Raw genomic sequence first — 65,154 nt, forward strand, 5'->3', positions numbered from 1 at the left:
TATTTATCTCCTCGTGCTCTTCTTCGTCTTGCTCGTTGCCAAGCTCATGAGCAACAAGGAGACTCGAGAGCTCGTCGCCATGAAGCTCTCTCTTCCCTCCCTTTCTTTTCTTTGTCTCCGGCGAGCAGCTACGTGGAGTTGCCACATACACGAGCTCCCTCCTCGACCTGAATTTGGGCCGGTGAGCGCCTCGCCACTGGCACAAGAGGCAGCCGCCTCGATTTGCTGCTGCCTGCCAGAATTGGCCATCACCCGCCTCGATTCGCTGACGCCCTGCAGTGAAGAAGGCCTTCCGTGACCTCCTGCACCTCCCGCGAGGTACCAGACGGTTCTCCCGCGGCCTGGACCACAACTCCGGGTGGAGCTCCGGCGGGACGTCCTCCGGTGTTGTGGGCGCCGCCGCCGCCAACTCGTCCATTCCTCAGCCCACTCGGCTCCCCAGTCTGCCACCTCGACCAGTATCCAGCCGGAATCAGGCGCAGGCGAGCAGCAGTTCATGGTGACGCACGGGCAGGCGCAGGGCAGTGTGCGGGCGCGCACGGCGGAGCTCAGCACGCTGGCACGTTGGATCGAGGGGAGGCGGGGGAGATGCGTGCGCTCAGCGAGTAGCAGGTGCCAAAGCAGCAACAGTGGTCAGCGGCCAGCAAGCAGCAGCACAACAAGCAAGCAGGCAAACAGCAGCACATGAAGCTGCAAGTAGTGGCCGGAAAGCAGCAGCACATGCACCGCCGCCGGTTGCTTCTTCTAAAGGTGTGGTGCGTGGTCACCTGTCCTGCCGGCTGGTGAAGCCGCTGGCCCTGTCAAGCATGCAAATGAAGCCCACGCTGCCGGAGATGCGCGAGAAGATGAGTCCGGCTCGGTCTAAACGACGCTAACGGATGGCGTCTACCCGGTCAACCTGACATGTGGGCCCGGTAAGTCAGAAATGCGTTTATATGGCCCAAACGACATCAGTGCTATGTGCAATAACTTCACTGAATTGCGGTGGTTCTGCGCGAAAATTAGCAAAACCGGTGGTTTTCGTAACAACTGTCTCAAATGTTGTGGTTCTGCGCAATTAACTCATTGTTAGAAGATAATCCGGCTGTTACCGTCAAATGAGTAAGGAAAAAACGAAGGGAGTTGAGTTGTTGGGCCGTCCGTTCCTTCCTGGGCCAGTGGGCTGCGAACTGTCGATGGGATTGGCCGATTGGGGATCGGGGAATCGTGGAAAATACCGATTCGTTCTCCCTGTGGCCTCGTACACCTCTTCTCTCCCTCTTTCTTTCTTCCCTCGACTCTGGCGGACGGCGGCGGCGTGGAATTAGGGTTTTGGTCCGGTCGGCCGGTCGGTTGCCGGGTGCCGGAGCAGGCGGAGCTGGGCTGGAGCCTGGAGGCAGCGCTGCTCGGCGGGATCTATTCCTGCTTGGCTGCTTCTCGGCGTCGGCGGGACAGCGGCAAGCCGGCAGCGACGCAGCGCCCAGGCCCAGCAGCAAGGAGCAGGCGAGCCGCGAGCTGCGAGCAGGCTGACTGGCTGAGGCGCTGAGCAGCAATGGACAAAGGGAAGGGGAAGGCAAAGGCAACGAAGAAGAATGGTATGCTATGCGCCTATCGGCCTATGCTTGCTGCCTGCCTGCCTTGCTACTGTTAGTCACTTAGTCTGTTAGTACTTATTGTGGACATTTCTGAATTGCAGACTTGACATGATATTTTGTGTCACGTGATAGTAGCTCTAATGATCCAAGCACACATCGAAGTACAAATGTCAGGGCTGAACAAGAGCAAGAGCAAAAAGTGGAAAAAGAGACGGAAAATATTGAAGATTCAGTAGAAGCCATTATGGAAGGGCATGCTGAGCATGATGTTGAGGTTTCAGAACATGAAGATGAAGGTACAAATGTTTGTGGTTTAGAATACATAAATTTTGATCCAGGACTTCGCGTTCCAATTGATCAATCTGCTCCCAATATTAGAGATGATGTTAGATTTGCTCACCTAGAGAAGGGTCCAACTCAACCGACTAAGCACAATTTCCTCCCAAATAGAGATAATAGATACTTTCGGCCACAATGGTATAAGGACTTTGATTGGTTGGAATTTAGTGTGGACAATGGTAGGGCTTATTGCTTCTATTGTTATCTTTTTAAACGTGACCGGATGGATGACAAATTTGGTTATGATGTCTTCACCAAAGTGGGGTATGACCATTGGAAAATGCGGTGGCAGCATTCCGTAAGCATGTTGGTGGGGCATGTAGCATCCATAATATTTCAAGGACATCATGTGAATATTTTAAGAATCAAAGGGCAAGTTTGAAAAGCAAAGTTATAACTTATACCAAAGATTCACTAGCAAGGTATGAAACTTGTGTAGATACATCTTTGGGCATTGTAAGTTATTTGTCATTGCAAAGCGAACCATTCGGTGGACACGATGAATCTTCTTCTTCTTTGAACAAGGGCAATTTTTTGGAGATGCTTGATTGGTATAAAGAAAGGAATAGGGATGTGAAGCTAGCATTTGATGAACTATGTCCTGGAAATGCCAAAATGACTTCCCCGGAGATTCAGAAAGAACTTGCCAAATTTTGTGCACTCGGGGTCACCAATTCAATCAAAGATGTATGGTTATCTTTTCTCTGTTCTTATTGATAAATCTCATGATGTGTCGATCAAAGAACAAATGGCCGTGGTTGTGAGGTATGTGTTGAAGTATGTTAAGTACTTTCTTGTTTTACTTTTGTTATGTGTAGTGTATTTCAACTAATTGTACCATTTCTTGTAGGTATGTAAACAAAAAGGGAGAGGTTGTGGAAAGATTTTTGGGTACTGAACATGTCCCAAACACAACATCACTAGCTTTAAGGCAAGCACTTTTGGAGGTTTTCAGTAAACACGATCCACTTATTGCAAGACTACGAGGGCAAGGGTATGATGGGGCATCTAATATGAGAGGAGAATTTAATGGCCTTCAGAAGTTAATCCGTGATGAGAACCCATATGCTTTCTACATTCATTGTTTTGCACACCAATTGCAGTTGATAGTTGTTGCTGTATCGAGATATTGTAAAGGTCTCGAGGATTTCTTTAGTGATGTGGCCATGATTGTCACTCTTAGCAGTTCATCTTGCAGGAGGAAAGATATATTGCTTGAGAAGCAAAGACAGGTACTTTTGGCTAAGATTGAGAAAGGTGAGATGCCCACGGGGAGAGGGAAAAATCAAGCAACATCATTGGTCTGACCTGGAGATACAAGATGGGGTTCTCATTGCAGAACCTTATCTCGCATTGAATCAATGTGGGATGCGGTGATACAAGTTTTGGGCATTGTTGAGGACGATGGCCGTGTTCCAAGTAGGGCAGGAGGTTTGGTTCATCAAATGGAGACTTTTAGCTTTGTGTTCCTCCTGAAGATGATGTTAAAACTATTTCGTATGACAAATGATGTATCTCTTCTATTACAAAGGAAGGATCAGAATATTGTTCAGGTATGTGATGAATATTTTTGTGGTTCTACTTTCTCTGTACATTTTGTGTACCTAAACTTCTGGTTGTATCATTTCAGGCCATGTCTTTGCTTAAGGATGTGAGAACACGTTTGGTCAATTGGAGAAATGATGGTTGGGAGCCACTGTTGGAAGATGTCAAATCATTTTGCACTGAAAATGACATCGAAATCCCAAGTATGGACCAAATGGTAACAAAATGGGGTAAATCAAGAAAAGGGGGAAGACATCAGGTCACTACTGATCATTTTTTTCGTGTGGACACCTTCTATGTTGCTATAGATTCCATTATCACTGAGTTTGATCATCGCTTTAATGAGGTATCTTCACAGTTGCTTCAGAGCTTCGCTTGTCTTGATCCAAGAGACTCATTTGCTAGGTTCAATGTGGATAGCCTTGCTTATGATGATGATTTCTCTAATTACGAGCGTGAGCATATAGTTGATAGCCTTGAGCTATATATTATTCATATGAGAGTTGAAGACTTCATAGATTGTTTTGATATTGCAAGCCTAGCTAAAAAGATGGTTGCACTTGAAAAGCACATCATGTTTCCTACAGTTTACCGCCTCATTGAATGGCATTGATTTTACCGGTGGCGACGGCAACAGTTGAAAGGGCCTTCTCAGCTATGAAGATCATCAAGACCGAGTTGCGCAATAAGATGTCTGATGGTTGGCTTAATGACTTGATGGTGTGCTACATTGAGCGGGGGATATTCAAAAATCTTGATCTTGATAAGATTAAAAGAGATTTTCAAAAGCAAGGTAGAGCTATGCCATTGCCTGGGCCTTCTATATGGCACTAAAGCTTCATTATCGGTATGTCTCAAAGTTCTACTTCTGTTTTATTATGTTTCTGTCTCGATTGTACTAAGTGATCATGTTTACAATCATAGAAAACATTAATGTGATGGAGTACTTCAAGGCCATCATTAATTTTTTTTTCTATGCTTTGAGAGTTCGCCCCACCTTGATTTTGTTTCGTCCTCCGCCCATGGTCGTGTCAATGCATGAGTGTGGCTAGCATGCACAGCACTTGGATTCATTTTGCTTTTCTTCACCTCTCGAGCCATGGGCAGAGGCATCCCCGGGAGACGGTGAAATCGCCCGTGTCATGTCTCCTCTTTGGCTACCGACGGTGAAATCATAATATATTTTTACTGTTAATAAATTCATTTGCATATAATTTAGATGTTTGGTATTTTTCTGGAATATTGGATTTGCTGTATTTTTTTTATCGACCCAGAATATTTACTTTTTTCTCTTATTTTTCTATGAATCTTTAGATTAGTTTAAATTCATAGCACATTATACGGTAGATTAGTTGATCATTACATGTTTTAGTAAGAGAGCTGCATTATGTGTGGCACACTTCAGTTTGTGTGACAATTTTCTTATCTTGAATTTCCTTTTTCTTTTACATATACTTTATCTTTTTTGTACGCACGATGCACTAAGCATTGATTTTCCATAATCCATTGGCTTGTATGCTGAGGATGTTTTCAGTAAATGTTCGACACGAAATTTCCCTGTGTGGTTTCTGGTGTTGCCAGCAGCGAGAGCTGTTTGACGTCAGGTTGCGGCTCTGGTAGTAGATTTGGGTGCGCTGCATCTTTGGGGTTATATTGAAACCGAATGTCCTTGCTAGCTATGTACTCCTACAAAAAAAAATGTATCCTACATAACATCTACGACAAGTTGTTTCCTTTTCTATTTATTTTTTAAATATCAGTCCAATTTTGGCTATCGATAGTCCCCACCGGAAATTGAACCTGCTTTCCTGCGCTGCCGTGTGTGTGTGTTTCTGACAGTGGTGTGTGCTGCCGTGTGTTTGCTACCGAATCTCGTTTGCTACGACTGTGCCCGTTCTCTGCCTGGCGCCCTGCCGGTGGCCCTCGCATGGGTGGTTAGAATCTAAATTTTATGTCATATAAATTATATTATAATGGAGTAATTTCTGGTCAAGGCTTAGTCAACAGAAAGCTAACCGGCCTACTATTACTGGAGTACTAGCGCACAATATCTTAGGTATTTCTTCAATTCAAACCTACATCCAAGATATAATTGTCGGGGGATGGTAGGTCCACGACTATGATTTGGTTCACCGTGGCCCATCCTAAGAGGCAGGGCCGTATAGTGGCAGGTGCAAGGTATGCATTTGTTCAGGACCACCAAAAATTAGGGGCCTCCATTTTAATTATAATACTAATTAGCTATGCTTATTAAAATTAAATTTTAAGGCTCATTAAATAGAAAAAGAAAAAGGTCCATGAAAAGAGGGGCAAAGGGCAAATGTCCTGCTTCTCATGTACGCATTCATCATATGAGACCACGTCATGTCGTGATTATTCAATTTCATTTAGGAAAATACTAAAATGATGGTGCTTTTCGGTAGAACATGAGCAACTTATTGCTTCGTCACAACCTTTATTATTTTAGCATGAAGATTGATATTGTTCTAAGGAGTATTGTAAAATATAATGTATCTAGTAATATAATGAACAGAAAGTATAGTTTGGTTATGTAACGTCTTTGAATCTTAAGGCCACATTTCATGTTTTGCACCAGGGCCTCAAAATCCTAGATACGGCCTTGCTAAGAGGCCCGACAGGCTGAGTCACTATCATGCCTATCATCCGACTAGGTTACTTCCATGTGTGCAGGGGAGAACTTAGGGTTTAAGGCAGAGCGCGGTCCTTGGCATCTACAAGTGTTTAGTAATTTGAGTCATGTGGTCATCATCGACAACGCTATGCAAAGTGTTAGGCCGCCGAGAATAAAGTTACTCTGCTGCGACGATGTTATGGGTAGTATATCGGGGGCAAAGAGTTTTTACTCGCTGCGGGTTTGATTTGTCTGATATTACAGATTTTTGGTTTTGTCCTCACTTCACACGAACTTGATGAATTTTTGTCTGGTGTCTTTGTTGGTATGGTCCTTTGCGCTTGTGAAGTCCTAGGACATTATCGTGAATATCTTGGTGTTAGATGACTTGTACCTTTGGGCGATCATCGATGGATCAAATACGTTTAACGCTCGTGACTTTACATCTTTTTGGATGGGCGACTAAAGTGGCTTTTTGAAACCTTTTAATGTAGCCAAGTTCTTGAAGGGTACCAGTGACGATGCTTCCACTCTGATATAATTGCAGTCTCTTTGCTCAAGTCGTGTCGCAAAGATTGATACTAAAGAAATTATGTGTTCGATAGATTTCATTGTAATTCGTAGTTATATGAGTTGTTACTTTGTCATTTCTTCGATCCATGATCCAAACAGCGTACATGTAATGGTTATTTAGTTCGAATAAAGTTACAAGTGATCTAAAAATTCCACGTCACCACTCGGAAATGGACTCTCTACAACCAACTTCCACTCAGTGGTCGCCTGCAGCGTGACTACTATAACCGTCAAGATAGGCCTTACTGCTACGTGGATCGAAGTACAAATGCAGTCTCAGAATGAAGTGCTTTGTACAACAATATATGGTTGGGTTTTGGAACTCTAAGGTCTTCATCGTGCATCTATAAATTATACTCATCCTGAAGGATATCCAAGAGCCCAGCAGAAGTTCCACTTCCCATGGCTTAATTTTTGCAAAACGTGAATGCAATCGTGCTAACGCATCTACAGTTCATTCGGCTTCCATTGTTTAGGCTGGAATCCTGTAATTTATTTTGGACTTCAGAGACCAATTTGTTTGGTTGACATAAAACTGTTTCAAGAATTTAATTTAAAATTATGTGGAATCATAGATACACATAACTCCACTTTATCACTAAAATGCATCATTTAATTGGATTTGTTTCTCATTCTACAATCCGTATGACAAACAAACATATTTTTTTGTTCAAATTTATCGAAATGAACCTTTACAGAATATTTGATTTCACGGGCTACCAAAGGATCTTTTAATGGCTAAGCATGCTGGTATTTGTATCCTAGGCTATACTCCCTCCGTCCCATTATAGTATACATATTTCATTTTTTTCTTTTGACCAACCCTTTGACAAAAAAACAATCAACTAATATGTGACTTATGTAATCGAAAACATAATCAATATAGTGATATCAGTTTAATTCACAAAATTATGTGCTAATAAATTAGTATTGGTTTTTTTTTTGAAAAAGAGGGCAACCCCCAGCCTCTATAATAAATATTGGTTAAAAAAGTTTGGTCAAAGCAGTGAAATACTCCTATAGTGGGAGTGGGACTGAGGGAGTACTTGGCTTAACAATAGCCCGCTAACGTTCTTACATTCAGTAAAGCACGTTCGCTTAGTTTCGGAAGAGGCAACACAGAGTACAAAATTAGGTGCGACCTATGCAGAATCAAATTTTTTTTTGAAGCAATGCAGAATCAATTGAATCAACGGTGATTAGGAAGGCTGACTTGATGTGTGCTGGAGCCTGGAGTAGTCGAGTAGAGCCTTGCGTGAAGCAGCGGTCGTGGTGGAAAGTGGTAACCACGATCAGGGCACGCTCGGCGCAAGAGGCGCGGGGTTGTAACCCGGTCAACCCACAAGGCCACGACCAGCATTACCACGCGTAGGAGCCATTTGCGGAGGCAGCAACCGGAGTCCGTGGCCGCCGCATGAACTGCCATGGTCAAAGCACTTCCCGTCCACCAAATCAGACCTGGTCAAAGCACTTTGCCATTCGGCTCCCTCGTTACTCGTTAGCTGCCAGTACAAGTTTAAATATTCCGTATTCTATTTACATTCAATATCGGCCCACTAGCCCACTGGGCCAGCCCATACGAAAAGAAATCCCATGTTGCCGAATCGGTCTGGCCATCCCTACATCCGGTGCCCGATCGATCGACCGATCCTGTTTTCGAAAAAAAAATTCCCGGCCATTCCGGCGCCGCCACGAGCTCACGCTGCCTCGACCAACAGCAAGCAGCCGCACGCCGGCCCACGGGCCCATCCGTCACCCCCTACGACCTGGACCTGCGCTTCTCTCTCTCGACGCAGCGTCAGCAACCTAATCCCAGCCCCCCTCTCCCAACGGCTAGTTCCAGATCCACCAGATAGGTGCCACGTACCCCGATCCGCCACGCGTAAGGCCGTGCCTCCGCCGTCCGATCCACGCGTTCCGTCCCCACACGCGGTCGGTCGCCAACCCACCTCGATTTCGAAAACAATATCCCACGTACGCCGACACCACCACCCCCTGCTCCGAACTTTGGATTCCGGTGGTTCCTGCAATTTTCTAGAAACACCCCTGCGGGAAGAGTATTCGAGGCAGGTTCCGTGGCGAGCGGAGCTGCTATAAATTCAGCCAAGGGGGAGGTCAAGCTGTTTCCATATTTACCTCGCCAGGTCCTCCGCCATTTCTTCGCAGATAGGTTTGCTTCGAGTTTAAGGAAGTTGTTCTAGTTCCGTGCCCAAGGGTTTCTCATCCGCCAATCCCTATTCAACTGATCGAGGGATACTTTGATTTTCCTGAGGCTGCGACTGAGAAGGAAAGGGAGAAAGGTAATCATCCATTCAATTGTTCTGTTTCGTTGTCCCCAGTTGGGGATTCTAGTTTCCGGTTCGATTTGGGCTCGATGTTCCGTTTTCCGAAGAGTTCTCTGGGTTTTCTGTTCCTATCTACGATTCTGTTCTGATTTTAGATCAGAAATTGGGATTTTTGTCTCGCCTGCTCCATTCATGATTCTGCTGGCCGCTGGTTTGTTGACAACTAGCTATTTTTGTGCGATGCTGTTTTCGAAAAATTGGGTATTGTTTTTCCCAGTGAAAATCCCGGTGATAGTTGAATTACTACTGCAAGACTAATCTAAACTTCGATTTCTTCGTTGCTGGATAATCATTCTTTCCTAACTCTATGCAGATTACCTTATTTTGGGAGATCCCGGATCAGATAGGTAACTTGTGCCATCAAGAGCAGTAGAGTTCAACAAACGAAAGAGGGGAAAATGGCAATTGGACAGGCTATGCCGAAGGGGTCTCTTGCCACAAGCTTGAGCTTTCCAAGCAGCGGCAGCACTAGGATCCTGGGGAGGAAGAGGGTTGCCGTTTCGCCGGCTCCAAGCCCCTCCGGCCCACACTCGCCGGTGCGGACTCTGCGCAAGCAGCGCAGCATCAGGTTCCACATGGACGACACCGTCTGCATTCTTGAATCACTGCCTCAGGATGTCTTGGTAATTACTACTATTGCGCATTAATGTTCCTTCTAATTCTGTTTTTGTTCCCTTCTAGTGGAAATCAGTTCTTTGTTCTTAGATATGTTGCTTACAGCATTTTGATCAAAACAATTCAGGTTAAAGTCTTGTGCAAGGTGAACCACAGTGACCTGAGGCAGCTCCTCCTAGTGTCGAAACTAGTCAGCGAAGCAGTAAGCACTTCTGAATCCTTTCCTCGTACCCCCATTTTGTGCAGTGGATTCGTTGCCCAGGTATACTAACATTGCCTTCCTTCAATTTGCTGTCTGCAGACAGTTGTTGCTAAAGAGCTGCATTTCGCTTTCGCAACGCCTTCCAAGGCCGCCGTTAGAGGCGAGGAGGAGGAGGAGGACGAAGGCCCCGGGGCGCCCAAGCAACACAGGGTTGCACGGTCACGCCACCGGGGCAAGAACCTGGCGAGCCTCGCCGTGAATCTGTCGGCGTCCTTCGACAGCTTGATGTCAGAGGTGTAGGTGTAAATACCACGGCCCATTTTTCGCATGTACTTTGCCCATCTTTAGTGTTTCTTCTTTGATAGCTCACGTCGGACAGAGGAACTTAGGTAGTGATATATATATAGTCATATCATATGTGTGTTAGTGGTAAGTTATATATGATCATTCTTCAATGCTGTGATTGAAGAGGACACGATGTTTTATTTCTGTGTATGTATTAGTTTTAGAGTAAGTTATAAGCGTCCTGAGTGTTGGAACTCAGAAGAGATGAGATATGTCTCTTCTCCTTTGTGCATGCTGTAGTGTACGATCTCTGTATACTGATGCTACAAACATGGGGATGTACTCTTGTCGTTACAGAATAAATCAGTTTGTTTGGTCATTTTTATTTCATTCCTGTGCAATCTTATTCATATTTCTGTAGTCAATCGCTACTTGTATGTGTGTGGTCTTTGAAGAACGATGAATGCTGTATCTGAAACATGAAATTTGTGGGGATACAGTACAGTCGCTACTCGCCCCCTCCCTCCACAGGCTTTTCCGCCATAATCTGTTCTCTGAACTCTCGGCCTCAGATTAGCATGCAAATTACTCTCAGATGGAGTAAATCTGAAGATATATCTGATTGATAAAATTAAGTCCTTGGTCAGACATGTTCATCCATTTCCACGGTCGTGAGTTGGGACAGTTAAGCCACTAGTGTCCCAGATTAGTCGACACTCGACACCTTGGATCGAAATTTTATCTCGAAAATATGATGAGAGGTGAACTGAACCTGTCCGAGCTGAGGCACCACGACGACATGTGGCAGATTCGCCTTGCGTCCGGCATGTCCAGTGAATTCACCTATCTCTCTCTGTTTTGGAGCCACTCACGGCCCACGTTTTTGCTAATCTGAGCCTCGTGTGGTTCCGTGGAAAACGCGTGATTTGCAGCTCTGGATCATTGGATCCGCACATCTCTGCAGTCTGCAGAAATCCACAGTCCACGGATCCACCGCATCCTCCTCTGTTTTGCTGAAGAAAACAGCAGGTGTTCCTGCCGGTTACCGCACATCTCGTGCACGTACAGCTAATGCGCGACGTGTACCGCAAGGAATTCTTCAGGCTTCACCACGCCGATGCTTCCTTGAACGCGTAGGAAAACAAAGAACAGCTATACCACCGGCGTTGCAACTTGCAACCACCTATCGACAGCTGCTCGTGCCGCCTCAAAGAAAAACACTTTGGCCTGCCCCTGCAATGCAACCCCGGATACCTCCAAAACTGCCCAGCACGGCGCACTCAGCACCACCAAGGCATCAAACTGAACAATACCATTGGCCGTCTACGCGGAGCGTCTAGTTAACAATGGACAGGGGACAGCACGGCCGTTCTACGCCGGCTCGGTATGTGTGGTGTGGCGTGGTGTCAGTGTCTGCCGCGTTTGTGCCGCGGCAGGCATTGCGGTTGCGGCACGTGGATTGGAGTCAGGGGCCGCCGGTCGGACGCGGACCACGCTGGGGCTGGCCGGCACGCATTCCTGGCTGGCTCGAAGGCGAAAAGTAGACGAACAGATTGGCGGGATAGCCTCCGGTGGCGGTCGATCAGAAGGGGCGCCGCGCCGGCCCGGGTCCATTCCATCCGCTGCCTATCCTGCAGGCAGAGTTCTTTTTTTTTCTGTTGGCTGTGGTTTTCTCCTGAAAAAAAACCTTCTTGTATACTGGCTGCAGGCTACTTGCCTACTTGTCTGGAAAACGTGAAGGGAATGCCACAACCAACTTGCCAACTAGTGGTGGCATACTTTGTCCGACCTACATTCCCTCCACATTTTCAATTTCTGTAGGTACCGGGTACCTGACGAAACATGCCGTCCTGTGGGCCGTGGCGTGAGACGTGAGGTGCAATGTCCTCGCAGTTTCGCCTCCGTTAACTTGGTTTGACTCCTGACGAGTCTTCGAGTTCCTTTCTCTTGCCGTCTCGCCTGTTAAACCGCCTGCAGGCTGCAGTACTGCGACCTCCCAGTCGCCATCAGTTCACGTGGGATAGGGACTCATCATCATCACGGATAAGAAAGAGAACAGTTGTTCCACAGCGGCACGTTCTACAGCATTTTCATATCTCGAGCTGCTGTTATCTCATTGCGGGTGGTGTCACGGCAGATGTCATAGAATGACTTGTGTTGGGGCCGACGAACGAAGGAGAAACGAAGGAGGGAGGACGTGATGAGAACCACGCACAACACAAGAACACGCACACGGTTTACCTAGGTTCGGAGCCTTTTTGTTGAGGTAAAACTCAAATTCCTGCCTTTTATTATTTGCCGAGATACCGAGATCTACGATGGTGATCCTTGAGCAGTTTTCTTGAGGAAGAAGAAGAAAAAGGAAAAAACCCTAAATGTCTAAGTGAAGGACCCCTCTCCTTGGAGGGGTAGTGTTTCTATTTATAGGCCGATAATGTCACACTGACATGTGGATCAAAAACTAACCCTATCTTCTATGCGCCCCGCCGGGCACGCGCCTCGGTTTCCTCCGGGTGAGACGGCAGCCTCCTATGATAAAGAGGGCGTTGTTTTACTTTGCGCCATGTGATAAGAATAAGACCGTTGACGCGTCTTGGTGGAAGCCAAGATTGGACTGCTCATGCTTTATCCTGCAGCCACATAAGACAAGATAGACATGCCGGCGTACCCTTGGTACGCTGGTCTGATATTAGTTCAGCTTAAGGATGCCGGCGTACATGCCTGTGCCGGCTTTGCACTCGTCATCTCGGCTAATGTGTGTCGTCATGACTCTACCCGGGGTCATCCCCTGACAATCATGTAAGAATAGATTTAAAATCAAGTGCATCAAAATTTCAATTTCCAAATCTACATAAGTGTCCACCTTTTGCTCGTATGTTTTGTCTTCGCAAGAAAATCACTTGTCCTTTAACAATCTGTCAACTGAAATAAGTTACTTCGTCCGACCCATATTATTTGTCTCAAATTTATCCAAATATGGATATATCTATGTTTAAAAAATGTCTAAATACATGTAATATTCCGACATGTAACTTGTTTAGATTGTGTCCTAAAAAAAATCTCTCAAAACTTGTTTAGATTTGGCTCTCTATGCATGTATGTGCTAGGGAGTCTGCTGCATGCCTTGTCCGCTTGTACTACTAAAGTCGTTGCCGGCCGTCCGATGAGAATAGACGGTAGATGGTGGGGCTCAGGGCACGCGGTGCCCGATCCCAGTCCAACAAAAAGGCTAGATCGATCCATACTGAACTAAATTGGACGTGAAAACTTTCAGGCAATTGCACTTCACTAATCATTAGGTTTTGACCATCGCATCATCGTCTCGAAAAGTTTCTCACGCTATATCTTATGAAGCGTAACAGAGCTTACTAACATACTCCCTCTGTCTTTTTTTTCCCGGGCGTGAAACTTGCTAGCTGTACCAAGGCATTTTGCTGCTCTTGTGTTGATTGTTGGGAGATGCATCCTAGCTGGGTGTTGATAGGCTCATCTGGGTGGCTGGGTCGGCACGACAAATACGTTCGGGCATTATCGGACTGCATGCAAAAATATATGTGCAATTTAGAATCAGATATCAACTGTACCATGAGATGTGTAAATATCACTAAAATATTTTTATTATTAGAGTAAATTTCAAAGAACCACAATTCTTGGGACAGTCTTTTCAACAGACCACACATTTTGCTAATTTGTCCGAAAAACCACACTTCTTCGTCGGACAGATTGTCTCACTTCACCCAAATCAGAGGGTTTAACCATTTTGACATTTTTTCTTACGTGCGGTCCCATATGTCAGGCCACCTCAGACTTAACCCGACCCGATCCGATAACCTTCACTCTCCTGCGGGTCCCACTCAAGCTCTGAGATTGCTTCTCTTCTCCACAGCAGCCCTGCAACCTCCACGGCCGGGCACCTCCTTCTCTCGTCCTTGGCGACGTGTTCGAGCGCCAATTTGGTCCTAAGCCGTGCCGTCGAGACCTCCTCATCGCCCATCACCTAGATCCGCAAGCCAATCCTCCACGCGTGGTCTCTGTTCACCAGAACGCGAGCGGCATCCTCTGTGTCCAGAGCGCGCCCGCGCGTGCGTCGCCTTGCGCCACCGCGGCCGTAGCCCTCCCCGTGCCGCGAGACGTTGCCTAGAAGCTCCGCCTTGTCGAGTTGATCTTCCCAACAGAAGGAATCGTCCTCGAGGGCCGAGAATCGTCGCCATCGACATCTTCTTCCCCGGCTCCGGCTGCTAGCCGCCACCGCGCGATCTCCTCGTCCGGTGGTCCTGTACCTCCACCGCAGGCTTGGCGAGATCCGGGAGGACAAGAAGAACCCTTTGGTGCTCTTCCCCAAGCCCCGCTCGCCCCGAGCCGTCCCCGCGCCGTCCGCCTACCTCGGCCGCCGCCCGTCGCCGACGAGCTCCCCTCTGCGGTTTCCGAGCGCGCGCTCGCGTTCGTTGTGAGCTTCTCGTCGTTTTGCCCCGCTTCCCGCGCCCACGCCGCCGCCTCCTCCACCGCGCACCTCCCTGCCGACTCCTCCACCGTCGCCCTCGCCGACGAGCTCGATGCAGTAGGGCTTGGTGGCACCGGCGACCGTGCCGTGCTGCTGCTCGGCCTCCTCCACCGGCTCCCAGTACTGTGCGGGCAGACAAGGGAAGGCGCGGAAGGGGGGGGGGGGGGGGGGGGCAGCGAGGGGAGGGCGGAGGACCCGTGGCCTGGCTGCCGGCGTCAAGGGAGACAAAAGCTTGAGTTTTTTTTCTGAGGGCAAGGAGAGAGCTTGAGTGGGACCCGCAGGTCAGAGAGAAAGAAGGAGAGGAACCGTTATCGGGTCGGGTCAGGTTAAGCCTGACATGGCACCTGACAGCGGGCCCCACATGGCAGGAAAACTGCCAAACATGCCTAATCATCAGATTTGGGTGAAGTGAGACAATCTGCCTGAAGAAGTGTGGTTTTTCGGGCAAATTAGCAAAATGTGTGGTCCGTTGAAAAGACTGCCCCAAGAATTGTGCTTCCTTGAACTGTGGTCCCGCAAGTAAAAAGATATCAAGAAACCTAAATCTTTGATACACCAGGCCATTCACAATTCTTTTTCACTATGTATTGGAGTTTTATGCGAGAAGGCGTGTCACAGGATCTGAATTTTATTTCTTATCCATCAGTTCGGAGAAACTAACCAAAGCAAATGCAGTGCTATATTGCGTGACGTCAGGTCACGGTATAGATGGCCAACGGGCTGGCCTTGACCGGCTCTGGTCCCTTACCTGCTAAACGGTCCTGGCCCGGGCGCGGCCCGGTGAAGCTCGTGAATATAGGGGCCGTGCCGGGCCGACCCCTTAACGCGTCCTCCCGGCCCAGGCGCGGCACGAAGCCCGGTCAGGCCGGCCCGGGCACGTTAAGGCCCGCGGGGCCTAGAGAAAACCCCCTGGGAAACTGATAGGGTAAAGGTGGCCCGATCTTTCGATGAGGAGATAGCTATCGATTTGGGTGGAGGTCGACGTTGGTGAACCGACTACAAACGTGCGAGACGTTGCGCCTTAGTGATCGCTACACCAACTTTCAAGATTATTGACCACGCCGGAGCTAGATCAATCTGATCCCGAAGGATCAATCCCTGCAAGCAACCGAAGAACCAGCAAGAACAATAGATGCAATCAAGAAATTGCGAATAAAGATGAAGCTTTATATGTGGGATTCTGCAAGTGCGTAGTACAGGAGGTCGATTTGACTCTCGTGCCTGTGGCGAAGATTAGCAAAGGGCTAAGTCTTAAACTAAACAAAATCCGAGTCTAAACGATGACCTAGAAGGGGTTTATATAGAGTGGTATACGGCCAGCCTTGGGAAGTGGGCCGAACCCTCTATAGGTCGGTTTACATGGGCCTGGCCCAACTTGAGGTGACGCAGCACCATATCTTCACGTGGACGTAAATAGGAACTGGAAACTCTATATGTCGCTAACGTCTTCATCTCTACTTATGAAATCTCCTGTTGCGGCATCATCTTCAAGCCTCTCACGCTTGCTACCATCTTCTCCATGCGTGATCATGCTCCAGTGCTTGTCCCTCTCATCCATGTTAGGTCCATCATTCCTAAGTGTAACAAACACATCTGATTTAGGCAGCATCATATGCTCATGTATGGAAGGAATCGTTCCAAGAAACGAAAGTTCCTGATAGTTAAGTTGGCGTGCACGAGCTCTTGTGAGGGATCCTTGTATTGTAGCTGTAGGTGCAGCGGTTGTATCAACATGGGGATGTCCTCATCAGAAACCATGGCCCAATGGGCTTTTCTGCTCCTAACAGCCACGTAAAAAGGTTAAAAAGGCCATGCGTGGCAAACTAATCAGAATTGTTGGCTTAGCCTAATGGTTAGCAGGTGGAGGAATTCAAGTGGAGGTCTTGGGTTGGAGTGGAGGCCGGGGCATTTTTATTCTCAAGTCTTGTGAACTGTTACTGTATTTGTCAGGCCTGAGGATGAGGCCCATGCTCGCCACACTTCGGGCCGGCCCGGCCCGATTAAACCTGTGCCGGGCGCAAACGGGTCTTTTGAAAAAAGCCCGGCCCGATAGCCACCTAAATAGGAGTGGGCATAAAAACCGAAAACAAAAACCGAATAGACCGAAACCGAAAATACCGATTAGATATTTGGGTAGAAAAATTTATAAACCAAATTTTATTCTATAATTCGGGTGTCAATTCACAAAAGACCGAAAGACCGGGAATATGACCGAACTTTGTAAAAACTAAAAACCAATCCATTCTCCTGACCCAATCTAGGCACCAAACTACTTCCGCATGCAAAAATTACGGCACCACAGAGGCAATCGACAGTTTCAGTTTCCTAATCCTCGGTGCCAACGATTATATGAAAATTATGTCAGAAATATAAGTGAAATTTTGCTAAAATTTGTACCGAATCACGTTTATTTTGGAGCTATCACCCATCTTTGTAAAGTTTGGTCATGACCGAACTAAAGCGAAACTTCGGGTTACCGAAATTTCGGGTAGCAAAGTTCCTCAGTAAAATTTGGGTATTATATTTTAAAGACCGAATCGAAAAAAGACCGAAATTAGAAGACCGAACTTCCGGTCATGACTGAATGCCCACCCCTACACCTAAGTTCGGATCAGACGTTTCAAGCGACGTTGCGCGCAAATACAAGCGGGCAAACGTCTGCTCATCAAAATTCTAGAAGCAAGATATGCGTTTGCGCCTATTGAAAAAAGCCCGGCCCGATAGGCACCTGCCAATACAAGCGGCAAACGTCTGCTCAGCAGAATTCTAAAAGCAAGATATACGAGAAAGTTCATGCCAGAAGGTACGTACTAATCAAACCAAATATTATACTCCTACCATCTCATATTAAGTGACCTAAATTTCCAAATATGGATATATCTATAACCAAAAAGCGTCTAGATACATGTAATATTTCGTCATTCAATATGTGACGAACAGGAGTAGCACAAATCACATATTCACATCCAAAATCTATTTTATCTTGTTACAAATTTCAACCATGTGAGACTTAACCCTAGTTATGTTGTTATTTTTACTCTTTTCGTCCCAGGCTTATTTCGATTGCTTTGACAAAAAAAATGTCACTAACATGTGAATTTATGTGATCTGCTTAATATCATAAGCGAGTGCTTTTGAATAGAAATACAATATAGCGTATATAATTCTTAATCACATAAATTAGATATTAATATTTGTTTGGTCAAAGATTGGTCAAATGAAGCGAAATATGTTTTACACATTGGGGAAGAGATAGTATCTCATTGTCAATTGCAAGCTGGCGCATGGGCCATGTGCGTCAGTTTTTATTATTTTGATAAGATAGATAATCTGGTATGTATGATACATCTTGCCTTAAAACTTCAATTGTGCGATAAATTTTTCAAAACTCAAGTTTCTGCGACTCTAGTGAACAGAGGAGTGTACATATATGCTTGTACTTGTCATTTTTAGAATCTTCCGTAGTCTCGTAAGGTGATCGTCACTAGCCAGGAATTACTTTTTTTTAGGCCGGAGAGAGTACCTTTTGAGGACCAAAATATGCTGTACTAACCTGCAGCTGTTCTCTTTGGATTGGCATTTCTTTAATGCACCATGTTTTCCTCGTGGGGGCATCATGTATGCTCGCTCAGTCGCTGCAACGTGTACTACCTACAATCTGTCGTACTTACAACTACGCAGCGGTAGCATAAACGTGCGAAGCACAGCACGTGTAACGCGCTCCTCAGTGTGGGATCGAAGGGGTTCAATAGGGAAGAGGGTCCAAATTGGAATCAAATCACTGCCAACGCGACCAGATGACGAGCATATTATTTTCTTACTTACTCGCAGAACAGTGTAACAGCATTTTTGTGGCTCTACGAAGCTATACAGGCCGGAACACACGTTGAGACAGTGGAGGAAACGTAGTAAAACGGTGCCCTTTGTGATCTTCGACGGTACCACCAGGTGTCATTTCGTAGTAGCATACCTGCATTGTACTCCTTCGTGCTTTTACCGTACGTGTACATTTTTCATGTTTGTTTACTGCATAGTACTCCAACAAAAACCTAGGACGTAGGCACAGACAGCCTAGGATAGCTCAAAGCTCTCATTCCGGTGCGAACTTCTAAACCTAAAACCCCTCAAGATACACCCCCAAGTGGCCAAGTTCCATAAACGAATCCGCTAGCAGTACCTAAGTTCAGTTCTTTAAACTAGTAGCGGTACACTACTCGCCGTGGCTTTTGGGACCAGGACAGTTCGACGCCAGTACGCACGACCGACCTAGTAGCAAATCCCCATCGCTTGTAGACGTACTACGCGTGTGCCCTGCCCTCCGTGATCTGGCCCGTCTGGACCTTCCCTGTCCCGGCCCCTGTGGGCAAAGACTTCAAGTGGAAGGCAACTTGCCGTGCGGCGCGAACAAAAAAAAGAGAGGCCGTTTGCTGTCCGGTGTCCACCGGCCCCGACACGTTAACATGCACGGAAGATGCGGCATGCCCAGCCCTGATGGATGCGGGGAGGAGGATCTGGCTCCGTCGAAAATGGGCACCACCCACCACTTTCGCTCGGGGCTTTGGGTTCTTCTTTTCCCCCGTCGGTCTCGGCATTGGCCAGTGGAGTTTTCGTGGGCGTCGCGCGTCCCCCGTTCCGATTCGGCCGGTTGCTTTTTGCGTGCGTGTGCAGTGTGCTGCAGCCTTTTTCGCCTGCCCGCGCGAGCGGCTGCCCGGTGCGGTGCTCCGTTTCGTGCGGCTCCGTGCTGCCGCCGGCCAATCATGTCGGTGCTGCCGCAGGCAGTCGCACGCCGTTTGACCGGTTTCACCTTTTTTTCCTTTGCTCGGGTTCCTAGCTTGGACATATCCACATTGTGGGTGCCGGTCATGGTCAATTTTATTTTCTTATCAGTACTGCAGCAAGTAAAAACAACTGGACAGTGGACACTGGCATGTGGCCATGGAGAGCCACCTCTCATCCCCACATTACAATCCTTTACGTGGTGCTTGCTTATCATTACACTCTAGTACATGTTAGAAAGGCGTTACTAGGATGGCCACAATGGTATCCGCAAAGTTTCCATGCTCCGGGTAGAAATGTACTGCTACTAGGATGCAAATCTTGTCCAAGTTTCCCTCGTGTGGGATGCGGAAACCAGTTCTACTGTTACAGAACAGAGGAAAATATGATTCCGACCGAAAATGTGTCTTCAGAATTTGCAATATCGCATCTCCCATCAATGAGTACTAATTGAGTCGACAGGACAAAGAACGAACCATTAGTGAGTTTTATCACAAGCTTCCACCGTCCTCGGGTTCCTGCCGTACGTACCTGCAAAAAAAGATCGAGTTGCTGGCTAGGTTTTACATTCATCAACAACATTGCTAGACAACTCGGAAGAAGGAGGAGGACAACGAGCAGCAGCCCCGATCTCGTTTGCTTGTCGCTTCTTCTTGTATAAAAAAGGAACCGACTTGGCGGTGTGCCGCTTTGGCTCTCTGCTAACCACTCCACCTCTCCCGCCTTAAATGGCCTCTTCCTCCACTCCGCCGCCGCCTCAAGGGCTCGCCGACGACGACAAGAGGCCCCACAACCCCCTCCTCGCCGCGGCCGCGGCCGCCGCCCTGCTCGCCGTGCTCTACCTCCCGCTGCCCGTCCTCCAGCTGCTCCTCTCCCCCGCCCCGCTCTCCTCCGTCCTCCTCCTCCTCTGCCTGCTCCGCCTCGGCTCCCCGCCGCCAACTCCATCCGCCACCGCTCCTCCCCCTCCCCCACCGGAGCGAGCCACAGAGGTCGCGCCGCCTCCACTTCCACCGCCGCCGCCCAAGCCCGCCCAGAACGCGGTGCTCCTGGAGGCCGAGTTCGCGTCGTGGGCTCCCAAAGGCCGGGCCCTGGAGGTGATCCACGAGGAGTTCGAGGCGGAGTGGGGGCCCGAGGAGATGGGCCTGCCGTGGACCTCGGATTCCGACTCCGACAGCGGCAGCGACGACTACTACGGCGGCGGCCGCGGCCGGGAGGAGTACGGGATGATCGAGATCGAGCTGGAGGAGGACAACCTCATCGAGATCGACATCTCCAGTTGCCGGTGACGGAAGACAGGTTGCCGGCCCCGACAATCTTGTCAGAGGGTTTTTTTTCCCCTTGGGGCGGGCTTCTTCTTGGTTCTTGCGGTTGGTTAATTTTCCTTGACGACAACTTTTTGGCTGATTCGGCGTGTGGATTCGGGTGCCGTGCTTGATGCCCCTCTGTTTAGAAAGATGGCTTGCATTGCTGCAATGTACATATAGGTTTGGCGAGATGAGATACGGAGTGAGGAAGGCTTGTTCATTTTGGCTAATCTGACATCTGAGATGATGGCAAGTTCAGTTAGATCCTACAGTAGTTTTGTGTGACACTTACTTTTAATCACTTGATTGAAGGAATCGAGTTGCGGTACTAGTTGCATTGGCCTCTATCTATACTAGCACTCCAGTTGTTAACCAAGCAACATGAGCTATATTGTCAATGGTGGAATCTGTTGTTCCAATGAACATTAGTAGTACGGAGTACAAGATGGGCATATTTTTCTTCTTTTTTCTAGCAGCATGAGCTATTGTCAGTCAATTGTTGAACCACATTGCTCCTGCACTGGTGTAGTGGTGTGTAATGTTTGTTGCTATTCGATTGTGAATTGTGCTCGAGTTTGACGTTCAAGTTGCAAGTGTTTGATGCCTTGGTGACAGCTGATTGGATCTGGAGAAAACCAGCTTCTTGGCGACATCCGTGTAAAGATTGTGCGTGCCGGTGGTTGGTCGTTGGAATGGGTTCGTTAAAGTTGCTCACGAAAGTAGGTCGACTTCAGAGCACATGAACAATACTGTGTACACCGTCATGCTGATTAGTCCTACCTGAACACGTTCGATTAATATGCTCATCAGGAAATCGAAGCTGTTTCCTTGTCGAAGTTAAGTCAGGAAGGATCGCTTATGGAAATCAATCCATAACGATTGATTAATCGAATATTATCAAGGATTTGTACTGTAATCAGTTGGATTGCGTGCATCTTAATAAGTTGCAAACTTGTTTAATTCGAAACTACTGTAGTAATCTGTGGTGTGTGGTGTCACCAAATCAGAGCTGGTCACCTTTGCTCATCTTGTATGTCTTGACGCGTAGGTTGTCGTATCGTATCATGGCCTCAGATGAACATATCCTGACAGGCGACAGCAAAAGATCAAGCGCCGTCCGTCCTTGTCACGCCGCACAAGAGCACACTGCTTCTATTCAATCCAGACTTCAGAGACGTCCTTGATTGCCATTCCGGCCAAATCAATCCAGATGTGCTTGCACAGCATGTTCCTCCAAAATGTTCGTAGCCTACAAGCCTACGCAACAACAGGTGCAATCTCATCTCGTGTCACACCAAAATGAAGCTACGGATCGAACGCTGCATACGAACGGAGGGAGTAACAATTAACGAATAATAGCCTCCTTTCGCCTGGTTCGAGCATGCAGCATGGATATGACAATGACCTGTGCGAAAGGGGAACGGAAAAAGGTGAGAATGGAACATGGCATTGAGGTAGCTTGGCCCCCGGGTGGCTAAGGCAGTTAGGTAGGCAGGTCCATGGACCAGCCGGCTTGACCTAGAAATGAAAGACGGGTGGTAAACGAAGGACGGAGAGCATGTGTCATGGGCCTGTGGTTTCCAGAAGGACTGATTCTGTAGGTATGTATAGGTTGCTGGTGAGATCTGAGTTCAGCAAGAAGGACGGGATGTTTCTTTTGCTAAAGGACGTGCGGAATATACTTACTCCGTTTCATATTAAGCGATTTTATATTACATGTATCTAGATGCTTTTCGGCATAGATACATTCATGTCTCGGCAAATTTGAATCACTTAATATGAGGCGGAAGGGGTATATTCCATCTGTGCAGCATATTTCTGTCCCTTGCCGATAATTCTGGGACATATTGGCGTATTCATCCACTAATGTAATTTTCACTTTGAGAACCCAATTCCCGCTTCGATACGGTGATACCGATGGGCTAAAGTATTTTGACAGCACATGAGGTTCCATCTTACCGATCGCCGCCACCTGTTGTCATCTTTCCACGAGTAAAGATTTCCATCATTATTTCTCCACGTATTTTTTACTTCCCAGATGTATCTGATAACCTTGTTTTTTTTTTCCTTTATGCCTGGCTGACATGAACAAACTAACAGGTTCAGGTTCCGGCACATAACTCTACGACGTGGCCACCTGTTCCTCCGGAGGCTCCCATGGATTTGGGCCTAGGCCCCGGGCTAAAGCCCTCTAGGCCTGTTAGCGCCCTATGGCCGTGAAGAACCAATTGCTGTGCTGAGAACCCGAGGTTCCACGACAGAATGTCATTTTTTTCAGAACCAAATTCTTGCAGAATCTGCAAAAAAAATAAAAAAAATGAGAAGAGTAAGTTCTTGGAATTTTCAAGACGTCCCCGTATCAGATGCAATAAGTATAACAGAAAACGATCTTTTGTAAGCCAGTTGCGCATGGAAGAAGACGACCCTTGTTTGCAAATGCTATTTTGTGTGATTTCTGTCACGGAGAAGCATTCTTCTGAAAGTTGCTGCTTTTACGTAGTACGTTCTTGTCGATGTGTTCCTTCTGCGATATGTATCTTTTAAACTACTGATTTTGTCCATTGTCAAACCTCAGTTATTTTTCAGTCGAAGGGTAATTCCACAAGACATTAGTTACGTTCTAAAAAAGGAACTTGCTGCAGTTTCAATATCGATTTTTAATGTTCTATAGAGATTGACGCTCTGTACTCTCAGCCGCTAACTATTCTTAGCTTCAACCATTTTCTAGTGCATATATTAAATCAGTCTTGTGTTGGGATTGAGGCAGCACATGTGAACGCGGCTTTGATACGACAAGCTCTGCATGTTGGCCAATTGTACACCCTTTTCTGTCGTACTTGATTACGAATCACATATGAAGTGGTGAAGGAATCAGCAAAATGACCAGTAACATGTGAGTTAAATCTTGTATGCCTGGTTATGATGCACTGTATTAACATAGCTAGGGTAAAAAGGAGAACACTGTTCAACTCTAGATCTTGCTCCATGATTTGGCATATTGTCGCAAAACATTATTGTTCTGTGGAAAACAATAGCAAACTAACAGTACCAACACATTACTGCAAGGAATGCTAAGAAAAAACACATTACTGCAAGGAGCTACTCACTTTGGTCTTAAATTCTTGACTCAAATTTGTCCAAATATGGATGTATCTATTCTTAAAAAGCGTCTAGATACATGTAATATTTTGACAATAATTTAGGATCGGAGGGAGTAACATTCTTTGTATAACTGAACTTTTGGCTTGAACTGGACCATGTATGCATGCATGAAGGAACGATGGTGGGTAACATTTTGCTTTCAGTTGGTTAAATGAAAATGCCAACAAACACTCCCCATGAGGCTGCTAATAATGTTTTCCACTAAACTTCAGCAGCAATGGCCCAACAGTTTTTTGTCTATCTGCTTTTGTCTTCAAAGCAAAAATGCAACTACCACCGGATCTTTCTATTTTGATTTATATGCCTTCCCTCTTTACTTACTCACCACTTAATCTATAGAAGCATTGCCATTCCAAAAAACTGAAGTCTGTCCCCTTCTAATCATGTTTGTTTCAGCATTGACTGCACTGCCTCCAGAAATATTTGTTGCAGTGACATGGCAAAAGCATTGAGCCACTCAAAGCATCTGTAGAAGCAGGCCCTAGGTTGACAATTAGAAGCCAAATATCCCGTGCTGATCTGGGTCAATGCATCACAGAAGGAGATGGTTGCTTTGTAAACTTTGTTCTTCTCAAGAAAGTGGAGCGCTTTTTGTCCATTGAGAAACTTTTTAAAACATGCTAACCTATGACTCGATAGCAGTTTGCTTCTTATTCTTCTTCTTCTTGTTCTTCCTCCAGGCCATTAATTTACTAGAAGCACTACTTTGTCAAAACTCAAACACAACCACTTTTTACGGGATGGGCCAAAAGCTTGGGTGCACTTTGTGAGCGACTACCAATGGTGACTCCTGGAAGAGCAAATTAATTCAGCAATCATGGATCAAGTAGATCACTCACTTCCTTTTCCTCTTTCCTACGCATCATACTCTGCATTACCATTCGCCAACTTTTTCAGAAAAATAACAATTGTATATCAGGAAATGTGAACCCAACTAAGATTCTGGATAACTGAGAATTATGGACTAGAATGTGATTGCCTTTCGTCTACCTTTTTATTTCCTTTTCTTCATTCTGGACTTCTGGTGGTCCTATACTAAACTGCATGCCTCTATTCCCTTCCTTTTCGATATTTTTTCTTTGGTGAAGGAGAAGGTCTGCTGAGGCTAAACACTAGCACTTGATCATGCATCAACAGTCACAGGTTGCAAAAGCATTAACTGATTTAATTTACATGTCAATCTAGTTTGTAGATTGCATGGGCTCCCAAAATCCAACAAGACGAATCGGTTGCAGCAGTGCAAAATCATGTTAAATTGGACCCATTACTGCTGTTTGATAGAGTGTTATTATATTATAGAGTTATTACATCCATCAGACAGCCGGCACGAGCACAAGCCACATGTTGCCATCATGTATCTCAAGTTCTTAAACCACATCTTCACATTTACCTGCGGTTTACAGAACCTGAACTGAAACGGTAGACAGTAGTCAGCAACTAAGTTAGTTACTACGTTAACTGTCTCACATGACCAAATATTCTGAAGATCTCTGGAAAGAGCTAAAGCAAGCCCCCTTTTCTTCACACCCGGGCAAGCCAAGCCTCCTGTGCGCTTTGACAATTGCCATGCGAGATCTTTATTCATCTCTTTCCTTCCTGTATGTGTGCTCGCTTTCCCTTTCTGCCTTCACATCCACCCAACCCATGAATGCTACCGAAAGCTAACCCTCTCCCGTGAGAGACAGCCAGCACAGCCGTCCACCCCACGGGCAACCAGATCGATCGATCAACAAGGCTCACATGGGCGCCAAAGACAAATCCCATGGATTCCCAGGAGACGGATCGGTTGGTAGTTCTAGAATCTGGAATCAAATACCCTGTATATATGTGGCGCGCAGAGGCAGAGGCGCTCGTTGGCACGGAGCAGTGCGTGGATGCTTCGGTTCGGTGGTAGTACCTACGTCGGGATTCCCCGTGAGGCTCGGGACGTTGTCCACTTGCCAAGCTTTGATCGCTTTTTCGTGATGATTTCACTCCATCGGTGGTCTCTCCCACTCTCTCTCTTTTTTTGCGCGATCTTTTGACTGAGAATGCAATGCTTCAACTTGGTTCGGCGTCTGTGCATTGCTATACTGCACGGTCCAAACATGGCGACGGATGGTAAATGCAATCCGGGCGCGATAATTAAACTAGGAACCAAATTTGATCACTTCGATCGACATTTGAAGCCAGGCTTTGTGTACTGCGGATCTTTCGAGCCCTGGCTTCACAACTTCGAAGCAAATTAAGGATCGACTGGATCATGTCTCCCACGGTTTCACCAAATGATGCAAACAGGATCACACGTATATCATAATTCTAGGTTAACCTGTAAATCTTCAAGTCGAATTTTTAACAATTCGGTGACCTTTTTTTTTCTTCGTTTGTAGTTTTGTAAAACTCTTCTTCCTAATCGAATGGCAATCGACTGTCTTTTAAAAAAAATGATTTTTTACAGGAAAAAATGATTTTTACTACCAAATCAATTAAACTGCATTACTATCTTACTTTTCCCTCGGCCAACGTCACTGTAATAACTGGCAATCACGTCTTGAGTCATGATACATTAATTTGGAAGCTCGCATACATTGCTTTGGACACGGTCATTCACTTTGTTGGCTTAGGAAACAGACAATTGCCCGTCTTCGTTTCGACGAGTGGCCATTTCCTCGTGTCATCACAGAGACGGTCACCAATCCCCAATTAGGCCATCGGTAACACTTCACGTATAACATGAACCAATACAATATTTTGTACGATTATGTGACTTACAACGCCTAGTGTTGCAACAGAATGTGATCAATGGTGGATATGCTCGTGTAGTAAGAAAATTATATGAAAATTGAAGTATGCCGGCGCCATCTCTCTCACCCCCAACACTGGCATCGCCACTCCCCATCCCCAACGCCGCCTACCTCAACCTTCGCCGCCGCCTGCTTCAATCGCTACGAGCGCGTGCCTCGACAACGTGGTCCCCGCCTCCGTCAGCCACTGCAGCAGCAAGCTCCGCCACCAACTCGATGGCACCACGACAGGCGCCAGACAGAGGGGAATGGGAAGGGGAAGGGAGAGGTATTTGGCGGGAAGGAGAGAGATTCGTTCCGATCCTGCGGACGAGTTTGGAGGCTCCCGAGAGAGATTTGGGGGTTGGCTGGGTTTGGGGAGGGAGATAGGGGATCCGCTGGAGATCGATCTTGACCAAAAATCCCTAAATTTGACGATAGGGGGTTGGATGGGGCGACTGTTGGACTTGGCGTGATGGATCGGTTATTCTTGTCCAAAACAAATTGAAGTTAAAAGAGGTTAGTTTCAAAAAAAAAAATGACACTTTGTCTAGGTATGAATGAAAAGTTGGCTATTGATAAGTGAAAGAAGATGTGCATTTGGGCCAAAGTAAACCTCTGCCAAATCAGTAGTATTCCATTCCATTCCCTCGTCCTGCGCTTCTTCTCCGCCGAAACGCGCCAATCCCCAGGGGCAAGGCTTCGTCCTCGCCTCTCCCGCACAGACGCATTTCCCCAGAGACCGACTGTTGACACTGCGTCAACAGTCGAGCTCGTGCTGCGCTCCCGTGGCCCACCGCCCACGGCTGGGGGACCCATCACCGGCCCCGCTTCCTCCTCCATAACTCCATTAACTACCTTGAAGTCGATCTTGTCTTCAAGCCAGGCACCAAAGCCAGCCAGTTCACCATCCAGCCAGTCCATCCTGCAGTTACAGTTATCACAGTCGAAGAGCCTCTCCCCACCCCCAGTCCCATATGCTACTCCACTATTAGTAATAGCTCCACCGGTTGCTTCTGCTCCGTGTTCCCTTCCTCAATGCAACAGCGGGAATTGACGATGATGTGGTAATCGCCCGATCAGAGCTCCTCGCAACTATGGGAGAAGCGGCGACGGCGAGCCAGGAAGCAGAGCAAGACGACCAGCGGAGGCTCGCGGCGGCGGCGGAGGCGAGCCAGGAAGCAGAGCAAGATGATGAGCAGGGGAGGCTCGCGGCGGCGCTGGACGCCATCAACTCCCTGATCTCAGCCTCCTTCTCCGCCTCCCTCTTCCCGCTCAAATGGCAGCTCATCAGGGACAGGTTCAACCGGCTCCACGCCGGCCTCGCCGACATCACCGTCGACATCGCGGGGGAGGCACACGAAGACGACGACGACGACGAGGCCTTCTCCTCCCTCCTTCGTGGCGTCGCGGAATCCGTGCGCGAGGCGCGGGACGAGCTTGTGCCCCGGAGCCAGGGGCGGCACTACGGCGGCGGGAAGCTCCGGCTGCGGAGCGACCTCGACGTCATGGCGTCCACGCTGGACGCGTACGTGTCGCGGCTGGATGAGGTGTGCGCGTCGGGGGCGCTAACACGCGCGCGCGCTCTCGTGGTGCCCCGGCCGCGCGCCGGCACCGGCGCCGGGCGCGACGACGTGCGGTTCTACGTGCGCGACCTCTTCGCCAGGCTCCGGGTCGGCGGCGCCGAGATGCAGAGGGACGCCGCGGCCGCGCTCAACGAGCTTCTCCGTGACGACGAGATCAAGCCCGTCGTACGTGTCGTCGTGTCAGACTCCGTCGTGGTGGCCGACGGAATCGGGGTTCTGATCGGGCTTCTCGAGTCCCCGGACGCTCGTGTCCAGGAGGAGGCCCTGGATGCCGTTTCCGTGATCCTCGGGTTCAACGACGCTTACAAGGGCGATTTCGTGCTTGGCGGCGTCATCGCGCCCGCGATCCGGGTCCTCGACGCGGGCGGCGCCGGGGCGCCCGCGAAGGAGCGTGCGGCGCGGCTGCTCGGGAAGCTGACAGAGAACTCCGACAACGCGTGGGCCGTCGCCGCGCACGGCGGCGTCACGGCCCTGGTCAACGCGTGCTCTGACCATCGTACCAGCGCCTGCGAGCTCGTCTGCGCGGCGTGCCGCGTGCTGAGGAGCCTGGTGGCCGTGGACGAGATCCGGAAGTACGCCGTGGGCGAGGCCCGGGCGGTGCCGGTGCTCGTGTCGCTCCTGCAGCAGGGCGCCGCGGCCGCGGACGAGGCGGCGCAGATCCAGGCCATGGAGCTCCTCGCCGCGATCGCCACCGCCGGGGACGGATCCTCCAGGGAGGCCGTGGTCCAAGAAGGCGCTCTCGAGTCCCTCGTCCGCGTGCTCGACCCGGGCGTCCAGCGCTCCTCCAAGGCACGCGAGGCGGCACTCCGCGCCATCGACGCGCTCTGCCTCTCGAATTCGACCGACGCCGTGTTCCTCCGCCGCGTCCTCTTCTTCCTCCGCAACGGCGACGTCGCGCTGCAGCACCGCGCGCTCAAGACGGCGCACCGGCTGTGCCAGGCGTCGGAGGAGGGGAAGAAGGCGATGGGCGACGCCGGGTTCATGCCGGAGCTGGTGGGCATCGTCCAGGCGGCCAAGTCGCTCGAGACGCGGGAGATGGCCGCGGAGGCGCTGTGCGCCTTGGTGTCCGTGCACCGCAACCGGAGGCGCTTCGTCCAGGACGACCGCAACGTGGCGCAGATCCTGCAGCTGCTGGCGCTGGGCCCCGACGAGGAGAAGACCTCGCCGGCCAAGCGGTTCTTGCTGTCGACGCTGATGCATGTGACCGACAGCAGCTCTGGCCGGAGGAAGATCATGTCATCGGAGCATGTCAGGTACAGTAGTTCAATCTGATTCGATACTATAACAAATTCCCCTTAAAATTCTCCCCATGTGAATGCGTAGATAGATGCTGACGGAATTTTCTGATACTTGTTTGGATGTTAGGAATCTTGAGAAGCTCGCAGAGACCAATGTCAGTGACGCCAAGAAGATCGTGAAGAAGCTAGGCGGGAGCAAGCTGAGGAACATCTTCCATGGCATTTGGAGCCTGTAAACCGTGTGGACAAGCACTGGGTTCTTGATTGCTGCTGTCTGTATGCACGGATACCTAACACACACATGTCCACTCCATATTTCTTACTGTGAGTGAACAGAACGAACGAATCGCTTCAGTCTATTCTAGTGGCAGTACCCAGCGAGGCAGTGATGTGCCGCAGCCTGGCAGCACACCACACATCCCATACCCACCCTGTACATTCGCTCATCTCTGTCAAATAAAAGTATAATCAACAAAGCCATTCGAGAATGTATTTCGAGATTTCAGTTAATCACCAAAGCCATGGACGGATGATGATACTCTGCAGATCCTTGCTTTTTCAGTGGCACTAGTGTGATCCACAGCGCGGTACGAGCGAGCAGAGTCCGTACCGGTGCCAACGAGTTATGATGGGTGGCCGCTTTCTGCCTTTTTTCTTAGATGCCCAGCCTCAGGTCGGAAACCCGCTTTGTGCTTTACCACCCGCCGCTACCCTGTTGATCCATGTGGCTACTTATTGCAACCGAGCCCGTGGATCGATCAGCAAATCATATGGTCCTACTCTCTGTCTCTCATCTTGTGTGCTTGCAGTTTTACAGGTGCTCTCAAGTCCGAAGGTGTGCTCTGGTGGTCAAAGGAGGGCGAAGTAAATGACTAGATTCTGTGCCTGATCTTGTACGAAGGAAGATACTGTAATATTGATGCTTAGTTAGTGTCCATTTATGCTGCCGATTCGTACTTGCATCTCGTCGTAAATGACTGGAAAACTTGCAGAATCTAGTATTTATTTATTTATACCTGTGCTGTTCATATCTCGCTGTCGAGCTAACTGTCTGAAAGAACACTGACGTTACTGTTAGCCTGATGGCTGCATTTCTTGGTCTGTCCCTCTCGGAACCAAACGAGTCAACTGAGCTCTTGATGTGCGTTCAGTTTGCTTCGAGTTCCGAACCTCTTTATCTTGTGAGAAACATTGTTCTGGCTTGTGACATCTTTGTATCTGACGACCGATGGGTGATTAACAGATAAGTTTCAGGGCAGGGGACGATGCATCTTGAGACACGTAATCTCCCATTTGGTTAGTCTCTTCTTTGAATCGTTGGTTAGTCAGATGAGCTAGCCTTTTCATGCAGACAAGACAAGGCGATCCATCGAGCTTCCTTTGGCTTTTCATGGAACCATCGCCAAGCAATAAACATACAGGTAGAGTCTATGACAGTGGGTGGGAACTGGGAACGTCCTTAGCTGTTCCCTCGATCTGCTGCTAGACTTCGGCTGCGGTGTGGCATCGGTGCTGATGATAAGCAATATGTCGCCGAGGCAGTTGAGGTCTTTCTGCAGCTAGCAATACTGGAAGGCTTTGGTAAGGATGTCGACCAAAGGTACTTCTTGAAATATTCTCCTGGAAGGCCGTGAGGTGATCGTTGAGTTAGGCTGTCTCCCTCGTCTGCAGACTGCTTACCGAGAAATGTTTGCTTTCTTACTTCTTTTTTTGCGACGGACTTTCTTTCCCTTTTTGTTCTCTGTAGTTGACCACCCGTATAGAAAACAACATCGGTACCATAAATCCTTGGCTGCTAGATTGTACTGGCATACGAACAAAGGTCCGGGGCATTTACAACGTGTTTATGACATCATAAAAAATTACAAAAAACAATGGTGACAATCTGATTCCTTCAAATTTATACAGTTTGTGATAAATTAGGTTGATGGGCCCTAAGTGCAGCAAAGCGTTTGTAGTCCAACGGTTAGGATAATTGCCTTCCAAGCAATAGACCCGGGTTCGACTCCCGGCAGACGCAATTTTTGTTATCTCTCTACTTTACACTAAGAACTTTATTATTATTATGCCTTCCAAAGAACTTTATTAGTACCGTAGTATTATTATGCTTTCTTGAGCAAAATTTCAGGCGCATAGTTCGGTTTGATGAACCTAAGCGAGCTAGCCTACGGTCCAGTAAGCGCTACCAGGCCGTTACCGGAACCGGAGCGTGACTGCGTGAGCCCAGATTGCGCTCTGATGTAAAGCCGCGTGATTCAAGTCACAGCAACATCAGGGCTGTGAGGGTGAGCAGCACGTACTAGGAGTTTATCAGGTCGTACGGCCCAGGAGCTGCAGTAGTTTGTGACTTTGGGCTTATTGACAGACTTTGGGCTTTGGACCCCACGGGACGGTGAGCATTTGCATGCACCGCTTTTGGATCCTTTTTGGACTGAACGACCACTTTTCAAAACCAAATTCCCAATTTTCCATGTCCCATTTCCTAGCATTAACGCAATTTTAGTTACAGCCAACCTAGAATGATATACCCCATGAACTAGTGATTCAAGTCGTTCCCAACTTAACATGATATTCAGATCACGGCAACAACACTGACGAGCCAATACAGCACAGCACCAACCCAGCATTTTTTTCCCTTGCACTTCTCTCTCTACAAATGATCGTAATCAAAGAGAATTTAAAGTCATTCTCAATAAATATAAACCGGGTATTCCATATGATTATGACTAGAACGGCATGAAAGAAACGTCGTCGTCTCCTGTGCAAAATCTTTACCAAGTGACTCGTTTTGCACATGTCCATTCAACTAGTTAACGATAAGGAATATTCTCCTTGTCTCCAGACAGCTACATATAATGTATTCACCTCGCCGTCATGGTTACTGGCCAGTGCCACCGTCCCTGATGTGGCAAGATGGAATATGCTTGACCTGTGTATTGTCTTGGTCAGCCACTGAAAACGAGTTTCAGCTGGATTAACTCTTGGCTGCAAACGATAATATATGCTCTCTTTACGGTGGATATTCTTGGTCAATGGCTCGGTGTAGCATGACGGTCACTGCTCAAAGTTAAACTACGACGGTTACCGATAAAGTACCTACGGATGAAGTCTTCTGGAGTCCTGACTTCTGAAGAAAAAAGATTCAACTGTCAGGCAATCTGATCCTGCACCTTGCTGGAAAATCGAATGGTATAATACGAATTTTCAGGCGTAGCTACTGATGGCACCAGAACAACATTTTGAGGCACTGTATGGAATATGAGGACCAGGTTCAAGGCTTCGAATATTCGATATTGATGGGTTTTGTTTAGAACATGCACGATATGGTCTTCTATTTTCCGGGACCTACTAGACCGATGGTATTTAGTCGATGCTATGCTTCGGCGGCCTGGTGGCTTGTCATGTACAGAATGAAGCTGCACTACTCTCAATGGGTTCGATATATCTAAGCCGTCTTATTTTTAGTTAGGTGTACATTAATTGCTCAGCCGCTAGATTGTATTTTAAAACTCGGTACGAACAATGGAGTAGAGGGATGAGGAATGATGCACGAATACTAATCCAACGATTCTAATGCCATCCAGTAAAATTTAAACACGTTGCTTATAAGTCAGACGCTTGAGATATATCCACGCCCAATTGAAAAGGACTATGACAACGGTAGACGAGGGGTATGTTTGGTTCATGCCATTCATGCTCTAGCAATTCTGGCCAATAATTGGCTGGCCAAAAAATTTGGTTTGAGATTCCTTGGCCTAAACTGGCCAAAATTACGGCACAAATTCTGAAGGGATTGTGAGGTAGTTCAGTGAATGGACAAGATTCTGTAGGCTACCAAATGTTTAACAACAAACCAAATAAAAATCAAATTTATATTTGCTGCCAAAATTTTGAGACGAGTTTGGACACCAACAAAATTACAAAACATGCCCCACATGCGCCCTGCAACTTGTAGTTTCTGCAGGACTTTTCCATCGGCGCTGCTTGTGGGGGCCCAGCCACTCGCTTTTGGGCCCAGCCACGCCATGGAGATCTCCAGAGAAACTCCGCACATTTCCGTGGTCAACATGCCGCCCATGTTGGTGGGCCAGGCCAGCAACAGTGAAGCCATCGACTCGTAGACGTTGACCAGTTGTGTTGACTCACGCGGGCGGGCGGAAGGAAGCAACGGCGGCCCGTCGGAGCTCGTAGACGCTGGCCCACCTGGTTCTCGTCGTCATGCAGTGAGCGATGCATGCTTTGCTCTCCTCTGTTCTCTTTCCGGCCTTCGCGTCGGCGTCGAGCACCACTGTCCACTGGCATTTGCCCATCCCGTATGGCGGACCAGAAGCAGCAGCACGAGTGCAGGCCTGGCCGACTAGCTTGCTTGCTTTGACTTGCTGCAAATTGTGAAACATGCCATGTGCTTACAAAAACTGCATGCAGTGCCTGTGCAATCCTGAGCGCCGTTGCCATTTACCGACCTGGGGCGCTAGCTCACGCATCATTGCGTCTGGCTAGATATAGCTGGGGCGTAGGACGGCGACGGGCATTTGTCCCTAGACTCAGCGATCACGGTAGCATATACTCGATCCAGGCAGCAGAAGCCAGAATGGGACGTGTCCTCCCCGCTCACGCTGCGCGCGATCGGCCCCGCGATCTCAGCGACGTTGACGGCTACCGCGGACACGATGCGTGCTGCATGCAGCATTTGACCGGCGAGCCTGATCCGGCTTCCCGCTCGAGCAATTCCTTTGGCTAGCTCCCACATGGCCACAAACAAGTAATAAAACGTAGCGCCACCACAAGCTTGGGCAGTACCGTGTCGCGTCAATTGGCTGTGATCCGCACGTGTTTTGGCACGCCAATACGCTGGGTCACGTCTTGTGAAGAAACCGGCTCTGTTCGATCGGAGGCAATGCGCTGCTGTCTTTTATACCAAAAGTTGGCGTATTTTGTTTCGTAGATTGCCACTACAGGTGGACTTATTTTGACTCGTTGGCAGCCATTCGCCATAATAATCCGGCCAGTATCATCGCCCTGCCCAAGCTCAGGACATACCAGCATACCACGACGTGACCGACCTTCGGGGTTGGACGGCACGGGGACCCCGCCGATGAACCAACTGTCAACCGATCGACCGATGGGTACTCCGACCGACCAAGTAAGAGGACGAGGCAGTCCCTCTCCAATCTCTTGCCCACTGTTCTTATACCATGAGGCGTACGTGCTCGCATTAATTGATTTTTCTTTTTTGCATAGCCTACCTGCCGGCTTAATTTATCCGGAAAAATAGGATAAACAGGGAGAAATTAACCCTCCTCGGAGCGGATATAGCTCGATCATGATATGCACGCCATCTCTACCTGGTGGAAACATGTTGAATCTCAACACCTCCGGTCAGGCCCGTTTTGACAGAATTGCAGCGCACATTGACGTACCAACCCCTATCATTCTCCAACCCTTGTTCACACCCCCTAATAAAAACTTCATCAGGAAGGCGCAGATTCTCCAATCAGAAACCGCCGCGTCTGATTCGTGGCCGAGTCAGCAGATAATGATCCCGCTCCGTGCTGCACTGGCATATTAGTACTCTCTAATTACTTTCTGCACGACGAACAGATAATGCTGACAAGCGTGCATTGATTCTGGATTACCGGGCGTGTGCGCGCCTTCCAACGTCGACGGACGGTGATCCTCGAACGAGAGCTTCGCATTAATGACGGCCGGTGTTTCCAGGAAACCGAGCAGCTGGATAAAGGTGTATAATATCCAGAGCCACAATTTACTCGTACAGATGGGCGAGCGAAATAAAAGGACAGAAAAGGTAATGCTGCTGAGCGGACGTTTTCATTACAGCCCTCAAATGTATCTCTGTTTTCTAAGGAGCGCCCCCGCCTTCCCACTCCTATAAATCCTCGCTCTCCTCCGCCTCCATTTCCTCCCCTCCCATTCTCTTCTGCATCCTCTCCTCTCATCTCCTTCTGCTGCTCTGAACCGAACACAGGCTTGCTCATCAGAGTCAGAGAGAACCTCTTTCTTGGAGCTTCTGAATCTCGAGAGAGACATCCGCTAGCTAGCGTCGCGTAAGTACTCGCGTTGAGTTGCGTGCTAGTAGGCGGCGGTCGTGATGGCCGGCGGCGCGGTGGTGAACACCGGAGGGGGGAAGGACTACCCCGGGAAGCTCACCATGTTCGTGCTCTTCGCCTGCATCGTCGCTGCCACCGGCGGCCTCATCTTCGGATATGACATCGGCATCTCTGGTACGCGCCTACCTCGATCTTTCATTATGATTGCTCCTGTTCACGCATGATCAATCTTTGGTTGTTTTCATCTCGGCCACCGTTCACCTACCAACGTGTCGGCTTGTTTTGCACATAGAAACAAAGCTGTGATATTCCCTTTCCTTTTATTATTTCCATATTTATTACTTGTACAGTTGTACCGGATTCTTGCTGGACCAAAGAAGAGTCTTTCCATGCATGTACCTCTTGTTACCTGGCACAACCTTTCCATGTTCATAGTGATTATTTCTTTCACGCGCATCATCTTTATATGTTATCAGTGCTCCTCTGCATGTCCAATAATCAAAATCAGGGAAAAGAAATCAAGAAATTAACCATGTTTGCAATGGCGTGGATCATGATCAGGTGGCGTGACGTCGATGAACCCGTTCCTGATGAAGTTCTTCCCGGCGGTGTACCGGCAGGAGCAGGAGGCGGAGCGGAACCAGAGCAACCAGTACTGCAAGTTCGACAGCCAGCTGCTCACCATGTTCACCTCCTCGCTCTACCTGGCGGCGCTCGTCGCCTCCTTCTTCGCCGCCACCGTCACTCGCGTCGCCGGCCGAAAGTGGTCCATGTTCGCCGGCGGCGTCACCTTCCTCGCCGGCGCCGCCCTCAACGGTGCCGCCAAGGACGTCCTCATGCTCATCCTCGGACGCGTCCTCCTCGGCATCGGCGTCGGCTTCGCTAACCAGGTACGTACACCACCAATCCGCTGACCCCGGTCAACGCCACTGTTTTCCTCTTTGACTCTCCACTACAGCTGGAGAGACAGAAGTGGAAAGAAAACGACCGTTTTTACTGATGAATTTTTTATTTTTCACTGTATCGAGCAGTCGGTGCCGGTGTACCTGTCGGAGATGGCGCCGGCGCGGCTGCGAGGGATGCTCAACATCGGGTTCCAGCAGATGATCACGATCGGCATCCTGTGCGCGAACCTGATCAACTACGGCACGGCCAAGATCAAGGGAGGGTGGGGCTGGCGCGTGAGCCTGGCCCTGGCCGCGGTGCCGGCCGCCATCATCGCCGTGGGCGCGCTCTTCCTCCCCGACACGCCCAACTCCCTCATCGACCGCGGATACACCGACGACGCCAAGCGCATGCTCCGGCGCGTGCGCGGCACGGACGACGTGGACGAAGAATACCGCGACCTGGTGGCCGCGTCCGAGGAGTCCAAGCTCGTGAGCCACCCGTGGCGCAACATCCTGCAGCGCCGCTACCGCCCGCAGCTCACCTTCGCAATCGCCATCCCTTTCTTCCAGCAGCTGACCGGCATCAACGTCATCATGTTCTACGCGCCCGTGCTCTTCAAGACGCTGGGCTTCGCCGACGACGCCTCCCTCATGTCCGCCGTCATCACGGGCCTCGTCAACGTCTTCGCCACTTCCGTGTCCATCGTGACCGTGGACCGGCTCGGGCGCCGGAAGCTGTTCCTCCAGGGCGGGGTCCAGATGCTGGTTTGCCAGATCGTGGTGGGCGGGCTGATCGGGGCGAAATTCGGGTTCAGCGGCGTGGCCGTGATCCCCAAGGAGTACGCGGCGTTCGTGGTGCTCTTCATCTGCGCCTACGTGGCCGGGTTCGCCTGGTCCTGGGGCCCGCTCGGGTGGCTCGTCCCCAGCGAGATCTTCCCGCTGGAGATCAGGTCGGCCGGGCAGAGCATCACCGTGTCCGTCAACATGTTCTGCACGTTCGTCATCGCGCAGGCGTTCCTCCCCATGCTCTGCCGGTTCAAGTTCATGCTCTTCTTCTTCTTCGGCGCGTGGGTGGTGCTCATGACGCTCTTCGTGGCATTCTTCCTGCCGGAGACCAAGAACGTGCCCATCGAGGAGATGGTGCTCGTCTGGAAGGCGCACTGGTACTGGGGCCGCTTCATCCGGGACGAGGACGTGCACGTCGGCGCCGACGTCGAGATGCCGGCATCCGGCAAGAACAAGATCCAGCCAGGCAACGGCAAGCTCGGCATCTAGCTAGCCTGTGAGTGACGTCGTCGGTGAAAATGTTCGCTAATAATCAAGCTGTTGCAGTCCGATGTCAAGGACTTTGAGTCCTGAATCCTGATTTGATTTCCATTTTTTATGTGTTGTAATTGTCTTAGTACCTAGGACGATGACGAATAGTCCTTAATTCCGGGTTCTTTTGTGCCGGAGATTTTACTCTAGTGCCATGGTGGCATGGATCAAATATGGATAGAAATGCAAGTTGAAAGGCAATCTCTGCGCGTGGATGAATCATGAATTAAGATATGAAGACATGCCATCATGAGCTATCTGGCAACCATTTTTTGGTTTGTAGCACTAATTAATTTACGCGTATTTACAGCTCAACAACTGCTGGAATTGCTAGGAGGAGTTGAATTTCACGCCACCGATTTCTGTGGGAATCAGTACTTATCATGTCCGCAATGTACCAGCCGCACAAACTACGCATCAGGAGAAGGTTCTCCCAAGAACGTGACCAAAATGACAGGAGTCCGTTGCTTGCTCTTCCTTTTCCACGGATGTCGCAAGCAGAACACACATCACTTGGCAACCTGGTAGGACATGGAAGATTGATGACGTGCAAGCCGTGGGACACTGGGACCACGATGTCTTGAATTTCGTTGTACGTGCTCATCTAGAAACCATTTGATGCGACGCGGCCGCTCCAGGCTTCCAGCTCCGATCGATGCATGGCACGAAGATTGATGTTGTGGATCGGCGTCGCTCGTTCTGGGCTCGTGGCGTTGAGCCTAGCATCGCCGCACGTTCGTTTCTGTACCTATCTATCTAAAAATAAAAAGTATGGACCGTTTCTTTCACCATGATTTTGTCGCCTGTCAAACCTTCCTTCCTCTGCCCCCGCGTCCCATACCCGTTCGTAAAAAAAAAAGAAAAATCTAACAGAAACCTAACTCCCATCCTCCCCCGCCGGGTCTGCCCTCGTCGGCTGCTCTACCTTGTGCGCGTCCCTCCCGGAACGAGATCCAGTGCCTTGCCTCTGTCTTCCGGAACGAGATTCCTCTATCTCCCTCTCTACCTTGCTCGTGACTCGTGAGGCACCTCGGGTTCATCAAGGAGGAGAGCAAGAACGAGAAATTTCGGGCCATCAACCCTCCAGGCTCCCGGTTGCCTTTGGTTTAGGAGCGGCGGCCGGCGAGGGAGCCCGGGAGGTCGGTCCAGACGGCGAGCTCCGAAGAAGAGCCGCGCGGTGGGGGTCCAAGTCCAACCGAGGACCGGAGGTCAAGAGCACCATGGAGATTTTGATTGCCTTGATGTCACCGGAGAACGAGCTTTCGGTAAGGATGGCCGAAGGGGAAAAAGATGAGCCCCGGGGGGAGGCGGCGGCGGCCTGTTCGTCATGCTCGCCTGTTCGTGCAGCCGGCGAGAGGCGTGGGCGGGGGAGTCTGTTCGTCATGTTTGTCTGTTCGTTCAGCCGGCGACAACTCCAGGAGACTTGCTGCCATAGCTGAAGAACATGGACTGCAACCGTGCATTTGGAACAACAAGTGCTTCTCTAGCACGACTAGCAACGCCTAATTTAGACAATCATTAAAGCTCTAAAGCATCCAAGAAAAAGTTGACCCCAAAAAGGAAAAGGGAAGTTCTGATTTTATTGCATGAAGATTCTATGTCTGTGTTAATTTCTGATATATAGACTCAGATTTCTATGTTTTGTGTGATGATTGTGATAATTTATGAGAAGCAAACTCAGAGTAATCCATATTGTGAGACAGCCGCAAAAAAACGTGATGTGAACTTGGAATCATATCTTATGAATTTGATTTCAGTATCCTTTTATCTCATTTCCACTGTCTGTATGATATGAAGTGTATATATGCTGCTAAAAATCTTTGGAGTGAATATATGCTGTCAAAATTCAGTTCAAGTGCATATATGCTGCCAAGTCAAGCATGTGTTGTACATGGTGTCTGAAATCAACCATGAAGTGTATATACTATCAAGCAGCAAAGGGATATATCCAGGGGCAGAAAATTGCAGAGTCTCCAAAATTGCATCACTTGTATCCTTGGACGGCCGGAGTCGTCGCTGCGCCCATGGCCGTTGAATACAGTTCGTCTGTGGTCACACAGGGGGATTTTGGTAGAGAAGGTTCTTCCTTTGATCAACACCAACAGACTCACTTCCCTTAACCATCAACAACTTGCAGTGATGGTTGTACGCCTCCGACCCTGAGTTTTTATATTGATGGAGTTGATGGAGTCACCCTTTGAACTGAATGTTGGTAGCACCGTAAGGGGGATTTTGGTAACTTCAAATCTCTCTCATAGTAGCATGGGATGCCATACTTGCTTTCAGAAAATCAAAATAACCAGTTGCTTGTTTGTAGCTTCTTTACTTCTAGACCATCTTCTATCATTTTGTTTCTGGCATGTCAAACATCAGGTGGTCCACAACCTAGAGTACATATCAAAGCTTTTGAAAACCAAAAATAACCGGATTGGTTTTATCAAAAAAACATAGTATCTTTACTTCGTGCCCATTTTATACCACGGTCCACGGCTGTGAATTGGCTTACTCGGTTGACCAGATGTGAAGCAGTTATATATAGATAGAGAATTGTTGGAAATACGAGCGGAGCAAAGCGCAGCGACCCGTGGCAACGTACCAAACATGTGAAGAATTGTCAGGAACACGAGCGGAGCAGAGCGCAGCAGACCGTGGCAGCGCACGGGCATTTCAGCTAGTAGAAGAAAATATCAGGTAAAAACCACTTTTCTTATGAAACATGTAAAAACTAAAATATTAAGAGAGTGTCTCATTCTCATTTTTTTTCCACCTAGTTATTTTTCCTTTACACCCATGAGTTTTGTTAAAATCCACTGCAGTCCGTAAAAGAAATTTCATTCATGTGTTTCACAAAGGAGTTGGTCTTGCGTTAATATATTTTATTATGCCATGTTTGATTATGATATCGAATCCATATTATTGTTTCATTTATGTATCATTAAAGAGTAAAATGCACCGCAGGTCCTAAAACTATTCGAGGTGTGTCAAGTGAGTCCTAATTCTTTAAAAGTACATATTTGGACCCTAATTCTTTGTAAGTTGTTCACACGTGGTCCTAATCAAGCCAGAGCAGCTGCTGACTGGTCAGGTGACAAGTTGACCGCTGCCACGTCGGACGAGGTCGTTGGGCGGGAGTTTTCCCCCGCGTAGTTGTGGCCTAAAATTTTGCAAAAAAATTCATATAAACAAATGAGAATTAAGTTTGCTTATTCTCTCTGAATCCTCTCCTTTTCCTCCCGTTGCCTGAACCCCCCGCCGCCGCCACCCCATTGCTGCCATGTCTTGGATCTCGATCGCAAGTTCCGCTGCTGCAGCGGGGAAGAGAGGCGGAGATAAGCTGCAACCTCACTGCCGGCCCCCTTCAAAGCTCACCGGAGGGGAAAACCTAGAATTGCCACTCACGTCGCCTCTGCTCCGAGCGGGATGGGAGAATTGGGGAAAATGACCGCCGAATGAGTTAACTGGAAAGGATGGGCCTGTTTCCAAATTTTCAGCACCCGACAGTTAGCCAGCCAGCGTGGCGGTCAACTTGCCACCTGGCCGGTCAACAGCCGCTCTGGCTCGATTAGGACCACATCAAGATGGCAATGGATAGTCATCTGTGAAAATATCCATGGATATCCAGCCCATGGATCGCGGATATGGATCGGGTTTTCGATCCATATCCACGAATGGATACCCGCCAACTCATGGAGTGGGCACAGATATCATATTTGATCCATGGATATCCATGGATACCCGGTATTTATTAAAATAAATAAATTATTGATATGTGGATCCACTACTCCATAGATGTATCTCCCTCCGTCCCGAAATAAGTAACGTGGATTTGTATAATATAAATCCTCTTTTGGTTAATATAGATTATAAACCGGTGATCGGTCATCCACGTAAGTGTCATCTATTGAGGTATTTTGAGCAGCAATATCTTTTTTTTATTCTAGAAAAAAGTAGCAATATCTTATTTTTGGATTATTATTATTATTATTGAACACAAAGTAATGTAAGTATATATCTAGTAATCCAATGAGCTTTCGCATAGTTATGATATGATTTTTTTGCCGTGTAAACTCCGCCACACCTTAAAATTTATCCTGGGTCCACCACAAATTTGAGTCACTTAATATTGGACGGAGGGAGTATATTGCATGGATATGGATAATCCATGGATACCCGGATACCCAGTGGATATGGATGTGGATATTGTTTTGCATCCACGGATATTTTCACGGATGGATAGTTGGTCTGGTGATGGATGTGGATATGGATATGGATTTGGTCGACCCGTCCAGACCCGCCCCGTTGCCATCCTGAGGACCACGCATGAACAACTTACACAGAATTAGGGTCCAAATATGCACTTTTAGAGAATTAGGACCCACTTGACATCCCTCGAATAGTTTTAGGACCCACGGTGAATTTTACTCATCATTAAATTGGCATCATTGATATATCATTGAAATCTCATTAACATATATTACTCGTTAAGATAAACGTTGATACTATATCCATTAGCATATGTTGTTATATCACTGAATTTTCGTTCATATTTCATCAGCATATTTTAACATCATTGTTGTTTCATCAAAATACCATTGCATCATTAATATCATTATGGGTCATTTTATATGAGGTTAATATGTTGGTTTGCATGAGAAGGATTGTTTCCACCAAATATTTTTTCCTAGTTCAGGCCTGCAGGGTGCGGCGGTCCCATGGCATGCATGTGTATCCCGTCCCATGTGTCAACGTTTTGGCGATTTTGTATTACCCATTAGCCTCAACTACGATAATTTTTGCAGGTATACATACATTTGTATGCCGCTTTCTTCTAGAACAGGTTGTGATCGATCGCACAAACATTTTGTAACACGAAAAATAAATAATGGAGGTGTATCACACATGATCTTGGAGTAGACTCTACTCTTATCTGAGTGAGATTAAACCTTTCCACACGTACATATCTGACCTTTTTTCTTTTTTTCAAAAGCATTTCTTATATACAAATCTCCTCCAACGAATGAGTGAAATTAAAGCAATATCGTCCGCTTCGAATTAATAGTCAAATCAATATCGATTATAGGAGGTCCGTGCCAGTGTGCCCATAGCATTGAAATCGGTAAACAGTCTCGCTGCCAAAGTGCCAACGCGACAGCCTCGTGATCTTTGGCGTAGACGCTAAACAAGACCTTTCCACACAACGCACTCCCTTTGCATTTCTCAGTACGTGTTCTTATCCCCATTATCCAAAACAGCAGGCAGGCCAGTAGCAGCAGCAGGTCGCATCGTAGAATCAGGAACAAGAACAAGAAGAGCGTGTGAGAAATTAATAAAAGCGCACGCACCAACTCGATCGAGCTAGGTCCATATCCATCCACCACGTACGTACTCAAACAGCACAGACGACTAGCCAGTCGAGTATTCTTGTGAAGAAGGGGTCTTTTCCACCAAAAGGATCATGCATGGACGCATTGCATATGCACACTTTGTCTTATCCTAAACGGAAGGCTGAGGTTTGATTCGAACTGGTTCGAGATACGATCTGGGGGACCCCGATTTCGTCACGTGGCCGGGTCAGGAAAGGCTTAAAAGGAAGCCCGCCCGGGCAACTACGGCCCGGAAAAGGCAGGCGCTAACCAAAACCGCGATCGGGATAGTACGTACTGGATGGCCGGCGTCACGCGTTCCCAGTGAGAAAGCGGGCAGAGACAGAGGCGCCTGCGGATTAGCACGAATTAATTGCAAGCAGCCGCGAGTATGTCACGCGTTAATCCGTGCCAAAAAAAGGTACTGACCGCAAGTGCAAGTGGACTTGCTATGGATGAATTTGTGGATAATGCTACTGTAAAGTGAACAGTCGAACATAATTACAAAACTACTATATATATATCTGAGTTTTTTGTTTGGATTTTCGTACGAGGTGATGTGTTAACTTTGACTCTGAGAATTTTGACCCCGAGGTTTGGGGTTAAGTTACACGTGGCAGGATATGATTCGGACACCGACCGCGCATTTGGTTGCATGCCATTCACATCTTGGCCGGTTTGTTTATGTGTTATCCACAAGTGCACCACTAATTAATCAGCACCAAATCCTATCTTCATCGACACATTTTGGGTCTCACGGAGTCACCGTGGTTTTCCATGCACGTGGTAGAGAAAAGAAAACATCTAGAATCCTCGATGTGCAACGCCAAATGCGGATATGGTGACATGACCGACCGATCACCCGCGCTCTTCGTCGCCCGATCTGCATTTTCGCCCGTCAGCATGTACCGTGCTGATTGCCCATTTACCCTACCGTGCTTGCTCCGTCCGGCGGTCGTAAACGAGTCGCGTTTTTGGTCCCGGGATCGAAATCTTCGCTGGGAATACATACATGCATGGCTGACGTGGTGACGTAGGTTGCACCTTTCCAGCACACGCAGCAGCACCGGAGCAGGCTTCCCTTTCTGCTCCACCCGATCAGACAAGGACAGCCGGGCCGTCGGTGGTGGGGTGTGGAAATATTGACGCCGTTTTCTTCGTATCGGATCCGGCCCCAGTTAACGTAGGATGGATGCGCTCGTCGTGTGGCGATGAGTCAGCGCGCACCAACGGCTTGCGTTACGTGATGCGGTGATGGCACGGCGGACTTTGCTCTCTTCGCCAAATCACGTACGCGAATTGATCGATTGGGCCACGCGCGTTGGCCGGGCCGGGTGGTGGAGCCGCCGGAGGGTGGAGGGGGACAGGAGGCGGCGCTGCTGCCGCGTCGGATGCGTGCGGTTGGGTTTTGACCGCAGAGTCGTCGTCGCGCGTCCGCGTGCGCGGCGGCGGAAGAGGAGCCCAGTCTGGCTGGTCTCCGGGTCACCGGGAGATAGATGTCGGGCCAAAACACCCATTTACCGTCTCATCCGGTGCATACTCTGCTCGGTGACAGATCGACTTCCCCAAAGCACTTTAACGCATCGCTTTTCAGCGGACATGATGCACACAAAGACTGTTGTAGTACCTTTCTCGAACGTCGAAGACTGCGTGTTAGAGCGTGTCTTTGTGTTCGGTTTGGATGGAGTCACGGCACTGCATTGCTTCACTTGTCAGACTCCCGGCGTCAACTGGAGTCGCTGTCAAAAAACAAATGCCGATTGAAGTTTAGTGGGCCTCGGAGAGACATGCCAACCAGGCCTCGGCAGTTCGCCGCGCTGAGACGCATCGCTTATGGGCTGGCTCAGGCTTGTATACAGTATTACAGTACAATATTTTGCGAGCCCAAAATGTTAGCCCGGCCTGGTGGAGCGTACACAACTCACAAGTTTCGGTGGCATGCTCGCTCTCCACCACATTTGCTCCGACAATAGGGGCTACAACACAACCAGGATGGAGCGTACACAACCCGAGCTTGGCGCAACCTCATGCGGCAAACAAGGATGGAAACACAAGGACGCGACGAGCGGGGCCGCCTCGTGGAAACAGGCCAGAGATAAGAGGGCTGAGATGTCCTCTATGGGCTGGGCTCCTTCTTTTTTTGAGAGGGTTTGGTTCCTGGGCCGGTAGGCTCCGTGTGCCATGGTAACAGGCTGTTTGGGCTCTTGCCATAGTCTACTAAGCCCGCCAGATGCACCACAGTTTCTCTTCTCCTAGAGTTTAAGAGGCCTGATTCTCAAAAAAAAAAAAAGATTTTAAGAGGCCCTGTACTACAGATCGAGCTACGTCAGTGTCACGATTTAGGTATTTGCACTGCTAAATTGAGCACGCGGCCCATAAAATATGCATCCGAAAACTTATTTTTACTAGTCAGGTGTCCGTGCGCTGCTACGGAATATCGAACAGCAGTGTACATGATGTTGATGTTGCCAGTCATCTCCACGAATGTTAGTTCTTTATTGTTATTGATATGCAAGCCATCAGTCCCAATCATACTTTTCCACTTCATACCTACACAAAAACAGTAAAAACTGATTGCTCACCTTGCTGCTGCATGCATTCCACAAGTACACGCAGTTCCCTAATCCAACGGTGAGGACATTATGCGAAGACCAATCCATGAGGTTCAGGTAGAATTCGTCCTGCAATGCCGGTGCATCCAAGAAAATCAACAGCAGGAAATTTCCCGTAAGATGGAGTATTGTTGAGCACAGAGACTTCAAAATCTGACCTTTTGTGTCTCAGAACAAGAGTGATTCTACATATTCTTACAACAGATCAGCCGAAGAGGAAAGATCAAATCTTTTCGCGCTCAGAGAAGCAAAAGATTGCCGATCAATAAACAGAGGAACCCGTCAGGGAGATGAGGTTGTCAAGGGGAGCGACGGAGGCGTCAGAATGGACCGATCCATTAGAGGCGAACTGCACAGACATGGGGCGGCGGCGTGGACGCAGGCAAGCAGCGCGTGGTCGAGCCGCGAGGTTAAGGGTAAGCGGGGAGAGAGAGATGCGCGGCGAGAGAGGAGGCCGCGCTCGCCGACTGGCCACCTGGAGATGCTCTCGCGACGTGGCCACCTGGAGGATGCCCTCGCGATGGGGATGGATCTCGACATCTTCCTGGATCGGGGGCGACGAGCGTCGCTGCAGGGGAGGAGTAATCTCGACCTCCTCGGCGGCAGCAGCCGTAGAGGAAGAGGAGGAGGGGGCGAGAGCGAGGGGCGCTTGACAAGAAGGGAAGGGCAGCAGACGCGGGCGGAGATGGCGGCGGACACGACGGGGATTTGACGTTTTTGTTGCCCTGGTTTTCTCAGCGTGGGTCGGGGCCTCAGGGTGCGTGGGATTGGGTTTTTTCGCGAGCGCGCTTGCGGGGAGGCGGACGACGTACGAGGTTGCCACAGACGTAACGGCAAACTAAGGAATAGTAAAGATACTATCAAATTACTTTTTTCGAGATAAAAAGATTTTTATTGAACTGAAAATTCGGATCACGGGGATACACTTAAACAAAGTTCTCACCCGACCAGACCCACATGACGCATGGTTCGTTCGATTCGGTGGAATCCAGGGATTGGTAGGCTCCGCCCATGCTTGCTCACGGCTCACGAGCCAAACGCTTGCTCGGGCCGAGCCGCCCCATGCTAACTCTAAACCAAACACACCTTCTTGAGGACTTTCTTCGATTTCTCGCGATTCCTTAATTTTCCGTCGACATTTCTGCATCCCAAGTCCCAACGACGTAGAACTGCCACCCACACTTGCTCAACGGGATTGTGATGAGCGCTGGCCCGCGAGTCGCGGTACAAGTCAGGTACACCGACAGAGCCGATCAGGTTCAGGTAGGACGTCGCATAATGGTATCGGATGTACTCACCAGCGCACGCGTAAAATTGATAACCCTGCTCGCAGGGCTCAGTTCCGTCGTGCATCGTGCAAAAGCCAAGCGTCTGTTGGCAGAAAGAAATGCAACGATTGATTAACTCCCGCGTTCCATGAGGAACTCGTTCTCAAGCGCTTGGACATGTAAAGCAACGCTGGAATTAAACTACAGAAGCCATGGATTAGACTCCACTAACCCAAAGAGTTAAGTATGCGGCCGATAACACATGACACATACGTCTCCCAGCACCGCACTAGCTAACAAAGTCGTTGATAAAAAAAAGGCTCAATTAATCTCCACTCGGCGCCGGGGAAACACACCGGACGAAGCAAAGGATTCCAGTTTTGCGACAGGCGAGGGCGAGCACATGACAACATGTGGTTGGTCTACTTTTTACGTTGGATCTTCTTTCGCATTTGTTTTTGCCAAAGAAGATGCATGGATCAATGGATGGGGAGCAAAGTAGCGCTACCGTGTAACGCATAAGAATCGCAGAGCCAATAAGGATGGAGAAAAGGGAAAAATAATGTAGAGGCCGTGGCCCGACAGGCCCGTGGGTATGCACACACACGGCCAGACGCCGACAGATCGCGGTGTAGAGCGATAATTTTCTGTAGAGAGGTGTTGCGTGCTGTCCCAGGCTGGTATCCTGTTGCCGTCGCCACCGCCACGTTCCCTAAGCTTTCACCCACCTTAGTGCCCGCCGGCCCCCAACCACCACGCTTACTTACCTTACCCGCCACATACAAAGTCACAAACACGCACACCTCGACCAGGATCGGCTTGGTTTGGTAGTCACTTCCCTTCGCCACCACGTTGATATCCTCTCTGCTCGATCGATCTTCACTAGCCACCAGCGATGGCGCCCCGGTTCCTGGCGTGCTTCGGCAGCAGGGGCGGCAGCGCGACGGCCTCTGCGCCGGACAACCCTGCGGAGCAGGCCGATGATCAGCAGCAGCAGCTGCCCCCGGGGCCGGTGCTGGTGGAGCTCTTCTCCTCGCAGGGGTGCGGGGCGTCACCCGAGGCGGACGCCGTGGCGGCGCGGCTGGCGCAGGACGCGGCGGAGGAGGGCGGCGCCGGCGAGCGCGCGGTGGTCGTGCTCGGGTTCCACGTGGACTACTGGGACTACCGCGGCTGGAAGGACCCGTTCGCGTCCAGCGCCTGGACGGTTCGGCAGAAGGCCTACGTGGAGGCGCTCCAACTCGACACGCTCTTCACCCCGCAGGTCGTCGTCCAGGGCCGCGCCCACTGCGTCGGCACCGAGCAGGACAAGCTCGCCCAGGCCGTCCGCGACGCGCCTCGTTACCCATCCCCCGCCATGAAGGTACGATCATGCCACTCATGAGCGATAACCATGCAGCTTTACTCTTTCTAATTTGATCTCTGCTGTGCAGGTGACGTTCCAGAGGCCGAACCCGGGCACGCTGCAGGCGACGTTCAAGGGCGCGCTCAGGGCGCGCGTGGACGGCGGCGACGGGAGCGTGCTGGTGGCGCTGTACGAGAGCGGCGTGGTCACGGACTGCGGGCGCGGCGAGAACAAGGGGAAGTCGCTGCTCAACGACCACGTGGTGCGCCGGCTGGAGAAGGTGGCCGCGGTGCGGGACGGCGCCTCCGCGAAGAAGACCGTGTCCGGGTCCGTCCAGTTCCCGCTGTGGGACGGCTTCCGGGCCACCAAGTGCGGCCTCGTCCTCTTCGTCCAGAACGCCAAGCTGCACGTGCTCGGCGTCCAGCACTTCGACCTGCCCGACAACGTCTGAGTGGATGGACTGCCCAGCACGATCGAACTTGCATGTGTATGCATGTACTGTAAACATTCTTTGTAGAGTTTGATTGGCGTACGTGATGTGTTATTGGAAGGTGGAAACTATCAAGAGGAGGAAAGGGAATTCCGGATTGCAACCTACCGTGCAACTTTGTACTAAATCTAAGATGTTTATTATTGATCGGAGGAATTAAATCTAATACGTTTATTATGGATCGGAGGAAGTATTCTTAGTTTCACGCGGTGAGAAATGGAGGTTTTGTTTGTCTATTGTTTATCTATCTATTGGGTTATCTATTCTTTATTTGAAAAATCTAACACCCAAAAAGTAGCGTGTTATCTTGCATGTGACCACTTGACCGATGTCCGATCGAAGAAGAGGACTGTCTCAGTTGATCAACGCTCCCTGACTATATCGCCGGTGTTCTTTTTTTTTTAAAACGCAAATCGCCGGTGTTCTTTGTTCTGCATTAGTATCACCTTTTGCATGTTTAGAAGGTCTATGTTCTTCTTTGTCATGTTTCTTTCGCAATTTGTCATTAACTTTTTGTACTCTTTGTGTTCGATTCTTTTACTTAACTTTTTTTTCTTTAAAAATGAGGATAACCCCCGGCCTCTGAATCTATTGAATGCACACAGCCATCTGTAGTTCCTCTAAAAAGAAAAGAGGACCGATGATTGAAAAGGCTGGGAGGAGAAGAAAAAAAGAGAGGGAATGATTGGTATCGAAGGTGATTAGCAAGCTCGATCGAGATTGCCACCGTCGGGATTTTACATATGGCATTACTATTTGTCTTCTCAAGACCAAATCATGCTTATTTAAGTCAATTAATGGCGTGGCCCGAAGATGAGCTCTCGGATCACCATTAGTTGTGTTTTTTTAAGAAAGAAAACCTTTGATCTCTGCATTGATCATTGTTCAATAAGGCTAGAAGCTTTTAATATTCTGGGATAAGGCTTTCTGGGCCCTTTCAATAAGAGGCGGCGCACTAAGAACTGTGAAATGTTCTAAAAAAGTAACTTTGTCGAAAATAAATATGAAAACTCCGAATTATGGAACGGGCGGTTGCTGAATCCTGAGTTCCTTACCCCGATGGAAGACTCGTTGTCACCGTGACCAGATCAGGATCAAGTATGCTGAGTCTATCCGGCCGAACATTGACCTGCTAGGCTGTTAGACCTTCCGGCAGTGCTTGCTAACTAACTGCTCTACTGACTACCGTATCAATAAGAGACAGCACACTGCCGCGCACATGGAAAGAGTATAATGCCAGTTTTTCTGAAAGTTAATTGGAAACTTGCAGTTGCATAAAGCCAGGAGGAGGAGCAGGTCCACGGGAATGCATAATATACGCCCAGGGCTCAGGCGGGTCTCAGGGTGCTGCAACACAGCCAAAGCGGCCCCAATCAGGCAATCCACTCCCGAGTCCATTGTACGGGGAGTCCCGGGCCGGACGTTGCCCTGGCGCGCCGGCACCAGTGCACCACCAGCTTCTGAGCTTCGTACACGCGTGCCTCGCCTTTGAGAAACGGTGCGGCCGGGATGGGCCAGCGTCACGTGAAGGCATGTGGATCCGAGGTCAATCACCGGTCCACTGCCTTGTTTGATCGTGCATCAGTCTAGATCGATCGGTCGTCTTCTCTCCTCTCTCAGGTGAACGGACTGGAGCAGATAGAATGGTAAAATTAAACCCAAGCCGTGCCATAGCGACCTGCGTGTAGAGGATGCCGTGGGCTTCTCCTCAAAGCTTGACAGTTGCTCCCGGTCAACCCTCATTGGCGTAAATGGCGTTACCCTTCATTGCGGTTTGGTTGCTTTCCTGAAGCTCTGAACCCTCGGAGCGGGGTTGTAGTGTTTGAAGGACAATCTGAACAGACTGGGGCTGGACTCCTTTTTTTTTAAGGGAGTGGGGGCTGGACTCTTTGATCTTCAAGGCATGAACAAAAACGATGTGGTCAAGTTTTACGCAAAGATGCAAGTATTGAATGTTTCGCATGGATGATGGATAAGAACTATCGTCGCTGAGGACTCAAACAGCCATAGAAGCTGAAATCAGCCCTTTACTCAGTTACAGGAAGTAGCATAAACTTAACTTTATGTACACTACATCCAAGACATGTCACATGTTAGTTCCAACATCCACCCAACACATCTCAAAATCATATTGCAACGAGACGTGATCACGAATCCATCCAACTTCCCCCGGCCCAGGCCCAAGCCCGTCCAGGCCCCACACGAATCGATCCATAGCCCGCGAGGGCCGGTGTCGCTCAGTAATCAGCTGGGGGCCCAGCAGCTGAGGTACATGGCCTTGCGGAGCGACTCGTCGGCGCCGGCCTGCCTCCGGCCGTCGTCGGCGGCCGCCCGCGCCGCGCCGAGCGCCGCCGCCTGCGGGGCGAGCCCGGCCAGCCGCTCCCGCGCCCCCGCCGCCTTCTCCCTCTGCCCACGCACGGCGGCCACCGTCGCCGCCACCCACACACGGCTCAGCTGGCCCATTCAATTCAATTCGGATCCAAACCGATTCGTTCCTCCAAATCCCTACTCAGTTCTCCCTAATTCGCTTTTCGCTTTGCTTCTCTGTTCTACTTGGCGCAGCTCTGCTGTGTACACTGGTCTTCTTCTGGAGGTGGGAGAAGGGGGCAGAGAGGGCGGTATTTGTACCCGAAGCCAGGGGCAGTTTCGGGAAATTGCGTTTGATGGTTTCGCAGCCAGTGGTTTTGGTATTATCGCGGCGTGACGCGAGATTATCGCGAGTCGCGACGAGAAAAATCGGGCGGCATGGGCGTGTGATGATATGGCCATGGGATGGCTGCAGGTGTCCAGGCTTATCCTCAGGGGCCAGTGGTGAGTCATCGTTTTCACGTACCACGCCTGTGGGTGGCAGGCAGTGGGCACCTCCTGTCCTGCTGCTTGTTTTGTCGCCTTTGGATTCCGTTGCATCCACTCTTGTCCACTTCTCCGTCTCTTTGTTTACAGTCTTCCAGGAGACAATCATTGCTTCGTGGTGATCCTACACGCTGTTGACATGGGTAATTTGCCCGGTTTTACCGGAGGACACAAATAATTGGTCTCCAGCGGGATTTTGTATGGCTCCTTCTGAACTACTCGCTTTCTAAATACTCGTCGCTGTTTAGGAAGAAGTATTTTACTGATGTATGTTATTCATTATTTTTAGTAAATATAGGGGATTAAGATTTCTAAAAATAATCGGGCAACCAAGATTTTTTTAGAAAACACAATACAGATGCAAACACTTGCACACACACGCACCCTACCTTATGAGCACCTTCGAGAGACTGGGTGATATGGACATGCTAACCATGGATACGACCATTAGAACCCTAATTGTTGGTGTATCTAATAACAATTATAATCAGGTGATTTCAATTACAAAATATTTTCAATATGTTACTTGCAAAGAGGCGGAGCTATTATCTTGTGTAATCTTATTATGTAGGCCTCTTATTGAACTTTACAAGTCCAAAGTGAAGATGAAGTGTGATAGCCTGCAAAGGGAGATTCAAAGTGAAGCCTATCAAGTCTATTTTCCAACAAATCAAACGGCACATGATTCGGAGCTTGTTAGAGAAAGATATCACGAATTAAAGTTGAATCCGTTTCGGGTCCGAGCTGTCAAGACACCCGAATTTGTTTTAATCACCCATGCCGCATCCGGAGTTCAAATCAAGCAAACAAGTACTTGTTGGAAAGGTAATTACAAGACCTTTCCAAGGGGTCTGGCCCCATCAAGCGATTCGACTCGTGCTGACCGTGGCGGACAAAACAAGCTGACGGATCTGTTTTTCTGTTTTCTAAAGAGTTGTAGTTTGTTAGAAAAGTTAGAGATAGAGTTGGATTTCGGCCTCCTTACTCAAGGTGGATGAAAATATCTCTCCCTCCTCCTTTATATACCCCATGAGCCTCCCTAAGGAGCCTTGGGTTTTGTTTAGTTAAAAGTTAATCATCGCTACTACTTCGTGTAATCGCGTGTGTCGGTTAGACCACCTGTTTTACCGCTTTCGGAACCCCACCTTATCGTCTCGTTGAGACATTGGTTTGATATAGTATATTCACAATTTTAGATTGCATCCGCTATTTATCTTGTTCTTGCTTGTTCTTCGATTGATTGCAGGAACAAAGACCTTTGTGGTCAGGTTGATCGTGCCCCCGCGTGATCAATAACCCATTGGAGTTGGTGTATCGATTTCTAAGGCGCTATCTCCTAGGTCGTAGTCGGATCGTCAACGTCACCTCCTACCCAAATCGAGAGTTACCAATCTCATCGAAAGATCGGGCCACCTTGACCCACATCACGTGGCCTCCGGCAGATCATCTTGATATTGACGAAATCATAGTTGACGGGTACGTCACTCCCACTAAAAACACAACGCTGGTGGTTCCATCATAAAGAACTTTATCCACCTAAGCTAAGCTCAGTTTGCGGGCAACCAAGATTTTTAAGCTTTATAGGTGGAGTATGTTCTTTTTAGATCAACAGAAGGCCCGAATCCTAAATGAAACCAGAATATATCTTGCGGGAAAAGTAAAAACAAGTGAAATAAATGTTTTGTCAGCTGAACAATTCAGCACTCAATACAAATCAGACAAGAAAATAGCAAGCCTCGAATCAAAGAGCTACACCTTCATAGGATGATCCAGCAATCATGTTTCGTTTTCCACGAACGGGTCAAATCGCGGTTAGTAGTGAAAGTTAGATCAAGCTATTACTACATATACTAAAAAACCCATAAGCCATGCTAAAGCATTAGGTTAAAATAGGATTAATTTCAACTCTTCGTGTTTCCGTCGGCAAGGAAGCTGACTTGACCATTGCCTCATGGGCCGGCTTGCAGAAAAAATCATCACATGTAAGATGGCTATCGATACTTAAAAAATGGATATACATGAATATCCAGTCCAGCATCCACGGAGTGTCGTCTTGCTTCATGGATATCCAGCCGGCATACACCCAAGTCGCGGAGCGGGCACGTATAGCACATTGGATACATGGATATTCATGGATACCCAGTATTTAATAAAAACCGACGTGTCGGTCCATTTTATTCAACCATATCCGCATACAAACAGTTTCCCTCCCTCACAACGCTAACCTTAATTCTCCTTCCTCAATCCCACTCCCACGAGCCGCCACCCCCGATCCCCTCACTCTTCCTCATGGCATCAGCCGCCTCACCCCGAGTAGTACGTCTAGTCTTTCAAGCAAGCACGTTGACCATTACAATAATGGATTAACACATTCCGGATCAATGCAATGACCAAAGTTAACAAACAAAACAAACACATACATGCGGGTCCCCCCAATTTATTCAGCACATCGTACATTACCACGTACACGGGTCGTATTATAAAACTTACCCGTATTAATTTCAATTTCTATGCAATTTCATATGCCGATGGGAGGAGCCTAGGCGCTGGGTGGACCATCAACGGCACGGCCCGCAGCAGCAACAGAGATAACGCCTCCTCCATATTGAGCTCATCCGGCGTCTGCCCCACCGGCAGCTTCCAATCGAACGCATGCACTAGCGTCGCCACCGCAATCATCACAATCCTTAAACCCCAGCTGAGCCCCGCACATATCCTCCGACCGGCCCCAAACGGAATCAGCTCGAAATTGGATCCCTTGAGGTCCACAACGGAGTTGGATCCGCCAATGAGGAACCGGGCTGGCCGGAACTCGAGTGGGTCGGGCCAGAGAGCCGGGTCGCGCGCGATGCCCCACACATTGACCACCAGCTCCGTGCCTTTGGGGATGCGGTAGCCGGCTACGAAGCACTCCTCGGAGGCCATCCGCGGGAGGGACAATGGCGTAGATGGGTGCGGGCGGAAGGTCTCCTTGATGACGGCGGTGAGGAAGGGGAGGCGCGACATGTCGCTCTCGGAGACAAGCCTGGCCCGGCCAACGACGGCGTCTAGCTCCTCCTGCGCCTGCTGAAGGAGGTCTGGATGCCGGATCAGCTCCGACATGGCCCACTCCACAATGCTTGAGGTCGTGTCAGTGCCCGCCACAAATAGGTTCTGCACAGATAAACAATATAGTGATTACATATAAATTCTTGCATGTTACAGAAGTTTTAAATTTTGAACCAGCTCAATTTAACACTTTGTGGATTTTTTTTTCTTATAGCGTACACCTTTTGTTTGTTTGAAAAAACAATATTACAGCTGAAAATGCTGAACATGGCTGTAAGACGGGGGAAATGAGCTATCAAATGGGGTACAAATTAAGGACTGGGCATGTGTGTCTAAAAAATACGGAATTGCTTGGGCTCAGTCGCTTGAGATGGTCTTTTTCTCAGTTGACGTGTTTTCCGCCGTCGGATGATCTTTGAGATTCGTGCGGGCGTAGAAGCAAGGATAGACAAAAGCATATATATAGCCTAAAAATTGTATAAAATCAGGTATACTGGCTACCCGTTGTCTACTCGTTTGGATGTAGAGGTTGCAAGTTCGAGTGCTATCTCCATGTTTTTTTCTCATTTCGTTTTTTTCTTTTGTCTATGTTTCTTCTTCATGTTTTTCTTTTCATTTCGTTTCTTTTTTTCTTTTTTATGTTTCTTCTTCATTTTTTTTGTTTCGTTTCTTTTTTTTTCTTTTGTTTATATTTCTTTTCTTCTTTTCATTTCCATTTTCTTATTTACGCTTTGCTTTTTTATCTCTTGATTTTTTTTCATTGTTCCTTAATTTTATATAAAACCCTAATTCTAACTGTGGGGTTTCAACCGTAATTTTCTCGCGCATGAGGTTGCAACTAACTTTTAGAAAATTTCACCTGGAAAATGAGAGCAATTATAATTTTTCAACTGTAATTTTTTGAAGTTGATACTACCGAATTTTTGTGTGTGTTATGTATTGGTCTTGCAACCATATAAGAAAGACTTGAGTCCAAGGCTCATTGTACGGTGATCTGAAACTTGTTGCCATTAATGAGAGGCCCATTTTAGAAGGATGCCAAGGGATGACTATTTTTTTTTCATTTTTAGAAATGTGCGATGTATAGTGTCAGCCTAAACAAATTGCATATAAATTTCATGCGCAATTTCTAAATAATGCACATAAAATTTCAGGTGCAATTTTAAGTTTCATGTGCAGTCTTTAAAAGTGCACATTAAGTTTCACGTGCAATTTTTAAAATTAAAATTTCATATAAAATCAGATGTGCAATTTTAATTTTTGAAAGTTGCACATTCGAGTTAAATGTTACTAATGTGAAACTAAAGTTATTTTTGTCTTTTATAGAACCATATCCAAATACTGGCTACAAATACTCTCACAAAGCCCATAAATAGGCCAACCCACTAAAGAAAAAGCCCACGAGCCATCTACCTGAACACCGATGGGCTCCTATGAGGATCCGGATCCAGAGGAGAGAGGATCGACAAGACTGAGGTGTAGCCTCTCCCCAAAAAATATGTAAGAATGCTAATTCATATTTCATATTAAAATAGGGCAGCAACCAGTGGCGGATCTAGGGGGGTTGGCCAGGATGGTCCCTGGACCACCCTGAGATTTTCGGCCTTTTCATGATCATATGAACAACACTCACAAAATAGAAGAAAAAATAATAATTTTGATGATTAATACTTCCTCCGATCCACATTACTTGTCTCAAATTTACCCAAATATGGATGTATCTATGTTTAAAAAGCGTCTAGACACATGTAATATTTCGACAAGTAATACGGATCGGAGAGAGTATTACTGTTGGACCACACTGAATTTCTTGGCTAGCTCCGCCACTGCCAGCAACCATGCTCCATGCACACAGAACTATATAAGCAAGCCCTCGAGAGTGCACGACTAGGCGTGACGTTTTGAATCCAAAGCTAACGTTAACGTACGTACCAGAATGAGGGCCTTGATGTCCGTGTGCGTGAGCTCCTCGCCGCCGCTGAGCGACTTGTCCTCCTTCATCATGGCATCGAGCAGCAATCCCAGCAAGTCCTTTTCCCCAGCTGCATCCGTGCCCTGCAGCCTCTCGCCGATGATCCCGTTCATCATGTCGTCGAAGCGGCGGTGCAGCTTCTTCATCCTGGCCACCACCCCCTGCGGGTCGAGCCACCGGAGCGCCGGCACGAAGTCCCCCACGTTCAGGACCCCGCCCACGTCGATCACTTCCAGCACGATCTCCTTCAACTCGCCCCCGGCGCTCCCGCCCATTTCGTCGAACACCCTCCGCCCCACCGCCGCCCGCGACAGCGCGTTGGTCGTGCACACGTTCGCCGCCTTGCCCAGCGCCACCGGCTCCGCAGCAGAGGCAGCGGCGGCGGCCAGCGATTTCACCATGAGCGCCGCCTCCCGCTCGCGGAACCCGCGGAGGCCGTCGAGCGCGCGGGCGGAGAAGAGGTTGACGGCGCAGACCTTGCGCATGGCGCGCCACCGCGGACCGTAGGGCCCGAAGACATTGTACGCCATGTGCTCGCCGCCGGAATTCGGGGGCCGGTCGCGGAACTGGGCGTCGTGGGCGCGGAGGAACTGCTCCGCGGTGCCTGCCGTCCCGGCGACCACGGCCACGGAGCTGCCCAGCCGCAGCCGGAGCACGGGGCCGTACACCTTGGTCAGCTCGTGCAAGGTCTGGTGCGTCTTGCCGCCGAGCTGCGGGAGGTTCCCCAGCACCGGCCAGCCCCTCGGCCCCGGAGGTAGCCCCTTGCCATTGCCCTTGCCGGCGCGGGAGAAGAAGAGGATGTAGCATACGGTCACGGAAATGGCCAATGCGGAGACGAGCCACGGGAGGCGGAGGGGGACGTCAAGTGCTCCGATGAGCTCCATGCATGCCTCAGCTGTTGCACGCCAACTGTTCGAGCGTTTGCTCATGCAGAACGCCAACATTCTTTGCGCACGCTCGACCCGACCGTATTTTGTATGGCACGGTTCGTGGCGCCTGGCTAGTGTCCCTGAACAAACATGGGTCAGCTACTACTGAGCTATCGTAGGTAGCTCCGGCCGGTGTACCCTGTGAGTGAGTTTCCCTGTCTTTATCGTCTCCAAATAGTTTTAAATTCAGCGTGCCTATTGGTTTATAAATCTGTATCGGCACGCTGAATTTAAAAACTATTTGGGAAATCCCTTCGTCTTTACTTCACAACCAAATGATGCCAAAAAAGGAAACTTTAGAATCAAGCTGCCTCTCCTGAGTATGTCACAGGCCCATTCGTAAGATTAGTGTTACTGCCGTATCGATCATACAAGAACAAGCAATCACAAGTCATAACAACGACGTTAAGATTTGTCAATGAGGTTCGGCAATCTCATCTACTTCCCGGGATATGACTATAACCACACCTCTTTATATACTACTTTCTCCGTCTCATATTAAATGACTTTCTATTACATGTATCTAGACGTATTTTAGGCATAGATACGTTCATATTTGAACAATTTGAGTCACTTAATATGGGATAATATGGGACGGAGTGAATACCAAATTGACATAATACAAGCAACAATAAAGCCCGCCGAGACCATTGCCATGGCTGGTCTGACCCCTTGCCACGAGCGCCGGATTGACTCTTTGTGGTCTCGTGTCTAATTTTCTAGCTTTTCTTTACTTTATTTTGGCCATTTCGTGATGTAGTTATATATTAGGTCAGGTCCGAATTACGGAGTATACGTATTCAACTCAAACAACTAACCTCCGTTGATTATAAGTCTAACTATAACCAAACCCGTACGCGCATTGTTACTGAGGTGAAGATAACTCTGCCTCCAAGCAGCGGTGGCATTTTCATCCTACTGACCATTCCCATCTTGATTCATGTCCCGTTTACATCTTCTTTCTCTCTCTTGTTGCCAGTATGCATTATTATATGACTAGGGATTGCGACACGCCCTGCACGCCTCTCTGGAACGAAGTTTGATTTTTGCTCATTTCGATAGTTTAATTTCTGTACTTTTAATTGGAAAGAAGAGTAGCCTTGTGTTACAAGAAATGATGATACCATGGAAATTTTTGTCCAGTAAATCCATTAACAATGTTTTTAGTGACATTATACAGTTATGGAACTTACACTTGCATTTTCATAGATATGACTAAAAAGTCCGGTGAGGCGACATTCCAGGTAAAGAACATGCATGGAGCAAGCACTGAATAGAACGAGAAAGGAACAACAGCACGAAGAGAAGCACGATGAGAACTCAGCGCACTAACTACGTAGGCAATGGAACCTCGAAAAGAAAGCTGTATGAACCGAGCCCACAAACACCGACCCAACAGACTTAAAGGACACAATGTGCACCATCGTAATCCAGATCTAGCGAAGCAGAGAACACATGACTGGACACAGTCAGCCTGAAAACCATCAAACAAAACTACCACGTGAAAGGATAAGCAAACAATAACATATTACTCCCCCCGTTTCATAATTCTTATCGAAATATTACATGTATCTAGATACTTTTTAGGAATAGATACATCCATTTTTGACAAATTTGAAACAAAAATTATGAAACGGGGTAGTAGCAAATATCTCCCTAATTGACAGGGCAAGGTGAAATGCCACTATCCCAGACGTTTGGATCGAGGGATGAGGAGGCACGGCACAAATAGTCTTGTTTTTTTACACTTGCAATCTCCCTATTCCCCATTGACAAAAACATTGTCCCGTTCGGCCCTTTTTTTAGGGGTCACGGGTTCGATCTTCACGGATGCACCCCCACCCTTTTTGCATTTTTAGTCCGAAGGGACCAAATGTCATATCCCTTGGTGTTTGGGTTGGGGCTGCAAATGCCACTGCCGCCAGTGGCGTTTCCACATGTGCTACGTCAGCCGAGTCAGCGGCGACTGGACAATCGCTGACCACGACTGTAACGCCATTGACCCTGGCGTGAGTGTCATTTCCATAAATCGTCAAATTTGGTTACAGAGGTTACTTTGCCTCAAGTTAATTTTTTTTGCCAATTTTTGCCGGACATAGAGAGGCACCAGCATCAACTCATTAGATTACGGGTTTCATCTAGCTAACGTGCAGACGTTCCTAGCTACTACTACAGTGTTTAATTAAGAGAACTTGCATGCAGCTTGTCCAGCTAAAAAAACTTATATGCAGTTTCTTTCATTTGTTCGTTTCGCTGGTCTTAATAACGAACCCAGGTTTTGTGAACGGCGGTGTGGTTGCTTGTGGTGGATCCATCCCACTCAGGTTCAAGTTCAAGATTTGACATGGGTTCTCACATTTACTTGAATTTATTATAAGATTTAACCGGCGCTATTTTTTCAGTGGTAGGTGACGTATCCATCAACAGCTAGGCGTCTGCGTTGATTTCGTCAATCTCTCAAGAACAGCCGGCTCAGTCTCTCGGAGGTGCTCATAGAGGTAGAATGTGCGTACGTGCGTTCATAGGGATGAGTGTGTGAGCGTCTGCGTTTAACTGTGTTTTTTTTTATAAAAAAAAGGAACCCAGGTTTTGCCTTCTCTTCTTTGGGTTGGATATCACGGGGAACTGACAACTGAGCAATATCAGGCGATCGCTATCTAAACTTTGGACTTCCTCTTTCTTACCGAGTCTGTGTGCTTTTCTGCACAATTATTTATTTATTTGCCAGTGTGTCAAGGTTTGATGTGACGACCTATCCTGCCCGAGGTTCCAGTTTCTAGCAAAAAGAACTGCAGATATTATAGCACTAGTTGCAATAGTGGGGAGATAGCGGCACCAGCAAGCATCAACTCGGTAAATTACGCGTTTCATCTAGCTAACGTGCAGAAGTTCCTAGCTAGTACTACCGTGTTTAATTAACTGGATGCAACTTGTCTTGCTTGAGCTCGTATTTTGTGCTTATGGCCACGACTCGAGATAGAGTCCGTGCTGCGAGAATGCAACCAGTTCGGTTGGTAGTTTGGCACCCGGAAATTAGCTGCAATTTACTCTACTTTTGACGAGATCGTGTTCTTACCCAACTCAAGAAAAAAGACCATGTATTTACCCATCTCAAGAAGAAGACCATGTATTTACAACTTGTACCTAGAGTGAGTCAACCTATCCTAGCTTGGGCCCCAGCAGCTGAGGTACATGACCATCCTCAGCGACTCCTCGGCGGCGTTGACCTTGCCGGCCGACGACCGGACAGCGACCACCGAGAAGCCCAGCTTCTTCGCCGCCGACGAGCACGGCTTGGCCACCTGCTCCTTGAGCTCCATGGCTGCGCCCAGCGTTACCGCCATGTATGCCTTGTTCGCCACTGCAAATCTCATGTCTCGTTCTGGCTTCTGAAGATGCTTGTTACCACCACCTGCGACTGCAACTTCCGGAGTCTCGATCGACTCTCAAGTCAAGTGTAATGTATCTCGAGTGTTGATGGAGAAGTGACAGGTGATACGCGCATATTTATATGCAGTTGCTGTGAGGAAGCGTGCATTTGTGCTCTATGTCGATGGCCAATGGTTTTGCAGGATTCAGGAAGCTGGGGAAACGGTTGGCTGCGTAGACCATTGGTTTCCTTCGAACCAATGGTATGGCTGCCTGGTTTGGATATGGACTACAGTTATGATATGATGGCTTAGTCCTTTCTCCTCTGCATCCGGTTCATATATTCTGATCAATGAAAAGCACATCCGGGGATGGGGGATGGGGATGCAATGCAGATACGGTGGCTGACGATGAGGATAAGCTCTAACCGTGTGCTGACCTGGAAGATTGGAACATCATGTAGCTTCCTTTTCTCTGACTTTGTCAAAGCAACAATTTGGGGTATAAATTTCGTGCTATTTTGCCAGTAATTATCTGGTTACCATTAAAAAAAATTATTCATTTCTAAATGTATGAAGTCTCAACTTTGTCTTAACTAAAAAAACATAAACTTTGGCTGAGTTTATGGAAAAATCCTCCGACATCGACAAGTCAAAATTAGTTTTAGTAAATCCATCTTGACATTTATTCATAGTATATATACTTATTAGATATTCTAGATATTAATATATTTTCTATAAATTTAGTTAAATTTTAAGACTAAGGTAGAACTTCTTGCATTTATGAACGGGGAAGCAGGTGAGATAAGCATCAACCACCGACGGATATGTGTACCAAACAAGTACTACTATCACTGCCTTAAAAATAAAGTAGAACTAGCAGGTTGGCCCGTGCAGACTACGCGACTAGTCTCTTATAATGAGACCTCTGTATGTCTTTGTTTCACTTAGGTGCGATTTTTTATAGGTAATTTTTTATAGGTAATTTAGAGGTTTTCTTTTAGACATCAATTGCACTCATTTATTTTACCCTTAATTATTATTTATGTACATGCGATATAGTAAGCATTCATTTTTATCCGGCCCAATTTGTACCGTAGAGACATCATCCATTGGCATTTACAACAAAAAATAGCCTATACGTTTCATATGAAATCTTCCTTATTTCTTAGTGTTGTTATCTGGCACTTCATGTGTCCGGCTGCAGTGTCGATCCGGTTCCGGTTAGTGTTTTTGTGCGAGGATGGTGCTTTCGGTCGATAGCTGTTGCCGCTAGAATAGATTCGGTGACGGTGAATCTTTTGATGTAAGGTGGCCGATGGGTCTTGCTAGCCATGTTTTTTTCATCCGATACACAGAGAATCCATCCTGTAAGCCACACCGTTTCCTATTGTATTTGTTAAACTCGACCCCTTTGAGCTATTTATTTCCTATCTGCTTTATTTCTGCTAACAACACGAAATTCATGTAATAAACACCTCATATCAGTTGGAATGTGACATGACAGAATGTCACCCAGAGTAAGTTGGAGTTGCTTGGGCGTGTTTGGATGGTGTCTGAAGCGTACCTTACCAATTTTTTGGCTACAACCTTTTTTTTTTGCTTGGATGATGACCAATATTTTGGCAAGTCAATGCCTCCTTACCAATCTTAGCTTAAAAAAATATTGTTTGCTTGTGACTTTCAAAAAAAATAAAAAATTGTTTGCTTGTGGCTGCTCGTTGTTATGAAAGATTAGGCAAGATGTAAAGGATGCATGTTGATTTTTTTTCTCTGATATAAATGATTTAGTTTCAGACTTTTGGGGTCATTCATAGATTTTTTTCGGAGAGAAAAGTAACTTCATCAATGTGGACATGCTGGAGCCTTTGTTTATGACTTACTGCCATTTTGTTGGATTAAATCTTATCCGTTCTCTCCCTCTTGCTAGATTAAATCATAACCATTGTTTGCAACTTATTATTGACAGACTGAATCTTGAACAACAAAACTAAGGACACACACGTGATGTATGAAGACAATAGTGCATACCAGGCTGCCATGATGAAAATCATGCAAAGCTAATCGCGGTGCTCTCCTTGTTACGCGAAATTCGTCCGGTGGTAGTCCTAATTCCTAAACCTGATTTGGGGAGACTTAATCCACCCAAGAACTCTTTAATACAGAGTTCTTTAATAGATCATCTAAAAGAACTCTTTAATACAGAGTGTAGATTTTTTGTGTTTGTTTGTTTGTTTGTTTGAGAGAGAGAGTTGTATTCGTATTAGAATTACCAACCGGCAATCAGTGAATTTCGCTGTGTGGTAGTACTCTGAATCTGGGTGACATCATCCACCCAAGAGTTAACACGGATGTAGGTCTTTTGTTTGTTTGAGAGAGAAAGAGAGTTGTATTCGTATTAAAATTTCCAATCGGCAACACGTGACAAAATTTGATTAATATTGATATATTAGACAGATTAATCTAGACCGTACGATAACTTTTACAAAATCTGAGCCGTAGAATTTCTGTTATTTTAATTAGATATTAGATGTGATCAAAGAAAGAGTTTCGGCGCAAACAGTATTACTTCTGCACATCTCTTTCAGTATTTTTGGAGCTTTGTCAGATGCATTTGCTTAACTGACAAAACCTGACATCAGAAGCGACATTAACCGTTTAAAGAATCACCATTTCAACAGCGTCCATCTCAGGTACTCGTACTATTCGTCCATATTAATTGTCAAAATTTACATGTCTATAGACGTTTTTTATTAGGTATAAATACATTCATATTTGGATAAATTTGAAACAATTAATATGAATCGGAGGGAGTATAATTTTGGATGTCATGTGCACATAATATTGTTCATTAACTAGGATTAGCTGTTGGATCAACCTCACGGATAGTAGTTGAAGTGGCACAGGCCGCTACAGGTTGAAGATAAGCGCACAGATTATGAGGTACTACGTTGCATTATAAATTTATAAGGGCTGTAGATCTTCCGAATCTCATCTTGGAAACATCATTATCACTGCTTTCTGGTCATGTCTTACATTTTGCACACAAGTGGATATCACCGTCAGGAAGTATCTTATCCTCTCGACTTTGAATATTTGAATGTCTATTTATAAATGTACTTTCTCCGTTTCACACTAAGTGACTCAAATTTGTCTAAATTTGGACGTATCTATATGATAAAATACGTTTAGATACATGTAATAGAAAGTCACTTAATATGAGATGGAGGAAGTATGTCTTTGTATTAATGCAAAGTTTCAGTTTTCTACGACGAACTAAAGTATATAGAGGAGCTTCGGAAGCAACATTCTGGTCAAAAAAACTACAACAGAATGACAATCCTTTGTGAAATTAGTGGTAAAAAACGGCCAACAGCATACTACTGCACTACAAGATCTGTAAATGTCCGTAAGAACATACTTCCTCCATTCCAAAATAACTGAATTGAATTTGTATATATTTTTATCTTGGAACGGAGGGATACATTTTTCTAGATAGGAGGGACTACATTAAGGAGCAATTATGTTAGTTTAGTTTTGTGGTACGGTCAAGTGATTAAGCTAGTCGAATGGACTGATCTGTGATTAGACAAGGTACTGTCGGTCTGCGATGAGTACGCGTCGTGTAATTCTCGCCTCAGTTAGGCATCCCATGTGCAGAGACAAGAGGTGATAAAGCTTTCACTTTTTTAAAAAAAATCTTTCTTTTTTAAGTAAAAGACTGTAGGCAAAATACCTACAGCCATATATTAAAATAACTGTACAGCTACAATTACGGAACTATCTAAAGTTCTGAATCCATGCAGTATAGATTTTAAAAAAACTCTTGCCTCAGCAGCTGACCTTTAGCCTCAGGAAATATCGTACGGTGAAAACCACACGCCTTATACTTATATAAGTTCTAGAAAGTTCTAAAAACAATAGGTTGAAATCATGGAGTTTTATAAACATGCAAAATCAATTTCCAAACCTAATTTTTTTTTCAAGGTACGAAAAAAAATTGTTTTCATATATGATTTACTGTTGAGGCGTTATTGAATACGCCTCCCTACCCCAAAGTCATTGGGTTCTCAAGGTGGGGTGGTTTAAATCAGGCCCTGATTGGTATAGCCCGTGAAAGCCCATATCCAAACCCTGTATAACCACATAGTCACATGCATATACTTCTTCTGTGTTGGACTGTTCTTCCTGACATCCC

General features: G+C 47.9%; 8 protein-coding genes, 1 long non-coding RNA gene and 1 other non-coding gene across 10 annotated transcripts; 7 read left to right on the forward strand and 3 right to left on the reverse strand.

The window, feature by feature from the left end:
- Positions 1 to 2,183: 2,183 nt before the first annotated feature.
- LOC100840068 lies at positions 2,184 to 5,232 on the forward strand (the record flags this gene model as incomplete). Its single annotated transcript, XM_014895758.2, has 7 exons — positions 2,184 to 2,629; positions 2,764 to 2,860; positions 3,017 to 3,170; positions 3,297 to 3,466; positions 3,544 to 3,675; positions 3,817 to 3,913; positions 4,060 to 5,232. Coding segments are annotated over 7 exons (1,329 nt in total), but the record flags the coding sequence as incomplete, so codon positions are not given.
- A 3,431-nt stretch (positions 5,233 to 8,663) lies between these two features.
- On the forward strand, positions 8,664 to 10,489 carry LOC100841708 (F-box protein SKIP27). Its single transcript, XM_003562866.4, has 4 exons — positions 8,664 to 8,963; positions 9,322 to 9,631; positions 9,751 to 9,825; positions 9,925 to 10,489. Exons 2-4 carry the CDS (start codon positions 9,407 to 9,409, stop codon positions 10,123 to 10,125), a joined length of 501 nt encoding a protein of 166 aa, XP_003562914.1. The 5' UTR covers positions 8,664 to 8,963; positions 9,322 to 9,406; the 3' UTR covers positions 10,126 to 10,489.
- A 9,250-nt stretch (positions 10,490 to 19,739) lies between these two features.
- Positions 19,740 to 21,277, forward strand: LOC100840367 (formin-like protein 5). The gene has a single exon (XM_003560046.4). The coding sequence runs from the start codon at positions 20,116 to 20,118 to the stop codon at positions 20,671 to 20,673; it is 558 nt and encodes a 185-aa protein (XP_003560094.1). The 5' UTR covers positions 19,740 to 20,115; the 3' UTR covers positions 20,674 to 21,277.
- Positions 21,278 to 27,303: 6,026 nt separating this feature from the next.
- Positions 27,304 to 29,984, forward strand: LOC100840679 (protein CELLULOSE SYNTHASE INTERACTIVE 1). Its single transcript, XM_010238740.3, has 2 exons — positions 27,304 to 29,454; positions 29,567 to 29,984. Exons 1-2 carry the CDS (start codon positions 27,713 to 27,715, stop codon positions 29,673 to 29,675), a joined length of 1,851 nt encoding a protein of 616 aa, XP_010237042.1. The 5' UTR covers positions 27,304 to 27,712; the 3' UTR covers positions 29,676 to 29,984.
- Positions 29,985 to 31,387: 1,403 nt separating this feature from the next.
- TRNAG-UCC lies at positions 31,388 to 31,459 on the forward strand. The gene has a single exon. It is a non-coding gene; the product is annotated as a tRNA-Gly (tRNA).
- A 3,830-nt stretch (positions 31,460 to 35,289) lies between these two features.
- Positions 35,290 to 37,976, forward strand: LOC100829775 (sugar transport protein MST6). Its single transcript, XM_003562826.4, has 3 exons — positions 35,290 to 35,681; positions 36,069 to 36,397; positions 36,539 to 37,976. Exons 1-3 carry the CDS (start codon positions 35,549 to 35,551, stop codon positions 37,667 to 37,669), a joined length of 1,593 nt encoding a protein of 530 aa, XP_003562874.1. The 5' UTR covers positions 35,290 to 35,548; the 3' UTR covers positions 37,670 to 37,976.
- A 7,481-nt stretch (positions 37,977 to 45,457) lies between these two features.
- LOC112269733 lies at positions 45,458 to 46,488 on the reverse strand. The gene is made up of 2 exons (XR_002961667.1): positions 45,845 to 46,488; positions 45,458 to 45,755 (listed from the first exon to the last, which is right to left on the reverse strand). It is a non-coding gene; the product is annotated as an uncharacterized LOC112269733 (long non-coding RNA).
- Positions 46,489 to 47,636: 1,148 nt separating this feature from the next.
- On the forward strand, positions 47,637 to 48,972 carry LOC100835610. Its single transcript, XM_003562846.4, has 2 exons — positions 47,637 to 48,314; positions 48,385 to 48,972. Exons 1-2 carry the CDS (start codon positions 47,850 to 47,852, stop codon positions 48,745 to 48,747), a joined length of 828 nt encoding a protein of 275 aa, XP_003562894.1. The 5' UTR covers positions 47,637 to 47,849; the 3' UTR covers positions 48,748 to 48,972.
- A 1,741-nt stretch (positions 48,973 to 50,713) lies between these two features.
- Positions 50,714 to 51,410, reverse strand: LOC100840980. Its single transcript, XM_010238751.3, has one exon. It carries the CDS (start codon positions 51,247 to 51,249, stop codon positions 51,031 to 51,033), a length of 219 nt encoding a protein of 72 aa, XP_010237053.1. The 5' UTR covers positions 51,250 to 51,410; the 3' UTR covers positions 50,714 to 51,030.
- A 2,579-nt stretch (positions 51,411 to 53,989) lies between these two features.
- Positions 53,990 to 57,618, reverse strand: LOC100832738 (flavonoid 3'-monooxygenase CYP75B4). Its single transcript, XM_003562836.4, has 2 exons — positions 56,620 to 57,618; positions 53,990 to 54,792 (listed from the first exon to the last, which is right to left on the reverse strand). Exons 1-2 carry the CDS (start codon positions 57,601 to 57,603, stop codon positions 54,148 to 54,150), a joined length of 1,629 nt encoding a protein of 542 aa, XP_003562884.2. The 5' UTR covers positions 57,604 to 57,618; the 3' UTR covers positions 53,990 to 54,147.
- Positions 57,619 to 65,154: the final 7,536 nt, after the last annotated feature.

This window comes from Brachypodium distachyon, chromosome 1 (genome assembly GCF_000005505.3).
Source record: "Brachypodium distachyon strain Bd21 chromosome 1, Brachypodium_distachyon_v3.0, whole genome shotgun sequence".
In the NCBI taxonomy this organism is placed as follows: Eukaryota; Viridiplantae; Streptophyta; class Magnoliopsida; order Poales; family Poaceae; genus Brachypodium; species Brachypodium distachyon.

Bases quoted from the DNA above. Each gene is read 5' to 3' on its own strand.
- LOC100832738 (XM_003562836.4), bottom strand. From the start codon at position 57,603: ATGTTGGCGTTCTGCATGAGCAAACGCTCGAACAGTTGGCGTGCAACA. The intron at 54,793-56,619 runs GTACGTACGTTA...TTATCTGTGCAG, and splicing joins ACATCAAGGCCCTCATTCTG to AACCTATTTGTGGCGGGCAC.
- LOC100841708 (XM_003562866.4), top strand. From the start codon at position 9,407: ATGGCAATTGGACAGGCTATGCCGAAGGGGTCTCTTGCCACAAGCTTG. The intron at 9,632-9,750 runs GTAATTACTACT...AAAACAATTCAG, and splicing joins CACTGCCTCAGGATGTCTTG to GTTAAAGTCTTGTGCAAGGT. The intron at 9,826-9,924 runs GTAAGCACTTCT...TGCTGTCTGCAG, and splicing joins CGAAACTAGTCAGCGAAGCA to ACAGTTGTTGCTAAAGAGCT.
- LOC100829775 (XM_003562826.4), top strand. From the start codon at position 35,549: ATGGCCGGCGGCGCGGTGGTGAACACCGGAGGGGGGAAGGACTACCCC. The intron at 35,682-36,068 runs GTACGCGCCTAC...GATCATGATCAG, and splicing joins ATATGACATCGGCATCTCTG to GTGGCGTGACGTCGATGAAC. The intron at 36,398-36,538 runs GTACGTACACCA...TGTATCGAGCAG, and splicing joins GCGTCGGCTTCGCTAACCAG to TCGGTGCCGGTGTACCTGTC.
- LOC100840367 (XM_003560046.4), top strand. From the start codon at position 20,116: ATGGCCTCTTCCTCCACTCCGCCGCCGCCTCAAGGGCTCGCCGACGAC.
- LOC100840679 (XM_010238740.3), top strand. From the start codon at position 27,713: ATGGGAGAAGCGGCGACGGCGAGCCAGGAAGCAGAGCAAGACGACCAG. The intron at 29,455-29,566 runs GTACAGTAGTTC...TTTGGATGTTAG, and splicing joins ATGTCATCGGAGCATGTCAG to GAATCTTGAGAAGCTCGCAG.
- LOC100835610 (XM_003562846.4), top strand. From the start codon at position 47,850: ATGGCGCCCCGGTTCCTGGCGTGCTTCGGCAGCAGGGGCGGCAGCGCG. The intron at 48,315-48,384 runs GTACGATCATGC...TCTGCTGTGCAG, and splicing joins ACCCATCCCCCGCCATGAAG to GTGACGTTCCAGAGGCCGAA.
- LOC100840980 (XM_010238751.3), bottom strand. From the start codon at position 51,249: ATGGGCCAGCTGAGCCGTGTGTGGGTGGCGGCGACGGTGGCCGCCGTG.